This window comes from Tenebrio molitor, chromosome 5, assembly GCF_963966145.1.
Source record: "Tenebrio molitor chromosome 5, icTenMoli1.1, whole genome shotgun sequence".
In the NCBI taxonomy this organism is placed as follows: Eukaryota; Metazoa; Arthropoda; class Insecta; order Coleoptera; family Tenebrionidae; genus Tenebrio; species Tenebrio molitor.
The window spans coordinates 320,523-392,611 of NC_091050.1; the positions used below are offsets into that span (position 1 = coordinate 320,523).

Below are 72,089 nucleotides of genomic sequence, written 5' to 3' on the forward strand. Positions count from 1 at the left end.
GATATAATGTGACTATTTTCCCGGCAACAATAAAATATTCTATAATTTATAGGTTTAAAAATGACAGAAGTAGTCATGAAAACGCCGTAAAATTAATTACGCCTCGATGGGACAAATGGAAGGCTGAAGTAGCCTTTTACGAGGCGATTTGAATAAAGTTCCGTTTAAAAATCGATAAATCACCACCGGGGGAGTCACCGTCGGGGTGTTGGGAAATCGCCTTCTCCGCAGACATGTGTTCATGTCGAAAGATTCCTCGACTGTTAATTTATCGGAGAGTTTGCGTAATTTTCGTCTAGGTAAGTCGAGTCCCGATCACATCCAGTAATTGCCGGTTCTTGACGTTTATAATAACGAAATAATGGCCGCATAATTCGTTTATGAAACTTCTAAGGCCCACGATCGGCATGGATCATCATGAAAGTGCCCAATCGCGAAATTTGCATCAATTGTCTGGGAATGATCGAACAATGCGGTGTTACCGAATAATTTATCAGGCATTAGACAATTATTTCAGTCTTTAGGCTATGCCTCGATTAGGAACATTCCAGACGGTACTTCTTTTTTTCGCAATTTTTACCATAAATATTCAAACCGACCGCACAAATATTTTGATTATAGGATTTGCCAGACTCCCCCTAATACTAAATTATAAAATTAAATTAGGCACCCTTAACAATGCGACGTTGTAATAGCTGGAACATGCCTCTCTCTGGCATGATTTGATTGCAGTGCATGCAGCATGGATTCCGGCGATTTGCTTAATTGTTTACCAGTGGTACGGTTGACTGACGTTGAAAACTTCGTTTGGTACTGGAGGGCGAGTCACACTCGAATTCTTCCATGCGTGTAACACTAATAGGCCATTAGATGTTTATTAAATGGTTAAATGAAGACTGAAAGACCCTGGTGGTGTTGAACGGATCTGATTTCGTCGTCATTTTTCTTGGTTAAAAGTCGATTTGTTCGATTGAATCCGAGGCGACAATTGTGTCTCAACAATCTTCGCTGGCCTCAGGCTTGGCCATCATCGATATTTTTAATGTCGATATTAAGCAATTACGGTGAAATGTCGACGACAGCCGCAAGAAGTTTTCCCAACGAGAGAAGAAGGATCGTCTTGATTCGTCAGATCTCTTTTTATTCTTTGTCTCAATCTTATATTTCAGTCTTCTTAATTAAGTGCAAGTCTGAGGTTAAGTCACACTTAACTTAAACAATTACCTGAGATAATTTGATGTATGTAGTGAGATTAAGAATGTCTAACTCTAAACACTTATTATTTATTAACAATTTATAATGACAGTAATAATGAGAATAATATTTATTTCCTGTTCGACATATCTGCATAATCTATACAATTTTATTAAATGAAAATATCACACCGAAAGGAATTACATGCCACGCTCGAAATAGCTTTGTTTAATAAAAATACTATAATTACAGTCTATGCTCATTCATGACTAATACGTAATAATAATAGAAATAACGAAGTGCGTTTAATATAATTTTTTTATAAATAAATTATTGCAAGATAGTGTACTTAATTATAAGAATAATCGCTGTACAGGAAGTAGTTTTCTTAATATTAAAAATAATAAACAAAATGTAAACGCATTTGTGAGTGACTTGTTTAGACCTGGTACCCTAAGCTAAAAAAAGTTTATGTTCTAATAATTTTTTTTTTATTATTATTATTATTATTATTAAAATAAGCGTTCGGGCAGAGGCCGAGCCTGTTATGCCCGCGCATCCAAAACAATAGTAAACCACAATACGTTTTACTTAATTACTGAAGTCACATAACTGTCATAGCGAGATTTAAAGCCAAGAGGTGTTTTGCTGGTAACTACTTCTACAGGTAGGGAGTTCCACACATCGAACACTCGATTCGTGATGAAGTTTTGCCTAGCACTTGTGCGAAAATTGTCCTTTGCCAGCTTCAAATCATGCCCTCTAGTTCTCCCCCCGTCGTTTAATGGGAAAAGGTGCTTAATGGAGGAATTTTTGTCACCAGTCAGCGCTTGATGTACCAATATAACATCTCCTCTTTTACGTCTGTCGGAAAGCAGGGGAAGGTTCATTATGGAAATTCTTTCAGAGTACTCGGGGCGATTTCTACCGAAAGGGATACGAGTCGCTCGTCGTTGCACAGATTCCAACAAGTCAATGTCACGTTTTAAATTAGGAGCCCATACTCCATGACCGAACTCCAGAACTGGCCTAACATATGACTTAATAAGCTTAGCAGTTACAGCCAAGGTAGTCTTAGTAAACGTTTTGCTCAAAAGATAGACAATTTTATTCGCCCTCTTGACCACATATGAGGTATGTTCCGACCATGACAAATTTGATGTTACCAGAACTCCCAAATCCAAACATGAACTCGACTTAAGCAGTTCCACACCACCCAAATAATACCCATGACACGGGTTTTTGTCGCCGATATGAAGAACCGTGCATTTCCCAATGTTAAGTGGAAGCTGCCAATCGCTTGCCCATTTACTGATGTTAGAGATGTCGTTGGAAAGCATTTGGTAATTTAAACTATCATTATATATCTTCATATCATCAGCATACATGACCCATGACGATCTTACATTGTATTTGACATCGGCCGTGTAAACTATAAACAATAACGGACCGAGCACGGAACCCTGTGGAACCCCACTTATTACCTTTTCCGATGCGCTAAGCACGCCACCAACTTTAACCTTAAAAGTACGATCACTAAGAAAGGCGTCAAGCCAATAAAAAAGACTGCCCCGGATACCGATATGTTGCAATTTAAATAAAAGAAGCTTTCTTGGCACCCGATCGAAAGCCTTGGCAAAATCGAAATATACAACATCAAGAGGTCTGCCTAAATCTAACAGTTTGGTCCAGTCAGAAAGACAACATAGTAGATTGGAGGTGATGGACTTTCCTGGCATAAAACCATGCTGATTATCAGGTATGACATGATGCTTCACTAAGAATTTTATGGTAGTATCATAAATAATCGACTCCATAATTTTAACCACTAACGACGTCAAACTTACAGGCCTATAGTTACCTGGATCAAATTTATCTCCTTTTTTAAAGATGGGACAGATAATTGCCGTCCTCCAATCCGAAGGCAAAACCCCCGAGTCAAACGATTGCCCAAATAGCATGCTAAGAGGTCTGCACAGAATATCAGCACAAGTCTTTAATACACTGGCTGTGATTCTGTCGGGGCCGGGAGACTTTGTTTTGTCTAACCCACGTAATTTTTCCAAAACCAGCTCCTCAGAAAATTCTATGTCAGTAAAAGCTGCAGTATTTCGGGGAAAATCTAGTTTCGGCGTACCAGCCACCGATTCCCTTGTAAAAACCTTGGAGAAAGACTCAGCAAAAATATTGGCACAGTCAGTATGGTCCCTTACGATATTTCCGTCTACATTCCTAACTTGAGGTATCTTGACCGGTCCTCCCAATGCAGTGCGAACGTGCTTATAAAAACTCTTAGGATTGTTAGAATTCGCAATCTTCAGTTCGTACCTAATCCGCTCCTCCTTAATAATCGTAGACAGCTTGTTCGAAAAAGCTCTGTGGGCTACGTAGTCTATTTGCTCCCCTGTTCTTTTAAAAGTCTTCCACAATGCTCGCTTACGCTTAACCATTTTCAATATTTTGGCATTTATCCAGGGTTTCGAAGAAGACCTTTTGACTTTAATAACGGACGAACACTCGTTGACAGTATTGAGTAATAGATTTTTTAATGTACTCCAGTTGTTCTCGACGTTCGCGTCGCAAAGTGTCGTTGGCCAATTTATTTTCTCGAGACGTATGTATACCTTCTCATAGTTCGTAACTATTTTATTGAAAGTTATAGTTCGTTGAGCAGGCACAAAACAGATCTGCAGATCTACCTTGAGGGAAACATGGTCTGACTTACCCACTGGGTCAAGATATTGCACATTTGTTAGTGAGGAGTCCTCTGTTGTTAAAATCAGATCAAGAACTGACGGTTGCTGGTTGGCTCTAAATCTAGTTGGTTGCGTTATTAACTGGCGCATATGGTTATTGGTTAAAAAATCAACCATCAGTTGAGAGGACGGGCTTCGACAGTGTCCCGAGTTCCGGGACCAAGAAATGTCAGGCATATTAAAATCCCCAAATACGAACACCTTGTCGTGCCTAGTCGTTAATTCCCCTAACACGTCCAATAAAGTACAGTCATCATTAATGTTAGACGATGGAGGTCTGTATACACACCCCAGGATAAAATTCCACGACTGATTATGTACCTGCAGAAAGAGCGACTCTATACCCGGTGTGTTGGTAACTATGGGGATGACTTCGTTATCGGACAGTAACTCATTGGAAACGTAGATACACACACCTCCTCCTTTCTTATGATTTCGATCATTCCTGTAAATGGTATAACCATCCAAAGAGACTAGCGAGTCCGGTACGACGTCCGAGAGCCACGTTTCAGTTAATGACAGGAAAGTCGGTTTCAAATCGTTAACATATGCAACCAGGTCCGAATACTTTGCCAACAGAGAAGCTATGTTAGTGTACAGTATGGAACTAACAAAAAAATTGGAGAAATTATTACTATTTAACGGCTCCATTTTGAATTTAATAAAAAAAATAAATAATAATAATAATAATAGGAGTATAACGTAACCAAGGTCCTTGTTGAATGCATCAAGAAATTATTGTTCAGTGTCCTGGGTTGTCACAACTACTTCCATATTGTGAGAATTATCATCTAGAATGTTGGACTGTGCTTTTTTTATCTTTCTTTGTATTTTCCTACACCTATTTTTTATGCTCTTGTGCTCCAAACTAGGAAATATCTCATACAACATTGTAGAAACACCTTCAATATCAGAGGTATATTTATGTATGAGCTCGAGTATGTTACTTTCCCCGGGAACCTTATCTGCAAATTCTACCAACTGATCAAAACTAAGGGGGTATTGTTGCTCGGAGCCGTCGAATAACGACTTAGCCGGTGACAACAATTCGAACGTATAAGTTAAACTCTCCGTTGAGTCGGAAGCTTTCTTCCTCTTCAGATCCGGATCCCTTGTGTCTAAAATTGTATCCATTGAATTTGCGGAGATATCTACAGGATTAGTTTGAAGCGCATTGTCATCATCAGTAGACTTTCTTTTGCCAGAACCTTCCCCAGGGCCAACTGTTTCTTTGTTGCTTTCTGGTGTCGGCGAAACGTTACTAGTGCAATCATTAGCAAAATGTCCCGCCTGTCTACATTTGTAGCAAACGTCGTCATAACTCATATATATTCTATAGTTAGTTTCCTCAAATTTCAAAACCATGGATGAAGGAAGGTCAATAGAGTTGTTTGGTTGAACAAATATCTGTCTTCTAAAACTTAGGACGTGGTTGTATTCTTCCTTATGGATTCCAGCCCTCAAAAATGACATTGACGTCACCGTAACAAATCCTAAAGTTTTGACCAAATTCTCAATTACAGGGTGGGGGATACACGGACAAACATTTGAGAGGATAATTCGCTTAGCCGGGTTTAGTAACCGTCGGACAGTAATTTCTTTTCCGCTAATTACAATAACACCATGCTCTGATACCGTTTTTTCTACTAAGTCTTTGCTACTCAAATACATACATACGCGGCTATTAGAGATTCGTGAGGCAAACAATACATTTTTTGGTGTCACTATATTACCTATAGCTACAACATAATCATCAAGTTTCAAGCCTTCGATAGCGTTAAAAACTATCGCCTGCTCCTTAGTGGGGAATTGAGCTGAAGTGGAGGACGCCATATATGATGACAAAAGGTGCTATAAATTGTTACACCTCTCCTTTCAGGAACGCGCCCAAATGAGGCGAGTACCGCGAACTACCGCAGTCACTCGCCTCCGTATAAAGAAATGGTCAATGATAACTGAAAAAGTTGTGATAATATTCGCTACGAGATAAGCAAATACTCAACCAATAAATCAAATTATTCCCAGTAGGCTATAGAGTAACCAGACGTCTCATTACGTCCCACAGAATATGAGGATAACGTAACAAAACAGATCTGTGCCGTTTCCAAATTTAATGAATTGGAAAGAACTCACCAAACGTTAGGTTTAACACGGAGCCACCGAAAACACAGCACACACCTTGCAACCTTTCCAAATCGTCCAATTTTTTTGGTTGACAATTTTTTGGCAAATAATATTAGTTCAGAAATGCTAAATTTTTTTTCCTGAAAGCATCTTATTTTCAGTTATAAAGAGCCCTGAATCTCAGTCAACTGTGCAATTCAATACTTATTACTCTTATTAGCCCCTATTTATTTAAAGTGACATGAGCTATTGACACTGACTCTTGACACTTTAGCAACTTTCATTCAATTTCATGAAATTCTAAAATGGCTGAATATACATTTAAAATAATCAGTCTTTTTAAAACCTGTCATGTTAGAAGTTCATATAATTCAGCTATTACGAAAAAAATACAACGTTTCAAAATAGCAAATTTTACAACAATAATAATTAATTATACAGGGTGTTTTCGAAGTTGAGGCGTTCCTTTTAACATGTGATAGTATGCGTTGTTCTAAAAAATTTTAGCCAAAATCACCTTAGTAAAATGTGTATACCTAGTCCATGTAATACCCCAAGTCAGTAAAATATCCTTTTCTAACATAAAAATTTTGGATAAAACGGACAACTACAGCAAAAAAACGTATCACGTATTCATTTTACTGACTTGCGGTATTACATGGACTATACGAGAATGAAGATACAATAAGTTAATTTTTTTGAAATTTTTGAAACCGGTCCTGCCCAAATTTGCGTTGATCTGTTAGAAATTAGAATTCACAAAAAAAATTAAATGAGCATGCACGTTAATCAAAAATACTGTCAGAGTTGTCATGTAATTAGTCGGAATGGTTTTATCATTACGAAAATAATGAGCTCACAGATATGTTGCTAATGTATGGGCAATGTACGCAGGGCGATTTCCAGAAAGACACCATCCTGGGCCACGTCAGTTATTAATCTAGTGCAGCGAGAAATAGACAGGACCGGACTCAAAATTTTAGGAAACAATAAAAATATACAATCAATTGTCTCCGTTAGTACAAACATTTTACTAAGAAGATTTAGGTTAAAATTCTTAAGAATAATGTATAGTACCTCGTGTTATAAGGAACACCTCAACTTCGAAAACAGCCTGTATTAAATTGGACTCCAGGATCGGTATTTTGTTGAAATAAATTCAAGGTTCTGAGTAAGTTACGATGATGTAAATTTTTTTAGCTACGATTTTGTTGTTATTACATAAGAACATTTTAGAAAATACTGTGAAAATATTGGAGAAAAAATGTACATTTAAATTCAAACAAACAAAAGCAACATTATACATAAACTCGCAGGCACAAGTTGGGGAGCGAATGCACCCACGCTACTCGTACGTGTGGCAGGACTAGCTCTAGTGTATTCTACGGCAGAATATTGTTGTCCTCTCTGGAAGAACAGTACACATGTAAACAAAATGGATTCTCAATTGCATACCACACTTCGAATAATAACGGGTACTTTAAAATCTACTCCAACACCATGACTACATGTCTTAGCGCACATTGTTCCGTACAACATTAGAAGAAAATATGTACGTCACAAAACGAAATTGGGATAAATTTCAAAATTCACCTAACATGTACCCCATACCACAAGACATGGCAAATTTACCACCCAATAGATTAAAATCACGTAATCCACTTTGGAAAGAAGAATTTGTCGTGCAACCATTTTCCATATGTGATTGATTACATATTGGAAAGCAGCCAGGCAAGACGTAGATACTCGTATTTTCAATAAAAATTTAATTGAGGATCCTACAAAACAAGTTCCGGGATTTGACCTATCCAGGAAAATCTGGTGCAAATTAAATCGCTTTAGAACCGGCAATGGCAAATGCAATAATATGCTGTTTCACTGGAACATTCGTGAAAATCCCTCTTGTGAATGTGGTGCAGAAAAAGAAACCACTTTGTAGAAGAATGTCCCCTTACTAAATTCCAGCAAGGTTTCTCCGAACTTCATATACTTACAGATGACGCCCTAAATTGGCTACAACATATAATTTACTATTATTACATATTTTATGACTTTCGAATTTTAATTGTATTTTTCTTCATACGAATATATACCTATATCACAATAAAATGTGCTATCTATAGGACTATCTAGAATCTTTCCACAGTAAAATATATCGGTTGCAGTCACTACAATAAAGATAACTCGAGTCTTATTAAAGTAATAAGTTATAAAGACGTTCTGCATCTTTGTTCTGGAAGAACACTAAAAACAATCTGGTAACGTGACAATATTTTTGTGAAAAACTAAAGTTATGCTAACTGTCCCGGAATGAGAATTGTTTCTTTATTACAAATTTGCCATCAGTTGTTTGTACTGAATATTTCTCGCATTCCTTCTTCATTCCGCTTTGTCATTGGAATATTTTCGATTTCTTGCACTGATAAGCAATAAAGCAATTGTTCTTCATTAGGCAAAACTTCCGCAGAACCATAAATTTCACAATTTCAGTTTATCAAATTTGAAATGTTTGTCAACGTAGTCACGTTTTTTATTCTTGTTAAAATATTAGCAAGAATTCTGGATCTGTATGTCATGAAAATATTTTCAAAGCTGAAAATACATATATCAGTTTTGTTTAGTTTCATTAAAACTTTTCCGAAATAAATTTTTTTGTCATTTTGACATTATGATCTTTCATTTTTAAGGCTCTACAAAATGGAAAATTTATCAGTGTTTAATTTGGTAGAAATATTTTCTAGGTGCTCCTCTATTTTGAATTTTTTCTCAGATTTGCTCTTTTTATTTAGACAACTTGAGAATAATCGCAAAACTAGAAATTTATAGTTTTTGAAATTCATGTGTGTTGTGGTAATTTGTTCGTCAACATTTATCAAGTTAGAAATATGATAATTTCTTAAACCAAAGTTTGTATGAAATTAGAAAATTCAGGTTACTCAATTTTTCAATTGTTTCCATTGTTGTGACAATATTTCTAAAACTGATTTCTTTTTCGTTTTCGATTTTTTTAAAAATGTTTCTTCATTAAAATTTGTAGATGTAATACCGCGAACTGTTGGAAAGCCAAGTTTAAAAATGTTCACCCTACAATTAACGTAAACATTTCCGCTAAACTAGAAATTCTACAATTTCCAATTCCGAAAATATCGTAAAATAACGTAAACATTTCCGCTAAACTAGAAATTCTACAATTTCCAATTCCGAAAATTATGGATCTAACACACTGAAAAGTTTTCATGCTTACCAGCGTAGTGGTATTATTTTTTGCTCAAATATTTACAAAAGGTCTGGATCTACAATTCCACTAAAATTTTTTGAAAACCGAAAATGTATCAATTTTGTTTTGTTTCATCAAAACTTTTCCGAAACTAGAACAAAAAATTATAATTTTTGATATTTTAAAGGTCAGTTGAAATTTCTACAAAATGAAAAATTCCTCGAGTTTAGTTTGGTAGGTATAAATATTTTCTACGAACTGTTGTAGTTTGAAATGGTTCTCAGTTATACAGCGTGGTCCCGATATAACCTGCCAGAAGAAATCCAGTAATAGGTGACGACGAGTGAATTTCCCACTGTTATTGTTGACGGAAAACCTTCGAAGATAACCTGAGCCGGTGTGTAAAGTTGTTTCGTGAAACTGGAGGCGTTTACCGAAGAAAAACCACAGGTCAGTCGCTAAAACGCACTGCTGCAGTTAGTGCAGTTATTGAAAGTGCAAGAGAAATAATGCAAAATGCTCCCCACACTTCAGTGCGTCAGTTATCGCAACGCAACAGACGGAACCTAAAGTCGGCCTTACACCAAGACAACAATTGGCAACATGTTGCTTGCAACATTTTTTAGTAATGTTGCCGGCCATTACTAAAAAATGTTGCCGGCAACATGTTGCCAATTGTTCCCTTGGTGTAAGGCTGCCTTTATGTAGGAAAGCAGGAACGTGCCACAAATTGTTACGAAAAGAAGAAGGTAGACATTTCCAGCACCTCATTTAATAAATTGATTAATTTGCGCGTGAATTGTAATTGTGTTACTTTTTTAGTCATAATTCGTCATGATGTTATTTTTTAGTGAGGTTATGTCGTATTTTAACGCTGCGACATTCGTTTTTCAAAACAAAAGATTTTCATAGGTAATGCTACCAGAATATTAAATAAACACCCTTTACATTTTTGAAAATCTAGCAATTTATGGATTTAATTTTTTACATTATTACAATGTCATAATATTTGCTTGTCAAAATTTCCTAAAATTCAGAAATAATCCTTTTTAGTATATCGTAATGAAAGTGGCACTTTTTTACACGCAAAATCGTAGTGAAAGTAGCACTTTTTTACACGAAAAATTATAGTGAAAGTAGTACTTTTTTGCATCATTTTATTCCATCTCCGTGGAGATGATTGTCAAAGCATACCTATTTTTTTATGTAATTTTTCATAAATCCTTTTAGACCAAATTTCTCAACTTACGAGTACATCGATACGCAAAAAATAGTGTGAACAACACGTATGAAAGTCTCTTTTTTTCACTTATTTGCTTAATTAACTCATAACTAGTTGTACAAATAACTATTTTCATCTTGTCACTGTGTTGTCTTTTGTGTTTGTTGTTTAGTCTTTTCTTTCTTCCAAGTGCCTCAAAACCAGAAACTCCCCATTTTAAAAAGTATTTCCAGCGTTTTGCGACACATCTTTGCGCTCTCAAAATTTCTGCCGAACTAGAAACTCTTTGATGCGCGATTTAGAAATTTTTCCAGCGTGGCTGCGACCTAGACACGCTTTCGTCTTGGAGTCGAACAATGTATGGGAAAGTGTAATCGACGAAACCCAAGACGCGTCCTGGAGGTGTCGCAAAACAAAAAAGCCGCTCTGGACGACCATGTCCGCTAATGGTCTTCCACATCCTTGGTCTCGCACAAACACAATACGGTTCACACTCTTATTTCGCCCGGCCATTGTTATTCAAAGGCGAGCGTAACATTTCACGCTTGGTGACACTACGCTCGGAGGCGGCCATGTTCGTTGGTCGCGTTATCACGTGATACCACCCATTGGACGCGCGTTTATTATCACCTGGTGGCCCGCTTTTAGTCGACTTATCGTCCTCCACCATTAGAAATTTTCGCGGCGCGGCTCGCTGGTGCAAGTGTCTTATCAGGGCCTCCGATAACGGACTGCACACGGGTCGGCGTGGCCTTAATAGAGTGATTTTCTTTTGCCATTAAGCGATTGTTGAACGGATGACGTTACAGGACGCGATAAACCCGACAACTAATTAATAGAAATTAAAAATTATAAATTGAGAGAGGAAACTGTTGCGTGAGCGATAGCGGCCAAGATTGAGGGAAAACTTTTTTATTCGAAGCAAATTTTTCCCATTCCGAACGATTGAGAAACTAAGTGGCGGAGCTGAAGACGAAACTGATGAGATCGTGAAAATATATAAAAATAAATTTAATTTTTTATTTAACGTAGGTATTACCCTCACTTGAGTTTCATGCGTTTCATGGATGTGACAAAATTTCTTAAGAGAAAGGTTAGAAAAGATAAGTAGGTCCTAGTTATTTTTCTATAATTGATTCTATAATTTTCTTACATACAATTTTGTTTACACTGTTGTTAAGTTTGAAACTATAGAAACCATACATAACAGTGTATGAAATGCGATTTCGCACACATAAGCTTTTCTGTTTTTCACTTCACACACTGTTTTCTATTAGTTACCTAGCAACATGGTCACTGCGTTGATACTTCAGATTTCCTTCAAAAATTTGAATTTTAAAATTTAGTTTTGAAAGCAATTACTTACCTATAGAAAAAACATTGTTTATATTTCGTGCGTGAAGATGTTTTTTGTGCATTCAAAGGGTTTTACTGCCTCGACCTGGGTCTCGGCGTAAAAGACCTCACTTCACGCACTTAGGTAATGTAAAAACAACTATTTTTATTTTTGTGTTTTCACGAGTAGGTATCGTGCGTACCTACATTGTGGGTAGTTCTCATCGGTCCTATCTTATTGGTCGGAAATAATCAATTTTTTTACTCGGTTTTGTCGGTTTCGTTGTTAACTTACGAAACAGACCAACAGATGGCGCCACGGTCCAGGGTCAGAAAAATGCCTCCGAAAAAGAGTTACTTTTCGTCCGCTTGGGAGTACGTAAAATTAAGGGTGCCTAAAAATTATATTTCATACATTTTGGGTAGTTCTCATCGGTTCCCGCCAGGAAAGTTGGAGCAACAACTGGCGAACAATAAAATCCCAACTTAGCAGTTAAGCCGCTGTTGCAACTAATTTATTGAACCAGTCATGTACATACTTCATAAGTATCTAATTATTATTATCGAGCATCCGTTCCACTTTATATATTCACATCAAAATTTTTTTTCGATCTTGAACGGATACATACCTGTTCGGATCGGCCTGGCAAAAAATGAAAATCGAAGCGCCGACCAGGAAGGCTTTCTTGCCTTCAAATTTTTCCTGCTTAAAATGCTAAACAGCCTCGTACAAATCCGGCTCGACGTTTGTTGTTACTTATTTATAATTCAATTCCAATTGATTCCGTCTCTTTCATATTCATTCAGTCTGATTGGGAACGTCGACGGATTCTCTGCGATGGGAACGGTGTTGATCTCGCTACGGTAAATCTCGTCATTTTTCGCCTTATTGGCAATTTCTTAATGTCCTAGTTCGAACAGTTCCTGTGAGAAATGGAATGTTTTCATTGCGCCATTCCGACTTGCGATTCCAAAACGATAAGAACGGATCCGAAACAATATCAATCCCGCCCAAATCACACACGTTTATTCTTGTTAAATCGGTCGAAGCACGCATATGTACACAACACCACTGTGTGTTAATTTATTTTAACAATTACTCAGGGCACTCTTGTATATATCCTCGGACTAATTATCTTCCGTCGAGATAAATTATTTGTTTCGCTGGCTCGCGAGGAAGTTCTACTAAGAAAAAGCGATTTCTTAGCGCCAGATCCTGTTGCTAATGAACACCGACGAGGTAATCAGGAGAGACGTTACACTCTCCTTTGATATTTACTGGATACTTAGCAATTTTTACTTTTATGAATGTCCACTATTTGCATAACTTTATCTTTAATTGAGTGTTACTCGTGTATCCGCCTATAAAAATGCCAATAAATCTTCCACCTCGGAGACAAACATTTCAAAATCTTAGCTAATCATGTAATCCGGTCATTTGTCAAGTAAATCAGTACCTGTTGGTATAGCTTCTCATTCTGTACTTATGAGAGTGAAAAAATTATTCAGTTTTCACATTAAAAGTCCATGTCTATACCGGGTGATTCAGATTGGTATTCGCGCCCGTACATCTTTTTTGTTTTAAGAAAAAAGTATAGCAAACCATATATATTTGTAAATGTATACAGCACTGTTCATTTTTTTTGTGTGATTTTTTTCCATTCGGAAACAGTGCTTATCGAGCGATCAAATTAATTTGTAATCGTATGTCGTTTCTTGAACAAAAAACACAGCTTAAAACATAGGTTAGATCTGGGCATATCAATAGAAAAGACATACGGATTCAAATCCATGGATAACTCGATTACAAATTAATTTGATGGCTCTTTACCAACAAAATAATTTTTGGCAATGCTACTTTGCAATGACTCTTCTTTATCAAGACGTAATGGCAGTTAATTTTGCCTGAACACTAGTAACACGTTTACGCTTTATTATGTTGCTCATGGTGATGTCAACTTTAACCTGAACAAATAAACCTTAAAATGCATTTCCGTTAGAACTGAAATGAGATTCGGAAGTTAATTCCCACAAAAACGAAATTTTTATTAATCCCAAGAAGTGCACGTGCAAATTCCGGATAATACGGACTTTCGTCTAGATTGTTTCGGTTAAAACGGCGGATATAAAATTTCCGTTCGTTCGGGAGTCTACTGTACTGGTAAATTTATTTGGTTATTTTGTGTATGACACGGTATTTTAAATTTTCTCGAAAATTTACTAGGTACCTACTAAATTTTCTGTGAAATTTAGTACCGTGTCACACTAGCTTAAGATAGCAGAGCCCAAATCTCCGATAACTCCCATTGTCAAATTGGTGATTTCAATGCATCAACAAGCGCTGGTCACACCTAGTATTCATATAAAACTTAACCTACAATAATACATAATTTATAATTCTTCCTCTAGGGAACGAAGAAATTTTACCCATGTAGCCAGATACTTTTCGTCAGGATAAATTATGCGGAAATCATATACATACTTTTCTTTGCTGTTGTCGGGCTTGATCATTTACAAATTGTGTCAATAACGAATCTTTAATCCAGTTAAAGAAACAGTCGCTAACAGACATGTAAATGGCTCCACTCCAGCCCCCCTTAACGGCTGAAATTAATCTCAATTGAGGCGGCCCTCTGCTGAAAAAATCCCACAATCCTGAAAGGCCACTTATGACGACTTGACAGATGCCCGCAATTACTTACAAACGTAACCATTTCATTTAAGCCACTAAACGCTAACTACCGAACTAGTCCCATTACAATACAACAACACCCATCCGATTATTCACCGCTTCTCCCATTCATCGACCAGCGAGAGCCGCAGGCCAGAAAAGTCGATCATCTCTTCTCATCGGGACCATGGGAGCGTCTCTCATTGTGGTACCATAGTGTAGGTACCACGGCTGAGATAAGAGACGTGGCGGTCCAAGTAGCTCATAACTCAGCATAATACCATTACATTGTTGGCAAGCCATTGAATGGATCGTGGAGATGGGACTACATCGGCCAGTAGCCGAGATCCAACTCGCGATAACCGCCACCAGCTCCAAACTGCTACTGCATTCTGTAGACTTTCGACGCAACTTTACTGGGTTGCGGATTTTTTCGTGCGTTCCTGTATACACAAAATTACAACACACGTGGTCACAAATTGTGGTAGTACCAGTCCAAGATTGGTTCAAATGGTTTTTTTTTTTTTTTTGGTAACCAAAGCTAACGAGCGTCACTTTGAGTCTGTTGGTTAGCGCACCTTGCGCGGACATCCTGTATACCATTGTGTAACAATCCGATATGGAGTTGGACCATCACCGGGACGTTTGTTTGGCGTTATCATCAGGGTCATCTGAATAGCTGCACAGTCATTTGTAACAAACAATCGAATGCGTAATTAAAGAAGGCTCCTTGGATGGTTATTGATTGCTCGCCATGTGATGGACACCAGCTAACAGACAAATGGAAAGTACTTAGCAGGTTTGATGGGTCCATTGATAAATTGACAGATCCACTTTAAGAGTTCGACTTATAGAAATCAACGTGAGACGGCTGTCTTATTAGCTCTTTCCACTCCCTTGCCCTCCGAAAATGCATCTTCCGTTTTTCGGAGGCTTGTGAATCCACTTCGAGTTTATGGTAGGTACTAGAAGTTGCGCTGAATCCTGGAGAGGATAACACCATCAGGTGTTATTTTTAATCGATATCGAAATAATTTAATAAAGAAAATACGTGCGTATGTCATCGACTACCAGACGCGTTTTTGTCGCCTCCTAATCAAACAACTGATCTCAATTTGAATAAAAATGAAAGGAGATTAATTAATTCAATGTTGATTTAGATTTTTTCTAATGGGCAAAAATTTGTTTTCGATCGATCTACCGATAGGACGACGCCATATGTTGGTACTAAAGGCCCCAGGGTAGGTTTTGACGTGCGGTGACAAATTTGGAAGTTTTCGAGACGGCGATCAACAATATTTTTTTGTAGAAAGTTGTCTCAACGGAGAAAATAATTAATCTATTTTAGGCGTCGGTGTTGAAGCCTTAAACGAACAAAAAGTGTACCGTCAGCGTTTTGCAAAGTTTTTCAAAACAGCTGTATCTGGTTTTCTGCATTTTTAGTTTTTTCAGTTTGTTTATTTCAAAATTTCATTTTACTTTCGTTTAATTTGTTTGTAAACAACTTTTATGTCGTTTCTCTCTTTTTTTTTGTAGTTTTATATAATTAGGTTATTCTGCCTGTTTAAGAATAAATAGTTTTGTTAAAAACCATGTTAAAACTGAATAAATGAAATGAAAGTTACCAAGACATGTAAATATATTTTTTTAAAGTTGAGATCAATAACATGTAGGAGATTCATTTATTTTAACACATATTGAAATGCAGTTACTTTAAAGTTTTGTCACGCCCGAAAATAGAAGTCAGTTTCTAAGGTACAAAAGTCATGACAAAAATAACAAATTATTCCCTATGTACCTAGTAGGAAACTGAAACGGCAGTATTTGCTGCTTCAGTCATTTCTTCCGGTTCTTCTGTCTTCGACGTCTTTCCTTTACCGTAAACAAACTTGTTTACATAAATTTTCACGGTTGTCAAGAGGTTGTTTTCAATGCATCAGACTACTAATATAATTTTAGAATTAGTAAGTGTTAATTAAAATGGCAATAAATTAGATATTAAGAAACTACTGTTTTTTGTTTTTAATCTTCCTGGGTGTTTTCTAACTCTCGGGTTTCGCTTTGACTACAAATTACACCCCAGGAAAAATCATGCATTTCTCCAGATACTATTTTTCTATTTTATTGACCGACAATAAGAAATTTTAATAAAGCAATACAGAAATGCGAACTCTTATCAAATATACATACCAGTATGTATTAGCTTTTTCATTTGAGTGCCTCATCTACTCAACATTTACTGCCTTTTTCAATTTAATTTAATTCTTCCCTTTTTTTATTATCGTGCTATATTTTTCTTTCCTTTCTTTCTCATTTTTTTAATATACACTTTTCCTAATCTCAATTAATTTTTCGTAATCTGCATAATATTTATATTTGTTATTTAATTTTCCTCGTCCTTATCCATTCTTAATTATTCAACGAGTATGTACTAAATAATGTTTCTAATTTTCTGTATTTCTGTAGGTATACCAATTTTTCTAAAAAATAATAATTATAATTTAATCGAAGGAAAGGCGCTCGCCATATCACGCTTTAATTAGATTTTTCATTTTGTTTTTTGAATTCCGCAGGTTCCTTTTTACATCTTAAAAATCAGTTGTTCCCGTCACCACCACTGTTCCTTTTCCATTAATTTTTTTATCTCTTCAAGCGCCTTTCCTTTTGCCGTAAACCCAGCCAAACGACATTAGGAGCTTCCCAGAAGGTTGCCGAGCACACGCTCAGTTCCAGGTCTTGCAATTCCGAGAAGGTGCGACTCTATAGCATTCTTCACCGGAATCGAGGTTCCGACCCGATGAAATATGTTGTCCTAATTAAGCAATTGTCAGGGCAAAAACAAAGTCGCATGCAAAAATAAACGGCGATCAATTATTTATTGTCTTGTTCGGGAGTACAGCATTGTCATATCATGATAAAAAAAAGACAAACATAAATTTTTTACAGCGTCTGCTACTCGAACGTCCATTAATCTCCTAGCGGGACAGTTCGCTGTCCGAGTGGAAAAGTGGTTTTCCCTCGACAAGAATTCCTGGACGAGGAGATAATTCCGTCGTGATTAGTCGTTATCACGGTCTTATGCAACGGTTAAATTACGAGAGTGGGAATGATGGCTGTAAATGACAGAATTGAATAGGAATGGCGTTGGAACTGGAGGATAGGTAAATAAATAACAATAATCCGGGCGTTTTATATGTAAATAAGGATAAACGACCGGCGTGATGAAGAAATGAAATTAATAATTTCATCGTCCTTTACGGCCTAATCAGATAGAGGCGATTAGATGCTCGCCAAGAAACCGTCGAGCAAATCGAAATGGTACTCCGGTTAGTCCGGGGAATAGTCACATCGTCAACGCTTTTTCTGAATCCTCCGCGACACACCACGCACGCCGTAACCTTACCAGATGTTGACTTAATTGCATAGGTAGTAATAAATGTAGCTGCTTAGCATAAATTTGCAATTATAAATATTTAAGGAACAAATAGTTGGAGCTTGTAATTATTTTCTATAAATAATTTTTATCGATGCCAGTGGCACCGACATGCAACACTCTGTATGCGTCGCTATCTCCTTTTCTGCCGTCACAGTTACAATTTTTCGTATATCGCGATATTTGTTTCTGTGCCGAGGATTGAACTTGGACATTTCAACAATTAATAAGCTATTTTGGGCGATTTATTCCCGTTTCCTTTGTTGGTCGTTACCGATTAAATAATAACTGACACATTCCGCAAGGTTCCCCGCTGTTTACTTTTATTATTATCTGTCGTACAACTCCACTTACACAATTATACTCTTTGCATTTGCATAAGGTAGTTGCAGAAACGGTAGTAATGGCGGCCCAATTCCTCGATTTTTTCAAACTTTAAAGTCGGCATTAACATAATTTTACATTTAATTAATTTTTTAGATTGAATGTTGTTAAGGAAGTTGGTGGAAAAAATAGGAACATTCAAAATTGTTCACACTGCTTTTTTGTACGGTTATGGTAAGTGCATCTAAAGGTTACCCACATAAGGAGGCTCAATGTATCATAAATCTAATTCTAAATTGAAATATGTTAATGAGCACTTTTGCACATTAGAGATTGTAAATGACTCTAATTGATTATAAACTTAATAAAGCTGTACTCCGCAACGTATACATGTGCTTTGTAACTTCTTGAGAATGTTAGGTACAAAGTCTTAACGAAGATTTTACTGAAAACTCGATAATTAAAAATATTTGACCCGGCAGAATTGACCATTTTATTCAGAAAAACTAATAAAATGTTCTTGACACGATTATACAATTAATTTAGTTGGAACAGATTCCATAGTAACTGCGTGACATTGAGCTGATTCTTCTGAGAAGCTTGTTATCAAAGTAGGTAGGTATTCAAGGATTTTAGAATTTACACAATTTCAGCATTTCTGTGTATTTTTAGTTCTATACATTTTTTTAGATATATTCTTTGCTGACATAATCTTAGACAGATCAATCAAGTGGTATTGGGTCTTAAGGGTCCATCAACTTTGTCAAGTAAAGTAACACATACCTGCTTGGAAGTGTTGATCTAAATATTTCAATAAATTCAAATCTGTCGTTTTACATTGATACCAACAAGTAATAAAAAAAAATTGAAAAAAATCTAAAGTCAAAGTTTTCAATATTGTTCACTTTCGCTTCGTTTAAATCCGGTGTCGCAAGTTGACTTGATCCGAAAAAGTCCAAACAAAGAATGTCTCTGGCCATCGCCTCCTTACCGGCCATCCGCTTCCGGCACCTCCCCGGCCGGAAGCGGTGCCGGTGCCGTCTCCGCCGTCGAATCCAGTGTCCCGGAGTGGTTCCGGTGTGCGATCTCGACGTGCCGACTCATAGGTGCAGAACTAATGAGCGAGGTTTCCAGATTCTGAACAACGTAATCCCGGTTCGTTGGTTGCGTGTGTTGGGGCCGTGTTTCGTGGCACGAAGACCTCGGCCGGGAGCGGCGTAAAGGTCCGCCCACACAACAATGCAGTGGCGTAGTCCCCGTCCCCCCATGCGGCCGACTCGAATAGCATTGTTTGTTTGCTCGTGGAATTATTTTAGTGTTACGTGATTGTTTGCTTCTGTACACGGCTTCCATCGAGGGACAGCCATCATTATTTTATTCCTTCGGAGGAAGCGGTGACAGAGGTGTGCGCCGCTCTATGGGAATCGCCGCTAACAATAAGTGAGACATCTTATTAAGTCTTATCTTTCAAGGTTAATAAATTTAATTATTATTAAAAATAATTGCCGGCTCAAGGTGGCCTTGCTGGTTGCTGGCGATTTTTTTTTTGCTCTTCAATTAGTCTGTTCTAATAATTCTCAATTGCACAGATTAGGCGACGAAGAAAATTATTCCATATTAGATGACAACACGGAAAAACCTCTTACTGAATTATTGTTAATAATAAATAAATTGATACACTTGTAAACATGCAAAAGTGTTGATCGTGATGGTTACATCAATACCATTCTTCGCACCTCTTGTTCATTTTTATTTTTGCAATTAAATTATGTCACTTCACCTCTCCAGTCATAGAGAAAAAATACACGATGACCACTGTAGTGGATCACGGAATTGTCCGAGCTGACAGCAATTATTTTATTACGGGTTGTGGATAATTTTTACATCTATGTTAAATTATAATTAAAAATTACTGGTTTTGTGGAGGTTTTTTGTGAATCTTTGGCCTGACTGATTCATTCCATATACGGACCTAGACGAGTTTCTTTGACGGTCAGATTTTGCCTCGAGTGCTAACCCGTATAGATCTTATCGATGAGATATAGATCAATTAAATACTTTGAAAAAGAAGAAAACAAAAAACGCGCTCAAGTCTGATCGCAAATCCGGTTTGGCAGATTGACGGTGGTTTGGAAGAGTTTCAAAATTTTTAGAAATGGTAATAAATAGGATAATGGCAAAAGTAATTGCTGATCGTACAATAGTGTCCGGTTAAAAGTAGCATAAGGTTGGTATTAAATCCAACTACATACATAATCACCTTAAGAAAATCGAATTCTTCAAGCAGCATTTTACTACATTTGAGTACCTAAGTAATTTACAATTTTTCTTTTTTTTTTGCAAGTTTTAATTCGTTTATTCGATTTTCTTAAAATATTTTTAATACATAGGTATCTAAAAATATTTTTTAATTAAAAAAAAATGATTCTGTATTATTAATGTTATTTTATTCTTGACTTCTAATATTATCTCTCTAACAAGTTCATTTTTTGCATGCCTAAGACAACATTCAACAAAAATAAAATTTCCGAATTTGTCCAATTTCTCCACACTCTGGCTTTAAATATTACGTACACTTTCTACAGGATGATGCACTGTCTCATTAGGAACCCTATCAAGTAGATTTTTGAAAACGTGGGATATAACAAATGCACATACATACCTAGTTTAAAAAAACCAAATGAACTGGTAATAGCACCTCTTATTCCGTTTATTCCTGTAATTATAAGGTTGTGCATTATCTCGTTAATGTTTTGTTCGTTCAGTAAAATTTTAATAATACCTATTTAGTTATTAAATATTTACTTATTAAAGGATACACGACCACATTATATTTATAAACCAGAAAGTTGTTTGGAAAATGACAATTACAAATTATATTTTGATCGTACAGTTTTAACTGACATTCATATTCAGCATAACAGACCAGACATTATTATTTTAAATAAACAACAAAAGCAAGCATATCTTTTAGATATAGCTGTTCGAAATTCACACAATATAACACAGATATACAGGGTGTTCTCGAAGTTGACGCGTTCCTTGTAACACGAGGTACTACACATTATTTTTAAGAATTTTAGCCAAAATCTTCTTAGTAAAATGTTTGTATTAACGGAGATAATTGATTGTATATTTTTATTGTTTTCTAAAATTTTAAGTCCGGTCCTGTCCATTTCTCCGCTGTACTAGATTAATAAACTAACCTGGCCCAGAATGGTCTTTCCGGAAATCGCTTTACAATACTCTCTGGACGCTGCAGATGCATTCTGATAACGTGATAACATTGCCCATGCATTTGCAACATATCTGTGAGCTCATTATTTTCCTAATAATAAAGCCATTTCGACGAATTAGATGACAACTCTGACAGTAGTTTTGATTAACGTCCATGCTCATTTGATTTTTTTTTTGTCAATTCCAATTTCTAACAAATCAGCGCAAATTTGAGCAGTACCGGTTTCAAAAATTTCAAAAAAATTAACTTATTGTATCTTCATTGCCGTACACATTTTACTAAGGTGATTTTGGCTAAAATTCTTTAGAACAACGCATACTATCACATGTTAAAAGGAACGCCTCAACTTCGAAAACACCCTGTATAATACAAAAATTAATGAATATCTAGAACTCTCCGTTGCTATGAGAAATCTTTGGTGTTTAGAAAAAATTTCGATTTTACCACTCATAATTTCAGCAACGGGAATAGTACCGCAATTTCTTTTTAAAAATTTAAAAATTCTGGACTTAGAGAACACATTGGTGGTTGATATTCAAAAAGGTATACATATTATTATACTCATGTCATATCGTGAGGAAATTCCTTAACATTGACACAGAACATAAAACACAAAGAAGTCAAAATGTGGAGGCGAGACGCCGGTAATTATGTTGATAAGCACTGCACTATTACTTGATAGTATTATCCGTAATAGTGTATGTACTCCGGCAAAATTGCCGTGCCGCCGGGTAGTGGAGGGTTAAGATAGTAAAAACTCTGATTATTATTATTTTCGGTGTTTACGGAGGACAAAACTCTTTCTTTACTGTTTAAACAACGATGAACTCGTTTTTCTTGGAAATGAATAGTCAAGAAAACATTCATTTTAATATTTTAGTAATAAAAGTTGGCTTTTTAGTCATTATGTTAACAATGTTGTATTTAATTTCTGTAATTTTTTTGCTACAAAATTATATCATCATAATAAGTGCATACATTTTGCTCTCTTTATTTTATTAGATACTGTCTATATTATTAGGTATCTACATATTTCAACTTTTTCCAACTTAAATTGAAAGTAATTTGTCTGATTATTTTTTTAAAATTTCTTTTTATAGATCGCAATTTTATTATTAGCATTAGGTATTATTACTTATGTATCAGTAACTATTGTTATTCAGGAAGATCAAATTACTGTCGTTCTGACGAATTGTGCGAATTTTCCACCGCATGTTAAAAATACAGTTTTGAATGAAAACAGAAATGATTTCATTTTTGAAAATTTCTGATCTGATTGCCAACAATTGGATTAAAATAATATCCACTCTAATATTCCGTCAGCAGATTGAAATAAACGTAGATATCAATTAAAATTTGATTTCCAGATTGACGAGTAATGTTATGATAAAAGATTTTAATTAAACTCATTTACAGGATAATGGAAGTATAGTTTTAAAATTAGTAATTTATGCAAAAAGCTTACCAGCATTTTAGCTTATATGTATTTAATAAATGTGTGGACCAATATGTATTAAAGTCTGATCATTTGCAAACAAAATATTTCAATTCAGTCGAAATTAGACATTTTGAGCCAAATTGGAAATGTTTCATAAGGAGGAAATGAAACGGTTTGTCCGGCAAAAGTACATTTTCATTTTAAAAATAATAACAGCTAATTACACCTAATTTATTACGGTCATGCAATGGCGGTCATTGCTATTTAACGAGGCAAGGTGTCTTTCGGGTACCGCGGGGTACCAATTAAGATAAAATAAATTTAAGCAAGTTTAGTGAGTACTTCATTACGTAGTTTTAATAGCCTGGACTCTGCATAGTTGGCTACGCCCCTAGATTAAAATGATATTACGATGTGATGAGGGAAGTTAATTACCGAACAACACAAAGACAACAAAAAAATTCAGAAAAAGTTAAAACAGAGAATATTTGAAAGGTATTGATAGGGATGGTCTAATCAGGGACTTGCTTTTCGGCCGCCGCGTCAACGCGAAAATTTTTTCTTTTGTGGGCGAACCATTAGAGCTTGAAATCATCCACCGTAAAGCTTCACCATTGCTATTCGCGCTTTCATCAACCCACCAATGGTGTTGGTTCGCGTTGGCATAACGGAATTACGACGTTTCGTCACGGTGACGGTCACAAATGTTTCGCTAAAGACATTTTAATAATACGTTCTCTGTTAAAGGGTGGACGATATGCGGAATATAATAATAATAACTGACTCGTGTCATGCATGACAAGATTGAATCCGCACTCATCTGCCATGGAGCATCCTACTCGGCGGGATGTGTTAAACTCGGCTTAAGACATCCACTAACTCGGCGAAACACGATTTTTGCTGAGGGATTGTTTGTCGATTATAAGTGTAAACAATGCAACATTGTTGTTTGGTTGGAGGCGAAAAGAGTAATTGCAAATTAAGACGAAATTAATTTTCTACCGGTAATGGCATGTAAAATAGATTTAAAGCAAACAGTTCTTCCAGATTTGATTAACGGCTCTGGGAATGTTGAAAACACGACAATAAAAAATTCGGAAGAATTTCTGAGTAATTGTTAATTAACTAACTCATTCTGATATAAATCAACTTTTTGTTAATGCAATATTGTCTAATTATTTAGTTTGGTACTACTTAAATAAACAGAAGAGACGTTTTTATACCAGATTTTTTTTATATAATTCATACAAAAAAAAAATAATTTTGTTAAACAGAAACATAGAACTGAACAAATTAACCACTTAAATGTTTATTTATTTATCTTATAAATTAATTTTTTTTCATTATAAAAAACAATAAAATTACTCGTATACGGATTTATTCAAAGGTCAAATTAGGTTCTAGGTGAAGTATTCTTACGTATTATCTATGTACGTAGTTTCAAAATGATTGATTATTATACATATTATCAAATGTCTCCGGTACTGTCGAAAATTAATAATTATCAATAGTACCTACCTAACATCCATGGCATGGCAGTTATGGAGGTACGACATGTATTGGCAAATTGTCTCTTGGAGGATACATATTTTGAATGTTGCAAAAAATTGTTTTTATAATGTTATTATACAGAAATACATATATAAATAAAATAAAACAAAGAATTGAAATTTGGTTTTATTATAACAGCAATATGTAATTCAATAATCTTCAAATTTTACAATCTAAATTAATTTAATTAGATGTGGCGATATTCGGCGGGTCAGATGTAATTCTGATCGATGATTTTTATTTGTGATTAAACTAAAAATGGAATCAGTGTTTGGAAAAAATAAAAAAAATCTTAATTTACCTACCATGTACAGGTGTCCTTGAAATGATGGGTAATCTCTCTCGGATTTGGGTAGATCTAGTCAAAATAACGTCACAAGTTCGCATAAAAAAATTAGAGTACCTTCTGAAGACTTTTTTATTGTTTTGTCAGTTGTCATAATGTTTAAAAGGATGTTATATCACTTACAACCATTTGGGATGGTGCATTCAAATTTCGGATAACGTCCTTGGGAGCTTGGGGAAGCCTTCAAGTTTACCAAGCTGAAAATTCTTTTTGAATTGTTCAATTTTCAATGTTCTCAATATCTTTAGTCGTTTTACGTAAGAAGGGTTCATTGTTTGATGTCTCATCTTAACGATAATGCAATCTTCTGTTTGCCAGATTTGCCATAAAGGAGAACGCACACTTTATATGTAATTCTAAAGACCACTCAAATGGGGATATTTTGATATCAATCGACGCGAAAATGTACTTTACTGGTACTAACGTTCGGAAGAACAATGAGGAACTTGAATGGGTGGCTACATACACAAAATTCTACACATTTTCCTTTCAAGTAACTTATGAACCACCCTCGTGTGATGAAACTCATTTGTTGTCTATTTCCATCTGACTTGATTGGTACCCAATTGTGTGTACGCATAAATGGTTTAAATTTAAATCTCAAATAATTAACAAAGCTAAATGCAATAAATCTGCTCGGAACGAATTGTTCTGGTACTGCTGTTATCTTTGTGCATCTAGCAAACTGTACAAACGGCAGAACCCGTTAGTACGAGCGATAAGAACCATCTAAACCTAGCCGACAACCGTAGTTTTTATTAATCGGAGATTAAGCACCTCTTCGAATCCGAAATGCAGAAGAGGCCAGGTGAATTGGGCACCTGCACGCCATCATTCCGCGAATAAGACTCCGTTTCTATCTTGTGGTATCTGTTCGGTGTGTGTATTTTTTCCCGGCCAACACGCAATAAAAGCGCAATTAGCGAAGTGCTGTGTCCTCCACGGTTATTTAGATCTCCGATAACGGAAAATAATAGAGTTATTCTAGTGAAACACACGATATTTACTCTTCCTTCCTTTAATTGGAGAGCTTTCAATGCGAACTGCATTAATTCAATAATCGGTCGTGTGCGCCCATCGTACTATATTTAGTTACTTGTACGCATCGCGTTCCCTCATTAATTCATTTCACTTTTATTTAATTTATTGTTAGGCGGACGAAACGTCGGATCATGACGTGACCGTTCAGAGTAATGTGATAATCGATCGTAATGATACACACACACATCAAAAAATTTACTAATGCACTAAATTATATGGTATCAGACGCAATCAAATGTCTAATGGAGATAGATTACACGCCGTTCAAATTATTATAATAAAATAGAAAAAAAAATGTTTTGTCCAATCTGCGATGGAAGGAAAAAATTCGACCGGCCCAAAAAGGACACCCAAGAAGGTTGGAGACGATCTGAGCCAAAAACAAGTTTGAAATTAATGAAAACGAATTCAACAATTTTTAGCTCTGATTTTCATCTTATTATTATTAAAGTATGATCTTGCATAAGACTAAAGATGTATCCGTGCTATAATAAATCATGAATATTATAAATATATGTATAATATTAGCAACGAATTAATTGAAAGGTATCATGTTTTAAATAATAATGAAATAAACACAAACATTTACTATACAGAAAATAGTAGTCATTTTAATGGGAGTATCAGTGATTACGTCACAAAAACTAAAACTGAATCTAGTCTATAACCGAGTTTATTAGAGTTACTTAGGCGTTTTCTCAAGGCAGGGTTATAGGTCCTATTTTATTTAGGTACATTTTACCCACATGATTTATTTTGTTATAATTCTTGTTAACAGGTGATGATAATTCAGGACAGTTTAGAATAAAGTACATCTAACCATCTTAAAAACTATGTTCCTCACAGTTGATATCATTATTCATTATAGCTGTTTCTTGACTAAGGTTCATATGGTTCCTGTGCTTGTTAATTAGTCTGTTGCTAAGGATGGATAATGGTTAATAGAACGATTAGTAATTATAGTCATAATTACGGTAATGATTACTTCTAAATAACTACTTAATAAGGAGATCCACAATGATAATGCTTCAACTTCAATATGATAATGCTGCAACCCACCTGACACGAGTTAGCCTCATGTATGAATATTTTGGTTGGAAGGCACAAAGTTCTATTTTTTCTCATTTTCAATCTACGGATGAAACGTCCTATACAGGGTGGTCCAACACTTACCATTTTTGCGATTACACGTTTAATAATTGTCCAAAAATTCTGTAACTCGGTAGGCGCAATCTACAATTAATATTCTATGATTGAGCATGATCAATTTTTTTCAATTAAATTTTTGTGATGGAGCTAACTTTATAGCGATTTAATATCAAATTGGTCCAAATATTGAAAGCTTTTTTTTTCTCTACTAGTTACAGAACTCCTCACCTTTTTGATTGATCCACTTCCGACTTTGAATTATAATTAGGTAATAGTGAAAATTGCGATCAAATATCAAGTTAAAGAAAGCTGGAATCCAAGACCGTTTATGGTAGAGCTGAATAGGACAACTCGTAATGTGATGGCCCCCCAATAAATCTTTTTGACGCAGGGCTGTCGGCTCCCCCGAAACCATTTTTCAGGTCAGTACTGGTGAAATTCCAGTTTATGATAGAAACGATTCGCAGCAAATAAAGGATTTTTCTTTAAATGAAAAATAGATATTTTAGAAAACTGAATATTGAATAATTTCAACTTCATTACGTAATTTATTTGAAAATTTCTTCAGAATGTTTGCCGAAATTGCTAGGCGTAAAATAGTCGAGTTCGGCCCTGACAGGATAAGTACCTGCAGTTTGGCGATGGGGAATTGTAAATTTTACTTCTGGTTTGGTTTGTGATTAGGCACTTAGTGTAACTGCGTCATAAATTCCTGTCAGTTGTACGGCACCTTTAATTGCAAATAAATCGGCAATGTGATGCGTTTTAATTTTTTTTATTTTCAGATTTCTGTTTTCTGTATTAGTTTGAACCTATTTAGATTAATTTTTTTTTTTTGAATTTTGATTAATTTCACTTTATCGCCTCTTGACGCGAAACCCAATTGATAATAAATAAAATAATGGGACAGGCTTATAGCTCCATAATGTGTGTCTCTTCCCAGCCAAGCGTAAAATTTTTTCGATAATTAGAAACCGCGTAATCGCAAAAATGGTAAGTGTTGGACCACCCTGTATATATACTTGCATTTAAAATATAGGTACCGGGTGTATTATGAAAAACTTTTGGTGCTATAACTTCCTTACTTTTTATTAGATTTTAATAAATGATATGTCAAACAAAATTGTTTTAAATGGGCTACAATTTCAATTGATCCAATATTTGTTCTTGAGTTTTGTGTTTGACAAATAATAGTCAACTTTTTTTTTCAAATGGCACTATTAACTTTTTTTGCTCAGTTTTATAGAGATTTTTTATTTTAAATATGAAAATGTAAACAACCATGCTCATGCATAGAAACAAAAAGAAGAAATTAAAAAATGATGTATTTTTTTTTAAATCAAGCAGTCACATTAAACAGTAATAAAAGTGCATTCTAATTTTGCAAAGTGACTATAGTAAGACAGCTACATTCAAGATAATATCTATTTGACTCCGTCTGATAACAGAGATGATTTAATGAAAAGAATCGTAGCAGTATGTGAACAAATACCACCAGAATTTTTATTAAACGCCGCAATGGGTGTCGAATGTGCCTTAGAGAGAATGGAGGTAATTTCAAACATTTGCTATAAGTAGTAAAGTTATGGTTACTTGATTTTTGGAATTTCTTTTTTTTTTTTAATAAAAACAAATTTTTGATTTTTTATTTTAGTGTTTGTGTATTCAGAAGATAAACATCTATTAGAATAAAGATAAAAAAATATACAGTGCAATTTAAAAAAACAAAGTTAGCTGCGCTCTGTCAAAAAATATAATGTTAAAAAAAATGATCGCATGTCGGGCTATAGTGTTTCTAAAACGATTTTGTTTGACGTATCATTTGTTAAAATTGGATAAAAAATAAGGAAGTTATAGCACCAAAGGTTTTTCATAATACACCCGGTATAAGACTCGATAAAAATAATGTTAATAATGTAAGATTCTCAAATAACTATTTATTTAATTATTAAGAATTATGTATGTTTTGCTTGTAGTAACAATCACTTTTAAATTAACTCATACTCGTAGTTCTTACAATAAGTAAATAATATGTTTAAAGTTTGTTTATACTCGTAGTTTCTATTTAACTGAATTCTAATTAATAAGCGTCAAAAAGATTTGTGGACAAGTGGCCCAGTGCGTGCGTTTGTTCCATATTTGACACATACAAATGTTATTCATTCAGCAATGATCTTTTGCAAAATCCAGTTCCTTTTAGAATTAACGAACGAAAGTTTCTTTGATGTTTCGAGTGGAATTTTAAAGTAATTATTTAATTTAAAATTAAAAAAAAAACATGTATAAGTAAGTTTGAATGTCTGAAGAAAATGTAACAATGTATTAAAGAGGTACGCCACTGGGCTACCCCCCTCTATTTTCTTCGCGCAGTTTTCTAACTCCTCCCCATGTACATCTCGATGAAATAAGCTCTACTTGTTCGATTCCGACCCAGGGCTTTTTTATTCTTTTTTTTCCAAATATTTTCAATGAGGTTTAAATCAGATTACTGTCGAAACCATCACATAAATCTTGTTTCCTCTCTATTTTTGCTTTTTTTTCCGTTTTGATATCATTGCATTATCAAATTTCATTTCAAAACTGATAAATATTTATTCAACAATTTAGATTTAAAAAAATTGACATCTATTCAGTCAAAGAAAATTCACTTAAATTGCTAAAACACCTTCTAATGCTGTTTCCAATTTTCAACATAACAGTTTTTTTATTTTGTTTTTAGTGTGAAGAGTTGGTTGTAATCTACTTAAAAATAATTTATTACGAATTTAATAGAGATGTCTTTGTTTAGTGAAACGATTATCAAGTTGTAAAATAAAAGTTCTCATTGTTAAGTACTATTATTTAATTTTAGTCAGTTCATAAGTTAAGAATTAAGTTCATTAAAAGAATACAGCGAATTAAAACTGAAAGTCAGTTATAACTGCAAAACGACTTAACAGTAGTTTACATCAAAATTAATTTTCTTTTGTTTGTTACAGGTGGTCCGATTAACTGTTACCAGCTGAGAAGTCCAAGACAGATTTTAGTCAGGAGTGCAATTTACGTGGATTAGTGTATAAGAGTGTCAGTAAACATTTAGAATAGAGTGAATATAGGTACGTTTAACAAATTTTTGGACAGATACTCCGATTAAGATAAAATTTTGTGTGTACTTGAGTGTGTTTTATTGTAACATCTAGACCCGAAATGGACCATCGCCTATAAATTTTGAGTAAATTGCTTCACCATCAGACCTATGAACACACACCAAGTGACATCATTAAGAGCACACTTTATCCGTTCACACCTACAAAAAAGCGACCATCATCAATCATCTTCAATTTTGAAATTTTCGCATCTGCAAATTACGTAATCTTCCAAAGCTATCAATTAAAAGAATGATTGAAGATTTCTTGTTGGTCGTCGGTCAGATTCAACAGCCACGGTCACAACACTGTCAATGAAGCGACGAGGAAGGAAGGCAATTAGCGTCGTCGGTGCCGTTACGGTGTCTTTTTCCTCCTTTTTCCGGTAACCACCAATCGAAAGAGCTTAAACCTTCATACACGGGGGCTTTAGATTTGGTCTTTCGATAAAGTCTAATTAATGTACCGTGCACACGATAATAACGTGGCAGGTCGCGGTTATTCGGGGGCCCCGTCACGGCCACCAGCAGACAGGTGGTCCGACACCGGGCTGTTTTTTTTACTGTAGAAGATGTAGGTTCTGGGTTGTCGCCGAGTTTAGGCGCCCGTGCAGGGCCCCGGGCATGGGCATGATGGGTGGACTGGAAAAATGGTAGTATGCAAATCCAATGGTTCCATTTTGTATCTACCAAAAATTGGAGAAAGCAAACGCAGCAAACGAGCAGACGTAAAAATCATAATGCTTCGTCATAATCATAAAATTACTACGAGTATATCACCTAAATTTAAACTGTATCTGCTTATTTAAAAACTATACATAAATAGTGGTGAATAAAAAAAATTAGTCAAGCAGGACGTGGTCTTCTCTCTTTCTTTCTTGATTTACAAACGCAGATCGACTTTTTAGATGACATTTCATTCAGATGCATAACCTCACTTTGATCAGCGATTGACTGTAAATTAAGCAGTATAAGTTCTTATTGGTTATTTCTAAAAATGATTGTTTTCCACAAAACACCACTGCTTCTTCGCCGGATATTGAATAAATGACGTTTGATTAAGCTACGCCACACTTTAACGGCAACGAGAGCAAGCACCAGGTCACATGCCATGAATATTTTGAACGTTCGTTACATGTATTTTGTAATTAGTTTTATTAGGAAATAAAAATTGTTTCAAAATATACATATTGTTACAGTGGCGGACAGAAAGAAGTGGGACAATGTTTTTTCGCTAATGTAAGTCGGTTTACTCTTTCCATGGTTACTACATATTATAATATTTATTTATTTATCATAGTAAGCCCGGTTTACTCAACTCAATTGTAGCTAAATAGGTAAGCTAAATAAGACTTGTCCTACTTTTTCTGACAGTTTCCATCAAAAATTTTATTGGTATTAGCAGAGTAGTTTTTAGTTATTATTATTAGGTATATTAACTTTTCATTTCTGTATAATTTTCGTGATTCTTTTTTGTTGTATAATATTTAGGTTAACTTTCTTCACACTGAGTATTGTTTGCTTATTTGAATTTTGATTTTTTGTTATGGATTAATTATTTATCTACTTTTTATTTATCCTTGGATATTTATTAAATACTAATTTAATTTCTCCTAAAATTGGAAATGCATTATTTTTCCTGAAGACGATATACGAGTAGTTAAACATTGCCTTGGGACCAACGACTCTCGACTTTAATTAAAAATTAAAAATCAACTTCTTCTCTGTTTATACTTTTCCTTCCTACCAACTTTTGTTATTTTCCTCTATTCATCTTTCCTTGCTGTCTTATCTAGTTTAAAGATGATTATACAGTTTCGCAAAGCTATTAGCTGTTTATTTTTATATGTACTTTTTGTGTTACCTACCACTAAAGACTTTTATCACTTTATAACTGTCCAGTCTAGGACTATTAATTTCTGTATCGTAAATATTATTATCTAACATCAATTACCATTTTTTAGTCTTGTAAATCATAAAATTGTTTTTATTTATTTTTCCCACAGATCCACACATCGCCGATTTATTGTTAATTTTTTATTGTTGCTATCACGAACTTCTCGTTTTTCTTACCTTCATTTGATTTTCTTTCAGTTCTACGTTGTTTGTTGTCTTTCAATTTTTAATTAGTTTCAAATAAAAAAATTCCAAATACAACATTAATAACAATATAATCACCGCCGTTTAACTGCACGGCGCGTTGCGCAATTAGACCTTATTTGAACTTGTGTGTTGCGGTTAAGATAATTATTTCTCACATTTCACTTGATTATTGTTATTTTAACAATCGAGCATTAAGGCTGAGAGTTACACAGCTAAATTAGGATCGGCGTGAAGTTTAGTTAGCCGCGATTTTAGTTAATTAATTTCGGAATTAGCAATCTTAAAAGCTTCGAGCTTGATTAATATGCGCGATGTGCACGTCGGTGGTCGTAAAAACGGGCCAGCAATTTTATGCTCACTCCGCGATAATCACAATTTAGAAGGCGACAAGAAGTACGGTTAAGTTGGATCTAAAAGTTTTCGATAGTGCTCAGATCGGGGCAAGAAGCGCGATGCGCGGGGAGATCCGCAGAGCGCAAATTGCAGGTTGATGCTACTGCATACTAGGTATGCTTTCCCTTGGTAAAATAAATCGGTGAAAAAGAAAAAAATTAATGACATGAAATTTCGAGATAATAACAGCCAGCATAAGAGCAAGTACGAGAGATGGTTATCGCGTAAACATTCTAAACGGTTGGTACCCCGATAGAATGGGTTCGATGGGTGCTACCAGAAGGCCCAATTGGGATGGGCGAATTTAGCGCTCTCATTACGGTGTGCTAACCAGCGAAAAATTTCGACACTAATAATAATTAGCCATGGTGTCTGATTAGAAAAGAAATTTTTGTCGGGGGGCAACTTTCCGTTATCCAATTTTTTCCGACATGTCGGCAATTAAAATCGTTTATTCGGCCGGCCTCTACGCAATTTAATAATCCACCGTAAAAACATAGTAATTAATTCACGGTACGCTTGGCGCAAGAAATCGCGAACATAACTCATGTGTGGTGCTAATTAGGGCTAATTGGGGCGCGATTTCGGGAGCCTTCCGGAAGGGGTCCCTGTGGGAGCGCGAGTGACCTAGATCTAGATAAAGTGGAATCCTACGCACTGTCAACGCTAATCTCATTAAGATTATTTCGTAATTTTTAAACCGTTAACGAAAACGTTTTATAAAATTCCTGATTACCTTGATTAGACCTTGAACACTCCTAGAGCTCAAATATGTTGGCGTTTGTTTACTTCCACTGTGAAAACTTATAGCTTTTCGAGGCACTCTTGACTTTTATTTATATTAGAAATTAGACGGAAGACCCGAGGGGCTCCGACGCCCCCAGACAGGTCGCGATTTGCCCCCCGATTATTTATCCGGGATTTAACATTTTTTCCGAGAAGCTGTCGGTATCGCTTCGACAGATCTACTGGCACCTCGTTACATAATAGGAGGATCGGAATTTTTCAGCTGTAATTCCAGAAGATTTGCCTTTCAATCAAACAACCCGCTCATAATTTTTTTCCGAGGCAAACACTTTTTTGTGTACCGAACGACCGCGCTAACTCGAAAATTGTGTCAAAAACGGTCCAAGGTGGAGGAGCAAATTGAAAGGGGCTCTGCCAATAAACACTTTTAACCAAGGCAATGCTAGATTAATTGACCTTTCAGATTCTTTTTCCAATTAACTGGGTCCCAAAAAAATATTTTTCCGACTAGGAACCCATCGAAAGACATTGAAAATAATAATTAATTGATCGTTGCCAAAACTCACACTAGTCCATCTCTGTAAACAAAGCGACACTTGTTGTTTTTGCGAATATAGAAAAAACCAAATTTGACCTTTGAAATTTTTATCACCTGTCATGTTAGATCGATAATTTCAAATGTTAAACCTGCACACTTTTTTCAGAGTTAACTTATGAATATGATGAATAAATTTAGATTGTGGTTCGCTTAATTTGTTCCTTCTATCTGCGGATTAATTTGATTAAACTGAACGGTCCTATTTTGAACATGTTAACAATAGTGTTTGTTGCTGTGACGAAGTGCAAAATTATTTATGTGGAATTGGTGATTCACTTGTTGCTTTTATCATCCGGAAATCCCTGCAACTTGCTTTGGAATCACCTTTTTATATATAGCAAGACTCGTTTTCATTGCAATATCAAGTAGTGAAAATTATGCAAATTAAATTGTTGCACCTCGTTATACTAATAGATAAATTTCAATAGATTTGCTCGCATTAGAGTCATTTGACGCTTGGTTACAATAATCATGATCTCTACCACAACAGCTGATTTCTTCATCCAAGTAAAAAATTTTAGAAGTTTATTACTTTAACTTTGGTACGAGCATAATACAATAATTGACACAATATTTTAACGTGAAATTATTGTTCAGATCGAATTTATCAATTACGGATGATATAAATCAAGTAATAATAAAATTTATTACCGTGTAAATAGAATTATTTCAAAATCCATCTCTTACACCTTTCAGGAAGACACTTACAATGTCATCTTGTTTTGTTTAAAAAAATGTATTCTAACAAGAACACTGCAGATTGAAGATTGTTTCTGTAAACTGCGAAGAATAATCTGGTAGCATCGGTTTCGATAAGTTATGGTCCTTGGCGTAGCTCCGAGACCTACCTGAAATGATCGAGATAGCTTTTCTTGAAAATTGTCAGAAAGAAATATTTCTGATGGTGAAGGAAAAATCTGTGTTGAGTACATCGCGGTGTAGTGAGTTCGCTTCGCCTCTGATATTGTTTATTTCCTCATTACGCCTTTTCCTGTATTAGGAACCGAGTTGAATTGTATAAATTGATTTAGATTCTTAGGTAGATCATTACCTATTGGAGCCATGACCGCGCAGCATATTAGGTTTCATAATTTATGAATAAAATTAAAAACCACTTGTTCATTATATCTTGTATGTGGTGCATATGTTGGCGTCGACTATAAACTGGTCACGGTACTAAGTGTCCGGACATTTAGTGCACACGAGTTAAATGTCAATTGGGGCCAAACGTCACTTTGCCCTACGCACTGATATCCACTCACGCATCGCGTTTTAGCTTGCTGCCGTCCAGCTTGCGACGATGATGTATGGACGGAAGACGAAAAAAGAGTATTGCACGTTTGCTTTTTAAATTAACGCTCGTTCGAGATGCGCGAGATGACCACAAGACAATTATCTGGCGATATTATTTTGCAGGAAAAAGCGAATTGCTTGCTTTTATAGTGATTTATTGGCGAGGCTTTTAAAGGTACCTACCTATTGCTCCGTACGGGCGGCGGATAAAAACGATATTGTTGCAAAAATGGCCATAAATCAAGCCCAAGCCCACTTTGACTTTGAACTATACCTGCTCAGGTGAAAAGTTTAATGTGAACGGGTTGACGGTCATTGCCGACCGGGGGCACGCAAACTAAACATAATAATAATAATAATAATACAAATTTCTAACACAATAGTCATTAAAAACAAATTAAAAATATCTTAATATGTATAGGTCTCATTGGAATGAAACGGAATTTGAGGTATCAAATATACTGAATATGATTAAATGTTTCACAAATCATTTATCTCGATCCAAAGTAATAATTGTAGATTCTTGGTACCGTTATGTTTTCAGCTATCAATGTATTTATGGATTCAAATGTCTTTCAGAGCACGCTCAAAAAGAAAGGTACACACCATGTGGCGTACAGCCTAATTGGTTGTCATGTAAATCATAGGATCGCCCATGTACCTACTTCCCGATTTGAACGTACTCCGCCAAGAAAAACAAAAATATGTAATCATGTTCGATTATATCAATTTGTTCACATTCTTTTTTTCGGCGTCTGTAAATAAATATACTACATATTAACAATACACACACGACACATAAATAGAAAATAATTCCTGGTTTCATAACCTTTCTTAAATAATTTGTTATGAATGTTTGATGAAAAAATAGTACACTCGTATGTTATTCGGAACAAAAATGGTTTATGTGCTCCTAACAACGTAATATGCTATTATTACTGTTTGGATCATATTTCTTATAATTTTGAAAAACAGGTGAGTGAAGGAACTTGACCTGACATAACTAGTTAAATATTTTACGATAACAATTTTGCATTTTTGTAACTCAGATACAATAAATGAAAAACCCTTCTTGTGTAGGTGTATAGGCTATAACGTTTACCTTCAAAAAAAAAATCCCAATTTAAAAAAACAAATTAAGTGTGACCAAAGATGTTTAAAATCTTCCACTTGAGCGTGATATGAATTTCAAAATTTTATGAAGACATTAAAAATGATCAATAAAGGGCACGTTGACAACATATTATGCATTTTGTAAAACTATCCGTGTGAGACTCAGCCTCGTCTGCTTGCAATCGCAGCCTCTCCCTGGTATGTCGTACATTTCGTTTAGACTTGGCTGGTTTTAACCATTTTCTCACAGTATATTAAAAAAAATGTAAATCCAGTCGGTCCATTCTGTGCGTTGGTGATTCTGCGAATGTCAATGCAATTCTCGCTTTGATAAATAATAAACACGTCTATAAATTGTCCACGTGTTGTGTAAGTATCGAAACGTACGGGAAACCATCCGAAGGTAACTCCGATCGTTATTGATATATTAATTGCCGGTGTTGAGGCTCATAGGCCAATCGATCGTCGAAGATTGAAATTTTATTGCCCATTTTTGCTCACGACCTGTCACAAAAAAATCTTCCGAACACACGTCATCGTCAATCAATCACGAACACGAGTAGTCACGATCCGATTTGTTTTACAAAATTGGATTATTAGGAGATCCGTGCGGTCCTGAAATCCTATACGTCATGACTAATGAGAGCCAAGACTAAACTGGTGCACGACTGTTAATAGTTATTGTCAATACCCAAGGACGTTCGATTGTTGTTTGGAGAATCGATAATTTATCGAGGCAACTCTTCCTTCACATAATCAACTCGCCAATATGGATTGTTTCTTGGGATTTTGTCGATGCCGAATTATTTCGTTCAGAACTTTTTTTGAAGGTGTTACTGCACTTGCATATTTCTTGGATTTTTTAAATTCGTGTAAGTGCAGATGGTGGCTCAGAATGCATTTGCATAACTACAAGAATTCATTAAGAGATAAATATATTTTTATTATGTACATATATATTAGTGAGCGTGAAGATACAAATCTAAGACAAATATTTGGAAAAATATTCTAGATTTTGTATAATAGTGTTATCAAATGAATACTAATAGAACAAAATAGCGTATCGTGTGATCAAAATAATTTATCACGGAGTTGAATAGGTGTAAAGTATGGAAATAATTATGTAAAAAAAAAACTAATTTTGACAAAATAATTATTTTCTAAATAATTAGCATCTATTTACATATTCAATTTAAGGAATATATATTAAAATGGTTAGGATTACCCAATATCTGACTAAGTAGTATTAGGTAATAACATTCGTTGGATAAAAGGTTTTTTGTTTAAATTACGTTTGTGTTTATATTTTTAATCGTTCTTCTCGGCAACTAAATTATTTTAAGAATGTATCTCTTGAATATTTCTCTTAATAAAAATATTTTCAAATTTATCTCTTACAATCACAACCAATTCTATTTCAGTTTTTGTGGAGCAGACATTTATATAATGTACATACAGATATTATCACGTTGTATCGCGATAAACTCCTTAGTTGCGTTATATTGCTTTCAAAATTTTTTTGTCACTAGACAACACAGTGTTTTTATATCCAACATAACAATTCTTTTACAGGTAAATTATCCACTTTAGCAGATCATGCTTACTAGCCATTTAAAAAATAATATCTAACGAAAATTCTAAGTACAATTCAATTTAGTGGAAACAACACAAGGACGTTAGTTGTACTTCTCCGTTAACCCATGTATTTTATATTAAAGGAAAACAACCGCCAAGGATCTTGTTTCTGCTGTCCACTCAACATCACGATGACAAAATAAACACAAAAAACACCGAAAGGATCTTTTGGTGTAATTCCACAAAAATTAACATTTGATGCATAGCTAAAAATTGTACAACATATTTTTTAAATAATGTCAAATGGTATAAGAAAGATTAAAACAGACAGAGGCCATACTGACGCGACAAACAACGGAAAATAACATAAAATAGTTTTTATATAGAAAAAATCAAGATTTAACATATACATAAAAGTATTGATGGGTTGAAAATAATATTTACCTATAAAGTGGGCGCATAGTAAAAATTAATGATAATATCTATAAAAAATAGTGCTTTCAAGGGAATTATCATGACTTGATAGAAATATACATAATGATAAATTTTTATTGCAGAATACTTTGAGGAAAACTTCGAGAGCAAGGAAAATGATGCACAGATTTTCAAAAAACGTAAACGGTCACATTTATTTCTGTAAACAACTAAACAAAACTACATTCTCACTATGGCTACTCGGTACTAGAATCTAGACTACTAAATTGTCTCCCTGTAACATGCGCAAAACACTTATTTTAACATAAATAAATGCGGCCTCAATGCCGTGCCCTCTTTATACGGCGACCCATCTACTGTGAAAGCATTATCATCTTCCGATCAGTGAAGTTAAGTAACATCTGGCGTGGCCACTGATGAATGGATGGCGGTCGGGAAAGTATTCGTTATAACTTATAACTTCAAAACATCATAGCTTCATTATTTTATTTCAACATTGTCTGTAACCTGTAATGCCGTACGACGTGGATGTCGTGTAAAAAGTTGGAGTATGATATAACAAATGATATTATAAGAGAAGCAGTGTTTTCAAAGTTGATGGAAGTACATAATGACAAGTACATCCGGCCTGGATGCCATGCCCTCTTTTCATAATAGCGTATTGCCCAGACTGACTGAAAATCGAGTTGAACGTAAAGTAAAATAAATCATTTGGACAAACAAAAAAGAGCACATTTTTGAAAAATACCTGGCACTGGTAGGTATTCATTCTGACAGACACATTTGCCTCGTTTGAACTTTTAATTTCAAATATGAAGGTAAGTCACGAGTTGACTTTCTATCAGATCGTTCCTCTTCGGCCACGTCTGTTGGTCCCATGATCAAGTCTAGGAAGCGTAAATGTCCGGCTGTTCCATCCTCCTTCTGTCAAAGTGTGCAGATGTCACCTCGCCTAACAATGTTGACTATTGACAGTCGCTTGTTGCCACATTACAAACGGACGACACGACCGTCAGGTGTGTTGGAAAAAAGTCGGACGCGTTGTGTACTCTTCTGATTAGTATTCAGGTTCGGTTACTTAGCGGAAGTGAAGATACCGATGTGTAAGTCACTTGGACATCGTGGCGGCCAAAACACTATTTCCGTTCCATTGCCAACCGAACGCTATTTATTCAAATCATAGATAAACTCGGTGCATTTACTACCAATAACCATAAACATTACTCAAATTATTATCGTTATGGCCGCCCGATGGGGATACATATTAATGACGATCGTCTTATCGACTCGGCCATTTTTCGCCGAGTCAAGGGGGGCCAAACGTGGAAGAATTGCCGGCGTACAACCTCTGCCTAATGGCGATAGTTAGAATTTATAGAATAATAGTGTCTGAGTCACGACAAAGACATGAGACCCTGCTCGCTTCGACGTCCTACTCTCTTTGCTAATGTTATTAACGATCGCAGTAGGCGAGATACACAGTCACTGTCTTATGCAACGAACGCTTTTTCTCTCATAAAAGTACCACTCGCAGATGAGGAGTGATCCAGGCGGCGTCGGGTCAGGACGACATTGTGACAGGTGCTGGGGAGTTTGAGATTGATAACTGTGACGACGATTCAGATTGGAAAGGAACCACTGTGTCAGTAGTTGGCCATCGGTCAGACGATCGGTAAAAAATTGGCCCGTTTACGTCGGGACATTTGTTAATTAATCATGGCTAGTCGTTAATGTCGTCGTAAATTTTTTATGAAATTATTGTGAATACTGATGTGGCCTTCACATATATTGAGAGTTTCGTCATTTTGAAACACTTTTTGCAAGAAGATGGTCCGGCGCAATTAATAAACCTTAAAAAAATTCATTAAAATTTATACAGAATTTTAGAATTTTTCAATTTGCCAATAGCGGACTATTAGTTTGGATGCTTCAACCAGTTTTTCTTAATGCGGGAAAATGGTCTCGCAAGGAGAACAATCAACACAGATAGACAGTTGGCTACGTAAACATATAATTACCTACTACTGTCACTTATTACTGTACAATTCAGTTAAGAATACATATTTCCTGACTCGCTTGCGAATATTTTTGAATTTTTATTTTAAGGAATTTAGTCTAGACTAGAGTTTGGTCTGAATGCGTCTGCACTGTAAAATTACACAAAACACACAGTTGGGTATTATAAATATTTAATTCATAAAGTAAATCTAATAGGAAATTTAATGACCAATTAAATATCGCTGATCAATTTGTGTTATACATATTTTTATATTAGCGGAACAGTTGTTGATACCTACATTAAAGTCACTAACCTATTGTTAGACATAAATGTGGTCCAAAATTCTCATTTAATTAAATTAACTCGTCGTGGCTATTATTTTCAGTTAAGTAATATTTTTATTTTTTAATAAAAAAAGATTTAACAAATTATCCATTTTTTTATTGTAACATAAAAGTGGTTATTGTTACATATTATTGCATTTTTCATATTTCTTATGCATTAAGAGAAATTGAAAATCTAAAATTTTTGGTTTGTGGTGAAGATAAAAGCCCAGAATAAATGAAATAAGAATCACAACAAACACCTACGAGGGGTCGTTTTTATATTCCCGGACTAGGCATGAAATAAAAAGATTAGAACAGCAACAAAAATGTATTGTTGAATATAGGCTTTTTGCTTTTGAATACAAGTATTACATCGTTTCAATAACATTTTTAATCCATTATAAAAATATTAATTTGGTTTGTCTGCAAAATGCCTTTCAACAGCCGCTCTAAGTTCGTCATCCACCCTCAGTTTCGTTCCCCTTAAGGTTTTTTTGAGATTTGGAAACGGCAAATAGTCACAAGAGACTAGATCTCGACTATAAGGCTGATGGTCAATTTTTACGAAGTCACATTCAGCAATGGCAGCTTTTGAAAATCTTGACTTCAGGACTGGTGCATTGTCGCGGAGTAACGGGACACCTTGCGTCAGTTTTCCGCGCCTTTTCACTTTAATTTTAGAATCTCTGAAGCGATGCATTAAGTTTGCATAATACTCTCCTGTTACCGTACTACCCTTATCCAGAGAATCAATCATTAAAATTCCTTGCCAATCACAAAAAACAGTTGCCTGGCAGAGATCATCATCCAGTGATTTTTTGACCATACTTAAACAATTTTGACCATTCGCAATTAGTCTATTTGGAAGAATAATCATCCCCGTATACGGCCAATACTTCTTCACGCATAATTTTTGGAGCTTTTCCTAGTTTTGTTTGGAATTTTATAACTGTTCGATATTCAAGTTTGTTCATTTTGATACGCGACAACACAAACTGACAGATATTAGAACTAATACTGCTGCAATTGTTCTCGAAATTGTCAAACACATTACTAAGGTATACGTGATTAAAAACCATTGTAATGAAAAATTACATTAAAATTGGAAATGGCCTAGTCCGGGAATATAAAAACGACCCCTCGTACCATTAATTTAATAAATGATTTTCAAAAATTGTTGAAATAATGAGAAATTACAAAAGAAAATAAATTGAAAACATGATGAATAATATTAATAATAATCGAAAAAATTATTGATTTGTATTTATGGATGTTGCGGTATAATACTTAACTTATAAATGACATTTTGAAACAAGAAAACAAAAATAAAAGAAAATTCCTAGTTGAGATTTCTAGATGTTATCTATATTTTTTGTGTCTCGTATAACTTGTTGATGCTTCGGTTCAAATTTTATAAACTAAGGTACTTAAATCAATAATTAAATTTAATGGTCAATAAATGGTCAATTAAATATATAATTACTGATAACCAACTTCTGTTACATTTTTATATCTCCAAGAGAGTTATTGATTAAATTAAGATATGTTTAAATCATCAATGTGCTGAATGCTTAATCGGTTTGATGTAAATGGTGGTAATATTTTAATGTTGTTAATAAAATTTAATTTACCATAAAATTATTGTCCTTTTTTGTTGATACATATCCACATATTTCGTTACGTTGTGGAGAATCTTCATTAAAGAATTTTTTTCTAGAGTAAATGTTAAAGTGTGGTTTTACAGTGTTTTTCTTTTGGTATTCCTCTTCTGTCAATTGTATTTCACTATTTCTCAAAACTATTTCATATCTACGTCACTTTGACATTTAATAGAGATACGAAATAGTTTTGAGAAATAGTGAAACACAATTGACAAAAGATGAAAACCAAAAGAAAAACAGTGTATCTATTCAAATCAATAGGTCAAGTAGCATTTTAACCGCAAGGATAGATAAAGTGATTATTTTTTTTTATTACCCTAACAATGCTCATACTAACGAGATTTTAAAAGGTGACAGGATTAGTAATGATTTAAAAAAATGTTTTAATAATAAAATAAAAATGCTATAGAAAAAAATTGAATATTATATCTACACGACGATAAATTATTATCTTCTCGAGCGTAATCAGCGTCCATTTTTCTATAATTTTTGGTCAGGAGGGCATTTGGGTCTGTGAGCCCAACCCGTGACTTCGCGTAACTTTTTTTTCTTATTTTTGAAATAAACAAAATAACAAATAACAAAGAAAACAACAAATAACAAATAATAAACACAAGACATTGACCTCTAGTAATATACAGGTGTCTCAGCTAAGACTTTCAAGCCTAATATCTCGGTTATTTGTCACCGGATTTTTATGAAATTTAAAATGCAGATATTTTAGACCGTGAAGGTTTAATTACGAGTAGTAATAATAAAATTACCTCAAATTAAAAAATTTAATTTTAGCACATGTTTCCTTTATCGAAAATTATCCACCTTACAGCTTTGAAAAAATAAATGACATGATTTGTTCTCAAAAATCAAGAGTTATGTTGTTGGTTGCCAATGTGACGCAACAAATAAAATAGCTATTAAAATTAATTGTTGGTCTTTTAGGCCTTAGGGCGCAAAAGGCATTATTTACGCCCGCAAATTACTGTATAAATGACTTCATTTTGATACGATTTTACAAAAAGATAGTTACACTCGCTCCGCATATATGATTTTTTCTTCAAACGTCCGTAAAGTATGACATTGCACTGCTGCATTGATAATGCTAAAGTGTCACTTCATTGTCATGGCATCTAACGAGCTGACCAGCGTCCGTGAAGTTATTATCTCCGCTGAGGAGCGTCCCTGAAGTTATTATCTCCGCTGAGGGCGTCCGTGAAGTTATTATCTCCGCTGAGGGCGTCCGTGAAGTTATTATCTCCGCTGATGAGCGGCTGTAAAGTAAACAAGCTAAATCACTGCGTTCAGCAGCCAATCTACCAGCCGCAGCACATAAAACTTCATTTTTGCTCCTCATAACATAATATACTATTATTTCTTTTTGTTTTTTCCTTCCCACATTGTCTGCAAGTTATTTGTCAGACAAAAATCATTTTTGACTGGTACTTTTCCTTTATCGTCTCCTTAACCTTCAGTCATTAGTGTTTACAGGTGCAATAGTCTTAACGATTGCGAAGTCCGACTCCGGTATTTATATGGAGAAAGATAAAACAACAAGTCACGAAAAACAAATAATTACACATTCGCACACAGATAAAATGTAGTAAAAAGTACAATAACTGAGAACGAGCGCCTTGTACGGCCAAAAATGAGCCAATCACAGTCGTCCGAACTGGTCGATGGTTATCTGAGCTGTATGAAATGTCAAACGGCTTATTTGTTTTGCACCGATGCAGTGCAGTAGCGAAAAAAAACAATAGATATTGATAAGTAACCGCCTCGGGTCAAGTGGTTGGTAGTTAATTTCGCAGTCAATAAATCAGTTGACGTTAATTAATCGAAGTAGGCATTTCCAGCATTCGCAGCAATAATAATTAGCACTAGCAATAACAAGTGCATGTAAGCTATGGCGCGGATAGTTGCGACTATGTAAATTTCCCAACAATAACCGGCAATTACGTCGTGATTTATATTATTATTATCATTATTATAAATAATTGTTGTAAAACTGGCATAATTGCGTCGCACCGGTAATGCAGAAAACTACGGATTTAATTCTACGCAATATCATAAATCCGGCGTCTGGCTGTGGCGTAACACGGAATATGACTATATCTCGATATGCAGGAGATAAATCTCTGCTGGGTATTAAATTATCGGCAGTCACCTTTGCAGCAGGGCCTACTTTTCTCGATCAAGGTCTACTCGACATTGAGACCACGTGATCGGACACAGTCGTGATCCTGGAGGTTGTCCTGGGAAATGTCACCGAACCGATCATGTCATCGAGATCGGGCGCGTCAGCGCCCTCTAATTGGTCCATTAAAGTGTCACCGGCTAGGGAGATTGCGCTCATTTCGTTGGCAGCGAATGACATTTGATTTCGATCCAAAGCCAACTAAGATCTGCCAAAAAATCAGCAGCTCCAAACCTTGACGATTTCAACTAATGGTAAGATGTACTAGAAAAATCAAATTGTCGGGGAAGTGACAGCATGTCCTTGCAACCTTGAAGATTTCTTTTTGTCTTCGTTTAGATTGGAAGGAGGAATTTTTGTGTGCATCCGTGTGGCTTGTTTGTTTTTTGAGTGGGAAATGTGAACAAACGTGTAGAAATCTTACCAATTTGATGTAACGCTGACAGGAGATATGTGTTTGGTCAAGTAGTGTAGTACATCAAATAGTGCTAAGTGTGAAAATTAACATGAACAACAGCCAATGTACATACAAGGAATTCCACCAAAACAAACATACAGTGGCTGTACACCTGGTGACAGAAATATACGAATGTGTACAAGCTGAACGACTTGACACCGTACCGATATGTGGTGTTTATTACCGTGTGAATTTTACTGAAAAAAAGACTACGATTAATAAAAAATGCATCTTCCTGTGGGAGATTTATTTGCACTTGCGCAAAGCAAACATAAAGTTAAGTCAAAAATGCAAAAGACTACAAACAATTTAGTACATAGTTTTCTTAACAAATTTACGGCTTTTGTGTTTTTGTTCGGTTTAGCAACCAATAAAAAAAATCATAATCGATTTGTGAATAGAGTAGACTCACTGCTTTATTTCTTTTTCTAAATTTAATTTAAATGTAATCTTCATTTGCGTTTCCTGAGTTACAATGACTTGTCACAATACATGATACTTTGATTTTCTTCATCTAATTTGCCTTCAAAAATTAAATTCTTTTTTTGACAGTTGTAGAAAAAATAGTAAGTGTTTGTATTTCGTGTTTTGTTGGCGCACTTAATGCAAAAATAATTATTTTTTGTTATTGCTTCAAAAAATTGATATTCACGCATAGTTATCCTTGCGTGAAGTGGGTCATTTTCTTACGTGTATTTTTTTTACATTGTTAGTACATACTATAGTAACTATAGAAACAATTCATAACAGTGTATGAAACGCGATTTCACGCAAATAATTTTTCTGTTCACTTCACGCACTGTTTTTATTAGTTACCCAGCAACATGGTCACTGCGTTGATATACTTCAGATTTCCTTCAAAAATTTGAATTTTAAAATTTAATTTTGAAGGCAATTATAGAAAAAGTATTGTATACAGGGTGGTCCCGATATAACCTGCCAGAAGAAATCCAGTAATAGGTGACGATGAATAGAACTGATACACAAAAAATGTTTCTAACAAAAGTCTTTTCGTTTTCGAGATAAAAATAATTGAAAATTTGATCAAAATTTGCTGTACGCTAATGAGTTACTCGATTTTAAAAAGGTAATTCTGGTTACTTGGCTGCAATTTCTTTAGCAACGGTACCTGTAACACCTATGACATTTGTCAAGTTTAATTTTAAATTTGCGAATCCTTTTTAGAAAGTTATGAAATTCACAAAACAAGAATACGCCGATTTGCATTTACTTTATGGCGAAACACGTGGTAATTCAAGACCGGCAAGGCGACCATACGGCGAGCATTTTCCTGAAGGAGTCCTTCCGTCCCGTTGTACTTTTGTGAAGCTACATGTGCATTTATGTGACGTTGTTTCTGACTGATTCCAATACGATGGCGTCCCCGATCCTCCATTGAACCCCTCTGGATTTTAATGTTTGGGGCCACACGAAAGATTTGGTATACGAAATTGAAATAAATACAAAAGGCCAACTCCAGAAACACGTAACAGACGCCGCGAACCAGATTCGTAAAAACCCAGAAATGCTGAATTCTGTTTATGAAAATTGGTGCCGGCGTACTCAAATGTGCTTAAATGCCAACGGAAGGTACACAGAACATTTATTATAAAATAATTTTTCTAGTCTAGTTTACCTTTCATTAGTTAGTAGATATAGATATAATTAGATATAGATATAATTAGAGTGCCGTGACAACTGTCTAAATGTCAATAAATTCGCTCTCTAATAAAAACGCGCCAAATGTTGTTGCAAGTGCTTCACTGCAATCCAATGGTGCTACAGAAGTTAGAAAACGCAAAAAATGGACTATGGAAATGAATATTTTCATTATACGGGAATATTTTCGGATCACGAAACTACAGGATGTTGTGAGTACTTACAGGCTTGATTTATTTAAAGCGTTCCAAAGTAAGTACCCCCAGTTTCCTGTTACTATTCAAAATTTAGCTGACCAGAGGAGAGCCATTATGAAGAAAAACTATATCCCTTCGGCAATTTTAGAAAAGATTAAAAATGATGTAAAGTTAGAATTGTCAATTAATTATTCTGACAATAATGAAGTTTCTAATAATTTACTCCAAAATTCTGTTGAACCGCAAAGTTTACAAAGTTTATCTAATCATAATGACTCTTTCTGTCCAATTATCGATTCACCAAACACCATACAAACAGACATACATAATTTAGACTTGAGTTATAATGATATACATGTTATTAATAAAAATTTTTACTACCATCAAAATTTTAAAGAACAAATTGAAGATGAATTTAATAGAACTCTGAACGAATTTGAACATATAGAACCATTTAATAGACCACTATTACCTAAACAACAAAGCTCCAAAAAATTCTTTGCAATGATTGAAATTTTAAATCAATTCATTTTACCTAAATTTGTAAATAACACCACAAGTTTTAAAAAATTACACAGTATTATATATAGTGGAGCTTTAACAATTATCAGATTAAATGGATCAAAAGAAATTGGCCAGACAAATAATATAAAAACGAAAGAATTACCAAAATGGGAACAAAGACTAAATAAACGTATTAATAATATGAGACGAGATTTAGGTAGAATAACTCTATATTTAAAGGGTATAAATTCTAATCATCTAAATAATTGTATTCAATCCATTTTAAATAACAACCGAATACATTGTTTAAAATATAATGAATATAATAAAACATTAATAGAAATCAAAGACACTTTATTACAGAAGTTACATATTTATTCTAAACGACTCAAAAGATATAAAAATAATAAACAACGGAAATTTGAAAACAAACTATTTAGAAATAATGAGAAGTTGTTTTACAAAAATTTAACAGATAATAAAACTCAAACTAATAATGGTACACCAAATATAAACGAAATTAAAGAATTCTGGTCAAACATATGGTCAAATGAAGTTCAATTTAATAATCAGGCAGAATGGATTCCTCATTTAGAAAATGATATACCAGATAGTAATAATCGACATCATATTCAAATTAGCCATGAAATTTTAGTTGAAAATATTAATAGTTCACATAATTGGAAATCCCCTGGAGGTGACCAAATTCATAACTTTTGGTTAAAAAAATTTACTTGTATTCATAAATGCTTACTTGATCACTTTAACGGATTTATTAGGGAACCTAACACATTTCCAGAGTTTTTGGCCCATGGTATAACATATCTCAAACCAAAAGATTTCGATACTAAAAATCCATCAAAATATAGGCCAATCACATGTCTGCCTACAATTTATAAAATTATGACATCTTGCATTAAAGTAATAATTTACGACCATTGTCAAAAATTAAATATACTTAATGAAGAACAAAAAGGTTGTGTTAAAGAGTGTTTTGGTTGTAAAGAACAACTCATAATAGATACGGTAATAATGGAACAAGCTAGAAAAAATAATAGAAATATTTATACCGCATTCATAGACTACAAAAAAGCCTATGATTCAGTACCACATTCATGGTTAATTAAAATTCTTAAAATTTATAAAATTAATTTGGATTTGATTAACTTTTTATCTCATGTTATGACATTTTGGAGAACTACTTTAAATTTATCAATAAACAATACTAAATTAAAATCCGAGCCTATTCAAATTAAACGAGGGATTTATCAAGGAGATTCTTTAAGTCCTTTATGGTTTTGTCTAGCCATTAATCCTTTGACAAATCTATTAAATAGCACTGGATATGGTTTCAATATTAGACTTAATAATACCACACTATCCAAATTAAATCACCTTCTCTATATGGATGACATAAAACTTTATGCATCAAAAAAGAATCACATTTTATCTTTACTAACAATAACTGAAAATTTCTCAAATGATATTGGGATGAGTTTTGGTATTGATAAGTGTAAAATGCAATCAATATGTCGCGGTCATTACGAACATTTAGAATATATAACTCAAGAAGGAGAAATCATTAAAAATTTAAATAAAGGAGAATTTTATAAATATTTAGGTATTAATCAATCAAATCATATTCAACATTCAATTATAAAAGAAAATTTAGAAAAGCAATTTTATTTAAGAATTAAATCTATTTTAAAATCAAAATTAAACGGTAATAATTTAATTAAAGCAGTTAATACATATGCTGTTCCATTACTGACCTATTCTTTCGGTGTTATAAAATGGTCCAAAACTAATTTACAGAACATAAACATTAAAACTAGAGTTCTTTTTACCAAATTTAGTAAACACCATCCTAAATCTGCTATTGAAAGATTTAATTTACCACGCGAAAACGGTGGTAGGGGTTTTTCAAATCTAGAAATACTGCTAAAAAATCAAATTGCTTCACTAAAAAATTATTTCCTCAATAGAGCTCGTGATAACACCGTTTTCAATGCTTTGGTTTCAGCCGATAAAGGCTACACACCTTTAAATTTAAGTGATAATATAATTTCAGACATTGTTAAGCCAAATATACCTGACACAATAGCAAATATAAAACAGAAGTCTTTACATGGGAGATACTTTAAAGAACTGGAACAACCAGAAGTTAATATTCAGGCATCTCATGCATGGCTTAAGAAATCAAATATTCACCCTGAGACGGAGGGTTTTATATTTGCAATTCAAGATCGTGTTATAAATACAAGAAATTATAAAAAACACATATGCGGTTTACAATCGATAATTGATAAATGTAGGATTTGCGGAACTGAAGGGGAAACAATTGAACACATTATTTCTTCTTGCACCGTTTTGGCTCAAAGCGAATATAAAAAACGACACGATATATTCGCTAAAATTATACACATGAATTTAGCTGTTAAATTCAATTTATTAAAGAATACACAACCACATTATAGTTATACACCAGAAAGTTGTTTGGAAAATGACAATTACAAGTTATATTTTGATAGAACAATTTTAACTGACATTCATATTAAGCATAACAGACCAGACATTATTATTTTAAATAAACAACAAAAGCAGGCATATCTTTTAGATATAGCTGTTCCAAATTCACATAATATAACACAGACATATAACACAAAAATTAATAAATATTTAGAGCTGTCCGTTGCTATGAGAAATCTTTGGTGTTTAGAAAAAATTTCGATTTTACCACTTGTAATTTCAGCAACGGGAATAGTACCGCAATCTCTTTTTAAAAATTTAAAAATTCTGGATTTAGATAACACATTGGTAGTTGAAATTCAAAAAGGTATATTATTATACTCATGTCACATCGTGAGGAAGTTCCTTAACATTGACACAGAACATAATACACAACAATGTCAAAATGCGGAGGCAAGACGCCGGTAATTATGTTGATAAGCACTGCACTATTACTTGATAGTAATATCCGTAATAGTGTATGTACTCCGGCAAAATTGCCGTGCCGCCGGGTGGAGGTGGGATACTCAGTTAGAGTTGAAAGTACGAATACATATGTAAAGTGTAAATAAATTTATTCAATACATTATTTTGGCTATTTAACCACAATTAAGACGATACTCTTATTACACAGTTCTTCCACAATTTTGCACACACTACCTCTACATTTATTTACACATTGAGGAACACCACTTTATTTATTACTCATTCATCTCAGTCTACAAAATCAGCTTTTGTACCTAAATAAGCTGGTGAATTGACGCACACAGTGTACAGCGTTTTCAATAAATGTCATTAATTTGATTTAGTTTGTCAGATTTGAGATTTGTCATAAACGATTCAGGTACTTATGTTGCTTGGATACTGTCATCCTTACAAACACCAACAATTAATTCCTGAGTAGATACGTATTTTTGTGGTCAGCAGCGTCGAATGGGTGTGGATAGGGGTTAATTTATCCCCATTATTTTGGACCTAATGAAAAGGGGTTTTTTGGACTTGTTAGATCCTTCTAATGACCCAGAATTTTTTTGGCAGGTTATATCGGGACCACCTGTATATTTCGTGCGTGAAGATGTTTTTTGTGCATTCAAAGGCTTTTACTGCCTGGACCTGCTTAAAAGATCTTTCTCGTGCACAAAAAACACTCTCTTCACTTAATATAAAAGTAACTATTCCAATAACTGTAATTGTGAGTAAAAGTATAAAATGAAGCATTAAAGAAGTTACTCAAAATGCCTGCCATCGTTTACAATGCAGGCTTCAGTACGATGTGTCCAAGAAAGTCGAACTCGACTCAGAATGCCTCTGTTTTCACAAAATTCCTAAGCGGCGTTTTGAACGTAATGAGGCGGAAGTAAAACATAGGAATCTACGAGGTGATTTTCAACAATCCCAACCCACACGTTAATTAAAATGAGTGCTGGAAGTGACGCTGTTGGATTTCGTGAGCAATGTCTTCTTCTGCAACTAAAATAGGATCTTCTTGTTGGCGACCAAGATCACGCTTATTCATTTCGAAATGCCAGAAATCGCGAAGATGCTGTGCAACATTTACAAAGCTTCGTGGATTGTGAAATATCCTTTGAGGCAACTTTTCACCGTAGATTTGCCGTTCTTGCTCTGAATGTTCGCCATAGATCAAAGACCATATCGGTTTTCCCCAGGTTGGTGAAAGACATTTGTGATTTAAAGTGAGGTTAAGATTGATGTTCTTGTCAAAATGACTTAATTTTGAATTAATGACAACAAAAAAAGTCTACTATGATTAATTTTTGACTCATTTTTCCATTAAATTCGGTGCTGCCAAACTTTTTGTGAAAAACTTTGATCCCCTTTTTCTCGAAAAATATCAACATTTGTATAAGGCATCATTGCCTCTATCGTTACCTATTGTGGGGTTCTATCATAGGTTAAAATATCTGCACAATCTTTAAAGTCACTCTGTATATGGTCTTAATTAATTGAAAAATCTTTCCACATTTTCCATTACTGTCATCTACAAATTTGGTTCTGCCTTTGTTTTGTTTTTTCTCATAAACAACGTTTCATTCTATTTTTTGACACCAAAATTTTTACAGTTACTTGCATTTATTTTCACCTTGACACTGTTTCCATAAATTATTTTTTTTTAATTTGCTGTTTTAACAAAGCATTCATTTTGAATGCGTTAATAAGCTATTAACACATCCGAAATCTAGGAACTTTTTTCAGTTGGTAACACATATTTGCCGTATTTCTGTATAATTCACCTTCAATTGCAATTTCACTTGCGAAAAATGACAATTAGATATGTTTAGTCTAGATTCAAATTTAAAATTTTACTTTAAACGTTGACTATGAAATAAAAGTGTCACCAACTGTCACAAAATTCCCTAAATTACCAAAATTGATTTTATTTAAAAAAATGCATTTAATATGCAAATTAGGAAAAATAGCATAAAAAACTCGTTTTATAAAACTTAAGAGCACAGGCACTCCTGCGTGCGGCAGTTGTGCTGCAAATCTAACTCGTGTCTTAATATTAAGTTTTATAAAACTCATGTTTTAATATACTATTACCACCTGTTTACAATACTTTTACTCTCTCTAATCACATGTCTTAGACCTGAACCAACAACAAGGATATTAACCTTTTCATTAAACATCTTTGATCTCTTATTAAAAATTCCCGCTCCTATTTCTTTTATTTTTTATCAATCCTCCTTCCAGTTTTCTACTTTCTCTATTTACCGCTACTTTTCTTTTTTGTTGTTTTTTTATGCATCGCAAGATCTATTGCTAACACTTTTTCATTTCTCACCTGTGGTCTTATCTGGTTTCAATCAACATCTTTGTCTCGTTCACGATCTTTTTCCCTTTACCAGTAGCCCGTTCACTTTTTTGCTCAACTTGCCCTTACCAACCATTCACTGAGTTCACACTTATCTCACAGCACCAACAAAATTTATTTATTCCTGTCTAAACCCTTGAAGTAGATAAATATATCAGTTGCTTTCTTGCTTACCGGAAAAGTGTTGTCTGTTATACATACTTCCAATTTTTTATTGGGAGCCATGAGTCAACACTTGCCCAGGATAATAATTGTGACTCATCGTCTTTATATCTCTAATAATAATACTCGTAATAATTTATCACCTCAAGAAACGGATAAATTTCTACAACTTTTTCCTTAAAGCAATCAATATCTTCACTTTTTATTAATCATGAATATTGAATAGTTTTTCTTCTACCGCAACATCACAAAAAGAATAAATAACGAAATACCACAATACATACTCATACTAATGAAACAATTAAACACTCGACCACCGTGCCCAATATTTACGGTCGTCGATGTAGCAATTTCCAGATGGCCGGAGAGATATGTAATTTATTTGGAGATTTCCTTGTAATAGAGTGCTTACTATTCAAATGTCCTTTTGAAAAACGTCAAAACAGGAATAACTTCGATTTAATCAGAAAGCGATAAGCTTTGACGAACTAATTAATAAGCAACGTACAAATCAGGCCCGTTGTGTAAGTCGAAACCGAATTCGCCGTCAGGTACCAGACTGCACATGCATATGGAAACGAGTCCAATGGAACTTTTGTCTATTAGATATTGATTTTTATTGTTGAAACGCTTCTAATGTAAATTGGAGTCTTTCACCTGTGTCGGTGTCACAATATGCAAATAGACGACGTCTGTCTGAGCAAGTTATCTACGAACACTCCAATTTCGGTTTTTTCTTGTGTTTCCGATCGGCGAAGAGCCATTATAAAAGCAATTTTTCGTTTTGATTCTATCAGCGTCCTGCGGTTTCCCGGAATGTCCACCGAATTAAAATTTAAACCGGCAACAATTTAATTAGCCCACCTGCCCCATATTGGCCCGAGTGCATAGGCGTATAAATAAATATTTGGCACCTGTCCGAAGGCACCCGGTGAACGGGGCCGCGCCGCCATAACGGCCCTAGCAATGTTCAATCAATCAAAGAACCAATTATTATATAACAGTCTTAAGTGGGCACTCACTTAGCTACTACTGTGCAGCTCTGGGAATCCAATTAAATGTCTTGTGTGTACGCCTCGGGCTGAATAGATAACGCAACACGTTTCGAACTCGGTTTTGTAAGTAGGAAACCTTGTAGCATGGTCAATAAAATAACGTAAACTTGATACAGTTTCAATTTCGTCGATAAGATTGCTGGTTTTATTATGGGCGCACGAATTTCGTCATTTTTCCTGTTCGGGGGATTAAAGCGGCTGCTCTGCGGTAACAGGGTCGAATTGCGAACGGTGAAAGGGGGCTGCAAGGGATCCGGATTGCAAAACTGCACTTATCGAAAAATTCTTGCTCATGTGCAACTGACTCATGCAACTGCGCTTGATAAGATAGAGAGGCGACTGTTTCGTTGACTCACTGTTGCGTCGCTCTTTGGCACAATTGGGTTAAGCAAGCAGTGACAATGATTTTTATTTTTAGCAAAACAGTGTGCTTTGCGATGTAGTTTTTTCGTAAAATATCTCTCTGTATAGAAAAATTTATACTACCGGAAACAAAATACCTACATATCAATACAAAAAAACATCAAAATGATGTGAATAAGTGAGTACACACCGTTCACACGTAGGAGTTAAAGTAGGTGCAAAACAACTCAATATTTTTAGAATTGGTTGCAAAACAACTCAATATTTCAGGATTCAATCGTTATTTAAAAAAGAAAAAAATTCTCATTGCGACTTTTCACCTAAAAAATGAGAGTGACAGCGAGAAAGATTGATTGATAGTTTACATGAAAGCGGCAAAAATTCCATGACATGGGCCTGCCTGTTTCGACTAAAATAATTTATAATAACCCTGTACATACCGGGTATCAACCACCAAACCTGGTCACAGACACATTTAAAATTACACATGCATATTTAAAAGAAATGTATGACTTGCTATGAAATATATTTGTTTAATGCCATATTGAGAGCTACAGTTATCATCCGTACAAACTATAGTGCCATCAGGAAACTTTTGATGTAGGTAGAAAGTAGAATTACTTTTGAAATTTGGAAAAGGGAAGAACGATGACAGGGCAGTATTTGCTCAATTATTGGACAGATTTGAAGATGCGTTGAAGAAAAAACGGCCCCACTTGGCGAAGAAGAAAGCCAATGTGCCGGCACACCGATCCCTCGCTGCCGCAGCGAACTTGGTGAAATTGGGCTGCGAATTGCTGCCACATCCACCGTATTCTCTAGATTTAGCCCTCCGTCGCTTCTTTCTGTTTCCGAAAAAATTGCTCGGTGGAGAAAGATTCGCATCAAACGAGGAGGTCATTACCGAAATTGGAGCCTATTTCGTAGAGTTTGACAAATCCTATTTTTTGGAGGGCTTGAAAAAGTTAGAAAGTCGTTGGGCCAAGTGTATCGAGCTAAAAGGGGACTATGTTGAAAAATAAATGGATTTTTTTTTTACTTTTTGCTTCTTGTCTAACGCGGGTACTACAATATCATACATCCCTCGTAGGTAGGTACCAGAAATGATGCAAAAACTATTTTTCCTCTTAAATCTCTGTGGCCAGGTTTGGTAGTTGACACTCGGTATGTAAGTAATTGTATTATCTACACCACTGATGGAGTAGTATTATTATTACTATATTATCGGAAGATGTTATTTTAATTTTTAATTTGTTGTTAACAATTTAAATGAACCAATTTCTTTGTAAACTCTTGAAATATATGCAACCAACTAAAAGGTGTTTATTTCAATTTGGTGCTTTTTCTATTCTTCAATTGAATTTCTTCTATGGAATAGGCTAGATGGTTAGATCGTGATCCAATGAAACCTTTGACTATAAATTTATTCCTGTGAAGCGTATTTTTTCTCTTTACGTGAAGACAACTCTAAAGGTTAGAGTCTGCAATCATAATATAATTATGTATAAAAAAATATCAAATCACATAATTATTGTCATGATTATTATCAACTTGAAGTTTGTCTTGAATAGTTTACAAATATCATATAATTTAACTTTACGCTAATTTTTCAAAGATAATTGACAAGAAATGAAAAATTACACAGTTTTAGATATACAAGGCAACTTGTTTGAACAAAAAACTTTTGAAATGAATGTAGACCATCTAGTACTCCTCTCAACACACAGGAATTATTCAAGGTTTTTATAGAAAAAATTTAACGCTCTGTTCTAATTATGAAACTATTTTACAAAAAGTTTCTCACTCCGAAGACAATCATTAAGCTTAATTAAACAAGTTTAATTTTTTTCTAAATTTCTATTTAGGTATGGTTTTTTATCCTTTGCTGTAACATGAAAAATGTTCGGTGAATTTTGTAAACATTTAAGTTTTGAAATTTACACGTAACAAATTTGTCACTAATAAATATGTACGAATATATAGGGTGTATCTGAAATACGTGTGTTAATTTAACCTAACCAGTGGAAGAACTCGCCAATTTATGAAACTTTTCTCTAACATTTCCAAGATTTTTTGCCCCCAAATTTTTACCAAACAAGTTGTTTTGTATGATTAATTTTATTTTTTGTAACCATGAGAATTTTAATTTTTAATTATTTATATTTTCTATAACAATGTAATTTTTTTGACAAGGCCCCGTTCCTATCACAACAGAAAATTTTAGCTCTTACCCATAGGCGGGTATACATTTTGATGGTTAATTTCTTCCAAATTTTACATCAATTTGTAATGGTTTTTCGTAAAAAATTCAAATAGAAAAAACGTTTCATTGGCGAGCTCTGATACGTGTTAAAATTAACACACGCATTTTAGATACACCCTGTGTACTCTAATTTACATAAAAAGGTGGAAAAGTTGTTAGTCAATTTATAAATACAAAATCTTTTTGTTTGTATTTGCTATCCCTATCAGAATTGTTTTATTCTTCTTTTTCTCAACTTTTAGAACATGCTTCCATACTTTAAAAAAATTATAAACAAACAAGTTTTTCCAATTTAAAAAAAATAAATTAGACGAATTCGAGTTTTGTGTCGTAGATATGTTATTATTAATGTCAGTTAAAAGCTAGTAGAGTTCTTGGTGTTTTTTTTTTAAGTGATTATTATAACTAATTATTATAACTAATTATATAATAAAAACTTAATAGCCGCAGATAGTCCAACATAGATTGATTAACCTTGCTGAATCATCTGCTATTATCATGAAAAAATAATCGTCTGAAACGCTACAAAAATTTCCATTTTAATCCACTATCAAATTTTGGAAATCGAAAGCGATAATATAACTCGACCGTCGCTAAATGCGTCCTTAAGTAACATTTACGTAATTCTTCGTACAGCCGGAAACAATAAATTTTGCGTTCTTAGACAATAGTTGAAAAAGAGTGTAGTTCTGGATTTATTAAAAATTTACGGTTGGCTGCACACGAAACCGCGAAAAAAAAACACAACAAAATCGCCGAGATTAATAATTAATAAGAGGTTAAGTGCGCTAACGAGAGAAATTACGAATTGCCGGTTTCGTGTCGGCATTAGAATAATTTTCAGCTTAAAAAACGGTTTTTTGGTGGAAAGATTTAAGAAATTGGAGCAGAAGCGGAACAAATTGGCCCAGGGTGGTCATACACCCGCGATTTGGATGGAGAGTGGATTTGGAATTGTGGTGTTTTCCTACCGTATTATCGGGTGTGATGTAATGCACGGGGTAATTTGCATAAGGAAATGCTGTCCAGAGTGGGACGGCAAAAATATGAGGTGCGAAGAAAGGTTATTCGTGTTTGTCGATTAATTAATCTCAATAAACATATTCGTTATAAACTGGTACACTAAACGGAGAAGACATAAAGTAACCCGAATGTTTAGTGTGTGGATGATCTAGGATTGAATTCTGAATTTTTTTTATTTCCGTTCTATAAACAAATAAACTGAAAAATGTTTGCCAGAAATCTTCCAGGTGAGATCTTTCACCTTTGGAATCTCTTTTAAATTACTTCACAACATTATAACTCTAGTCCAAAAACTTAAATTATTCGATTACCAGAAAATAACAAGTTGTTAAAGGAAATGCAAATAGTTTGCTTAGAAATACTTTATTAAGAGAAAATGTTCAGTTAAATATCATGATACATATCATAGAGGATATAAAAGACATAAAAATACAGCGTGATCAACAATGACTGAGTCTGTTGGCAATGAAATAATTGAAAAGTACTGGTGTTTTTTGTCTCATAATTGTTGGCACTGACCGGATTTTTTTAACTTGAGACGACATTATTTTTTTTGTACATTGACCATTACAATTATATGCCAAAAGCAAAATTTTCCAATAACTTGAAGCAAGTGTATTTCTTAATGGAAGAATTTTGAACTAATTCTAGCTAGTCAAGAGTGAAAAGTAAGTACTGCTGATCAGAACCTAGAACACACGCAGAGAGAGGAATACTAAATAACGGTTGTATACTAACAAGATGAAGAGAAAAAAATATTTTTAAATAACTCTGGTTGATGCAACCCAACAGCAACGTCTCCATGTCAGAAGGCAGAACAAAATATACTGAAGTATTAAAAGGAAGATATATCAACCAAACCCATACAGTTTTAACTAAATGAAGTAATTACTAAACCAGATAAAGAAATTTAATGATTGTGAAAACTTCGATACGAACTGTGAAGATTCTTGTCTCAGCTTGTTATGGTGATTAAAATTTTTAGACCCCAAACAAATTTAGATAAATTAGTATGATTATTAGTCACCAAAGAAATGAATTTCTTGCATATCATATTCCATCGGAAATCACATAACCTTTTCACACTCGTAGCCATAGTAACAGTTTTAATTAAACTTTATTAGTGCTAATTATTCTTTATACGTTTTACATGACCGGCCATTTTTATAACTGATTATAAGATATAAACAAAAAACAATCCATTTTTTAATTAGCAAGACAACCCGGCCTGAATACCGTGCACGATTTCAAAATTGGTCAAAATCGATCGGCATTAAAACACTGTAACATCTCAATCGGAAATTCAAATTCGGAAAAAAAACAACTCAAAGGCGAAATAAAACAGTTCTAAAGCCCCATCCTAATGGTTTCTGTTATTGCTTTCACTTGCTTTTATTACCACTTTTGTGGTAATAAAAGTCAATCGACAACACCGGTGGTTCTAAATATATGTAAATTTATGAAAAATTTTACAACGTGTGGTTTCATGTCTTATTAAGGCGGTTTAATTGGCATTCGATCGGACATTACTCGACCGGGAATCTCCACAGATTCTCCCGCGGTTTTGCCCATCACACCCACATTTCCTACCGTACCTGGAAACAAGAAATTGTTATGTAACAGGGGACGAATGGTCAAAAGCGACTTTTTCCACGGAGTCTGTGTGAGTCCGAGCGAAAGTCCCGTTTCATTCGATTAAACAGAACGCCGGGAGAATATAAATAATGACCCAGTCGAATAAATTCCATTTAACCTATTAGCATCTTCAGCTGACCACGGTTCACTAGGACACGACAGGCAAAAGGTCAAGGCCTGAGCAAGGTTAACGTGGCGGGCGAGTATAGTTGAAAAATCGCTTCCTAGACCTATACAGGGCCTTGTCGAAAAGTCGCCTCGCAATGACCAACCCGAAAGATATGCCGAGATTATTTCGTAACAGAGGTAAACACTTAGGCGAAAAAAAATTCATTAGTATTCCAACGGTCGCTGCTGCTATCGGTGGTAAATAACTATTTCAAGTAATAATAAATTAAACACAGTTTTAACATTAATTCGCATTTGCTGCGTAATAATTATCCATTAACTAGGAAATTTATGCCTCCTGGATCCTGCTTGTTTATTGATATGGATTTCTATAACGACGCTTGCATCGCCTTTTCGCTCTGTTTCCGGACGGAATTTTCAATTTCGGGGATTCGGGCCGCACGTGCCGACACAGTAGAGGGACCGGAGCGGAGCGCTGAGGCGCACCAATAATAATAATAGTAAATAGATAAATTTCATTTTGTCTTAATTATGTTTTAAAATGTGCAGTGCACTCGAGTTCTTGGGTCATTGACGCACCCAATTTCAGACAAAACAGTAGGTACACTGACTTGTTGAATGTGATTTTAAAACTTTCGGTAAAGTGGTCTATAGGAGTTTAAAAAAGGAAGGATCGAGGCTGGTGAGGGAAAAGAATTCGTAAGGTATGCTGGTGAAGAATAAATCACTGGAATGTAAATAACTAAATAAGAAATGGCAAAAAAATGAAAATGTTATTTGCTTAAACCATCAGGCTTTTTAAATTTATTTGCAGACAGTACTATAGAGATTTTTACCCATAAGTAGAATTGATTGATACTCGAAATGGTGAATTACGAAAGATCTATAATTACCAAAGTGTAATAAACTCAAATTCAATATTGACAAAAATAAAGTCATGTTAATTCCAATTCTGTGTGCGGTTATGAATGTTTGTTTATTTAGGTAAGTTAAATGGAAAAATAATGAATTATATATTTGGAGTGCTGAAAAATGTAAAAAAAAAATCAATTTAAAACAATTGTATTTATACTAAAAAGATTAATTTCAAAATTCACCGAACATGTATCCCATATCACAAGACATGGCAAATTTACCACCCTACAGATTAAAATCACGTAAAGGAGAATTTCTCGTGCAACCATTTTCCACATCTGATTATTGGAAAGCAGCCTGGCAAGACGTAGATATTTACAATAAAAATGTAATTGAGAATCCTACAAAACAAATTCCGGGATTTGACCTACCCAGGAAAATCTGGTGCAAATTAAATCTCTTCAGAACCGGCCATGGCAAATGCAATAATATGCTGTTTCACTGGAACATTCGTGATAACCCCTCTTGTGAATGCGGTGCAGAAAAAGAAATCATCTAACACATTATGAAAGAATGTCCTCTTACTAAATTCCAGCAAGGTTTCTCCGAACTTCATATACCTAATTATTACCGAAAACGCCCTAAATTGGCTGCAACAAATTAAAAATTCATAATTTTCTATTATTATTTTGTGAATTTCGAATTTTAATAGTAGGTATTTTTTTTCGTACGAATATATACCGGGTGAGGGACGAAAAACCTTTGATGCTGTATCTTGCTTATTTTTTATACAATTTGAATAAGTGACATATCAAATGAAATCATTTTCAAAACACTTCATTCAATACCAATTAAATTAATATTCTCTCTTGCGTTCAATTATTGAGAGATGGAACATCAACTTTTTTTTTTCAAATGGCACTACATTTTTTTAAATTCAATACTACAGAGATTTTCTTTCTGAATATAAAAATTCGAAAAACTATACTCATACATTAAACAAATGTCGAGAAATTAAGGAGTTAATGTAAAACATTTAAAAATCAAGTTACCAAAATGAACAAGGGAAAAATTCATCCTAAATACTCGAAATGACTAAATGAGTTCTGGATACTTGTCAGTCACGCCATTTGTCAAAATAGTTTGATGCAGAACAATCATGTTGTTGTAGAAGACAAAGACGATTTAGTGTTAACGTATGGTGTGGCATTTTTGGAGATAGATTGGACTAGTGCGTCGTTTTTTATTAACGGCAGTCTTAATCAGGCAAAATATCATGCTCTGTTATCAAAGGAAATAAGGAACTTTCTGAATGAAATGCCCTTCCATTAACAGAGTTGAACAGAATCGTGTTTCATCAGGACAGCACACACCACATAATGCACGCATTAATGTTGCATTTTTAAATAATCGTTTTGGTGATCGATGGATGGGTAGGTACTTACGGACCTATTCGATGGCCCCCGAGATCCCCAGATTTGAATCCATTGGATTCCTTTCTATGGGGTTACATTCGAAACAATGTTTATTTGGTCCCACGTCTGTGAGGAAATACCTCCAATTTTTTTACTGAATGCAACGATGGTCAATAGAAGGTGTCGACAGTATCTGGAACAGCATGGAGGCAATTTTGAGCAAGTAGAATACAATTTTTTATTGTTTATAAATTTGGTTACTTGATTCTTTTTTTTTCAATTAAAATAAATTTGTTGTTCTTTATTTTTTTTTATGTACGGATTTTCAGAAGAAAAGTCTACGTGAACGAACAGAAAAATATATACAGTGTACTTTGAAAAAAAAAAGTGGACTATCGTCTGTCAAAAAATAGATATCGAAAAAAATATCTAATCACATAATATTTTCCGAACTATGTACATATTTCATTTGATGTGTCATTTGTTCAAATCGGAGAAACAATAAGCAAGATACAGCGTCAGAGGTTTTTCGTCAGTCACCCGGTATATATACATATAAGGTGATCCACGAATACTGTCTGATTTAGCGCCTTTATTCCTACTCTCTCATAGAATACTTTGCTGTTTTTCAATTTGAAAAAAAAATTGTGATCATAGTAATCCGATTTCAGAAAAACGAACCAATAGTGTCAATCGAATATGTCAAAATAATTATATTTTGTAAATAAATCAGACACTATTTGTGAATCACCCTATAAATATATATATTTACCGTATGTCTCCGGATTAGGTTCACAAGAGGAAAAACATTTTTATTTTTGATTTTACGCAAAAACTTCAGAGGAACACGAATATACTTTTGAGCCTGAATCTAAAAGGCAAACAGCAAAATGAGTGTTTTCAACAGATTCAAATTTTGTGAAAGTTAAACAGTGGCAGCGTCTTGAGAAAATGATGGCAAGAAAGAAGCAATTTCTTTCTTCTCAAAATCGAAATTAGTCTGGAGAAGTCTTTAAAAATTTGTTTGCAAAATTCTAGAAGTACATCTTTACAACTCATCTCGCACTACTCAACAAACAAAGACATTTGTGAGAGATTTAAGAGTTAAAACTTCAGAAGATCCTTCTCATAGTCCTGGCTTGTCGCTTTGCGATTTCTTTTTATTTCGCAGATTGGAAGATGAGATGAGATACGATTGCAAATACCGATGATGCGGTGACCCAAAAATAGTGGAACTCTTTTGATAACAGTTGATAATTGATAATACAGACTGCGTAAATGTGTGTCAGATTAAATGAGGACTATTTTGGAAAACAAAAGAAAAACGTTTCTGTAAATTCATAATAATTTGAAGAAAACTTTCTGTTCAGCTTGGTTGGCTTTGGTTTATTTAAACAAAGATAATTTACGTGTCAACGATGTTTCAACCGAAGATTGCGTCTCTGACGTCTATCTACACTAACTACATACTAAACAGAAGAGGTCCAATAGCAGAGTTTTGGAGGACTGCATGCCACAAGCTACTTTCCTCGGTCGTTTCAAAACAGAAAGTAATTGCGTCCCTCTGTCCAAACAGACCTTCAAATGCAACATATTCCGAAAATGGACGCGCAATTTATCGCTTCATTGCGTCGACGATGTTATCGCGTTTGTTTCAACAGTCGCGATCACCTTGGCGAGGCCGATAGACGAAGAGCCTCAGACCTCCACAGAGTGGAAAATTCTCCAAAACTGGACAGTTCTGGAGCAGGACTAGTCGGTCCAGCCTCGTATCTGTTGGCATCGTGTCGCACACCACAACGATAATAATTAATCGCCGGATGGTGTGGCTGTGCGTTTTTGACTTTGGTTTTTTCATCACAAGTATGCATTCGTTCGTGTCGTCCATGAATCACACAGATAACATCTACGTATGTCTAGTTTCAATCGAGATGTTGAGTGCGCAACGAGGCGCACCGAGTAATTTGACTCAAGTGCCAAGAGTCGTTTTGTAAAATAAGAAAATGTACTTTATCCTAACTACACAATTAACACCTTATTTACGTCCACGAACACGCACGATGAAATAAAAATTTCTGGCGACGATTCGCTCAGCCAAGGCCACTTTTCGCAGAAAATCTGTAAAAAATACGCGTAGAAATGTCAAGGTTAGCAGGACCGGGCGCTTTAAGGCTGGATTAGATATCGGAAACGAACAGCGCTACATTTTAAATCATCCTTTTTTGCACTGCATTCGATCATATTTTACAATCGGACGTCGCGGCCTTGGTCGCTAAAATAGACAGACGCTTTTTGGGAGCAGATTTGAGCCTTCGACTTTCGACATCCTGCCAGGTCCTGGTTCCGCCGGACCACGTTAATTAATTTACAGCAATTTGGGCACGCTTGTGAGTTACATTTCCTGCCGAAAAAAATGTAATTTGCCAGTTGTTCGTCTCGACCTGCCGCCATGAGAGGATGTTGCCAATGCTCTGTTATTTATTAGCTAACAGTAATAACTTCTCAAATTTGGGAACTATAAATCTTGGGAAATTGGTCGGAATTGTTCGAAATATATTGTGACGTGATTAACGCGGACTCGTGTGGGACAAGGCTCAATCGTAAATAAAATGTGTCGAATAGAATGGACACTCTTATATAACCTACTGCCTACAGGTGGTTATTATGTATTGCCTCTGTCTCAAAGTGGACGCAACGTGATAAAAATTTTTGGAAGGTCGAACCTTCAAAAGGATTGTTCCTGATGCCTTGACACGTTTCAAAAGGAAGTGATCCTGTTGTCGATGGTGTTTTATTATTTCTTACTGCTAAGTATGTTTTGGCCCATCACACACCCGGTGACACGGCAATCAGGCCGGATTAATGTATCACTACAAATATTATTATCAAATAATTACAAAATTCGTTAGAAAAACTATACCTTAAAATGCATCTCCTTTTAATACATATTTAATTTTACCCACTGTAGATGTAGTGTGCCTGGATACATTTTATAAAATTTTGTACATGTCTAGTGAATTGTTACGGCTATCCACAATATAATATGTAATTTAATTTTAACTTAATGATTTTTTTATTATACCTGAATCATAATCCCTGGTTTTGACACTAAAATGCGTGCGAAAAAGGGCCTTCAAGACACTTACCCCCAATTTCATAATAAGCCAAAAGTTACTTTAACATTAAAGTTTACCATTTACCATAGAAACATATTATTGAAACAATTCATTAAGTCACGTTAAGATAAAGCCGACTTTAAGTTTATTATGAAACTGACCCTAAAGCTTTAAAGGTTGCTTAGGTAACAACAAATTCAGCTACATTTTGAACAATGATAAATACACTTCTATACACAATTTATAACAAATATACATGGCAACGAAACAAGAACAATTCACCATTTCTATATCAACGATTAATGACACAGATTACTTCGGAAAAGGTATATCAATTTACTTTTTTTGTTATAATTTTCGGATTGTAGTGCAGGTATAATAAAAAATAGCGTATGATACACGTTTATAGGGGCCTTTAAAGCACTTGCGACGTTAAAAGCACTCCGCTATGCGCGTGCTTAAAGGCTTCCTTATAAACTTGTACCATAATATACTAATTTTGTTAAAACTTATTGTGGATCGGATTTTCAGATTCTGATTTTTACACTCGTGTATTTTTTCATTTACGAAAGGAACGGCAAAGAATATTGTTCATATTTTAAATAAAATCCAGTTTTGCGTTATACTCGTAAAATCAAAAATTGCTATTATTTATGGTCTGCGTAATCAAATCGTCGTAAATTATGCTGCAAGAGGATTTGCCGGGAGCACATACGTAGTGGTATGTACTCTGGAATCGGACTAGCTCGGTTCACATTCGGAATGAAGTTGTAAATAGGAGGTTTCAAGAAGGTTCTTTTGTTGATAAATTAAATTATTTTGTCATAAATAAGTTGATCGGTATGTTTTGGAACACAAAAACACAAATATGTATATATTTAACAAACAAATGTTCAATTTTTGTAATTTTGATTGCTGAATACTAGAATACCCCACCAAATGAATATTTATCTTAGTTAAAATGCAATACATAGATAAATCATCAAGTTTTGCTATAAAAATCACAAAAACTGCTTTATCATTACATAATTTTGTTTACTAATTTTGATTAATTAGAAGTCGTGATTTAGCTGCAGTAAAACTTGCCGCACCCGGTATATGACTCTATGGTATCTCTTATTTATGGAATGTCGTGCCTAAAACGCACCAACTGGTCTACATAATGTGTATTAATGTAAAACTGTTTGTTGTTGCATCTCAGGGTTACAATAGTGACATTTCCAGTACTGACTGCGTAACTGAATTAATGTGGAAAGATCACCGATGAACAGGAAGATAAGTGCAGGTGGATTTATTTGTTGGACTCGCTGGTACTCCTGCGGCCTATGTGGTTATCCAAATTGAAAATTAGTCAAATCTGGCGGTCTTTTGGCGTTATTTAATGAGCGAATCGTGCATGCCGAGGTCCGTTCCTTAAAGAAGATGTGCCGTAGAGTGCGGAATCGGCAGAGCAGAGCAAAGTGCACCGGGTTCGAGTACAGAATGGGTCTCCTCTCATTCATATAGCGCCAGGTTCATGCATATGTATTACACGGAGCTCACTCCGCACACACACCGATCGTGGATTGTAATATATTCATATATTCACTAATACGCGATATTGATTTCATTATGGTAATCTCAGATCATTATCTTGACACAGGAGTTTGTCTTTATTTCGATGTAATGGACAGCATCTGATGGACAAGCCAAATTAACTCCTCACCTCCTTAATGACTTCACGGCTGCGAAATGTTCAATGAATAAATAAAAGTACTCTACGAGTCACGATACGGTACTCGAGCGGCCGGAGTAGCAGTCCGGAACTGCTCCTCCGGTAAAAAATGGGAAAGTGGAGCTCGCGATGAAGTCTTCTCTGGACCTCAAGGATCCTGGTTGGGAAAATGCACTAAAATGAGACGGCTTGGAGCGATTGTTTGATTCACGGCGGTTAAGAAACCTTGAAGGTTTGTCTCGATAATCTAATTATCCACAGTACTAAAACGTGAGCAGTGGTACTTGCAAAATTTGCCCACGGTCTTGACGTTATTCGAAAAAAATCAAAATTCTCTCAAGAATTTGCAACTATTTTTTTTCCAAATTTCAAACAAGATGCAATTTTTTGTAATATTCTTAAGAGTTTGACGAGTTGCAGTGTCAGGAGATCACACTTTCAAAATCAATTCTTCGCTATTGTTCGCCTCTGACATGATGTACACCCACAATCAACATCTTTGCACAAGCCTTGAGCAGCTATGGGTAATAACAATTAATTACCTTTTCTGGTGAGTCATGACTGTATTTTATTTTTCTCATTACCAAGGAAAAATATCTGGTTTGAAAAGTTTATCTTTTCGTTCCTCGACAGAATTTTACCTACTTCTATCTTTTTGTTAAAAAAATAAATAAAAATAGATTTGTCAATCATTCAAACATACCGGGTGTAGAATTGATTTTAGTACATAGGCACTTTACGTGTAAAAGTAAAAATCCTCGGATATTGGCTCCCCTAAATACAGAAGTAGTAGAGTTTTAAAAATAGTTCCCATTTTTATTTGTTTTGTTTTTTAACATCTTTCAGAAGTACACAATAATAAAAAAAAGAATTAAAGAATTTGTCAAAATAGCAATAGCTGGGAAGTGTAACCGAGGTGACAACCAAAGATGACAATGTATAATATTTGACATATCAAACTTGGAATTAGTCGCTCCGGATAGCATACAGGAAATGTGGCTTACATCTCTCTAAAAGACAATCCCGAGTAATAGATACCATTTTACGAAGTTAACTTTTTCTTCTTTGTTATAAGAGTTCATTCTTTGAGGAATCAGCAAACTCGTTACATTTGTCAAAAAATGAACTTTATTGTTGTCGGGAGTGATGGCTATTACTATTTTATCGGTAGATTTTTAATATTTAATTTTTCTTGTTTAACAGAACCAGAAGGTGTTAGAAAATAAGTAGAAAAGGATTTGGGTACAATTTTTTTTACTCTACAACTTTTGTGTTTAAGTTTTTGTTGGAAAATAATTAGGGGAGCCAATATCAGAGGATTTTCACTCTTGCACATAAAGTGCCTATGTACCAAAATCCACACCCTGTATGTAAAAAGTCTTAATGTGTAACAGATTTGGACCTTAAAGACTGGCCTGCGGCATGTGAAATGAAACAAGACAGACTGAATTAATAAAAAAAAGGTAAATTGATTAAAATATCTTTGTCTGCACTTTACCAATTTATTTGTTTTATCTATTTATAAAATTGTTTGAAAATTATTTATTTTAGAGTTTAGCAAGACTTACATTTCTACAATCCTAGAAATGGTTCTGATAAAAATTTGTTCATTTCGAAACACTTTAAACTAGTACTTAAGTAAAAATTTCAAATATGCATATTTATTGTTTGTAACTGGCGAAAGTAATTGACCACCAAATACGAAAAAAGGAAAACAAAAGATCTGATTTATAATACATAACTCCACATGGAATTTTGATTTGGAGTACCTTCTGAAAAGTACAATTCGCCAAGAATGCATCCAGTAGTACCACTTATACTTCAACATATTTTTTATTTGATATCACTAACTCATCTGCCGCAAAGACAGAACCACTAGTGAAAGTTAATGACGGTTCTAAAGTCACAAGTAACATTACCTCTATTAGATTAGATTTGAGGTAGATGAAGACTGAAGATGATGACGTACTGCTACCTATGTACATACATAGAAAATCCTGTTGTAATCTACTCACTGACAGAAACATATTTAATATCTCTTTACCTTGAATAGTAAAATCGTTTTTGAAAAGAATAGAAAAAAGGATTTCTTACACTAGAAGCAAAAAATAGACAAAATCTAAAATATTTTCTCCTTATGGCGGAATATAAACAGAATCATTTATTCAATGTCTTAGATTCCAACAAGACAATTACTAAAGTGTACTTTCTTTGGTAAATCATCTTCGGTTCTCAGTTAAAGAATTTAAAATTGGATGAACAATGTCTTGAAGGTTTCTACTTCATTAGGCAATACGAAACTGCATATTATACGAATAACTGAAGGATATGACATCTCACGTATTTTCTATAATTTTTCCTCTTCAAGGATATAGATTATACAAACACGTCCAATGTACTCGTAAGTTAAAATTGAGATGGAAAATTTTTGAAGAAAATGAGAGAAAACAAATGAGTAGGTACCTAAAGTTTTTTTTCTTTCTCCCGAGAGTGGTCCATTTCTGTAAATTGTCGTCCATTTTATTAAAGCGATATTCAGCAGGAATTAAAAATAAACTTGACCCCATAAAACCGCAAGAGATGAACTGGAACCTTCGATTCGCATCGTACAATCATCGCTAGCCCGCTCCACCCGTCTGTTATTCTTTTATGTCTGGTGTCAAACATAAACCTTGAAAATTGCCGCTTTTGAATGGAACGCACCCAAATAGCCGGGGTGAAGAATAATAATAAATAATAAAAAAAAAACAATATAAAACCTAAATAATTGTAGGTCGGCCCACGCTGTCCGAGCCTCGAAGAACCGAAGGTTGGGTTAAGACACCCGCATGTCCCACCCACGCACCGGTAAATCAACATCGGAATTGGGATATTTTATTTATTGCGGTTGGTCAGCTGTCGACGTTGGTACTCCTTAATAAACTTGTAAGCGCGGCCGCCCGGTGACTCCCCGCGTATGATGCACAATTTATCTCTGGGCGAGGGTACACAAGAGCTGTGTTGTTGCCACAGACCAAGAACAAATCTCTGCGGAGCCTCTGTCGAAGCTGCTCACTGAAAGTTATGAGCCCATCGGCCGCGGCGTCGGACATAAACAAGCTGCTTTTCAAATTATTTTTCTTAAATTATGGCTGTTTTCACTTAAAAAGACCAACGAGAGCCTGATTAAATGCGACGGTTCCAGCAGAGATTTGCCCAAAGAGCTGGAGGTGTCGCAAACAATGCCATCGATCGAAGGTCGTAAATCGGACGGCGAAAAACGTCCCACCAAGATATGCCGACAGGTGCTCAACTATTTCAAAAATGCACGAATTTAATTAGCACTAATCGACTTCAATTAATGTAATTCGCTTATTCGATGAAGAATTTTGATGGCTTATCTGTATTATGAAATGGGAGATTTGCATAAAAAACGCATAAAGCGCATTTTATTCCACTAGTAAACTTTTAAAGACTTGCAATTTGTGGAAAGAGTGTTTTTAACGTGGCTGGCCGCACTGCTGTGTGCGCACTGCAGCAGAGGCTCCTAAAGTGTCTTTTGCAGTTGGTATCAATACAATACGGCGATCACATCACACTGAAAGCACAAATTGTTACTTGATCTAACAAGTCAAGCAACGCTGCCAACGGTTAATAGTTGGATGGTGACCTCTCGCGAATCACGTTCCGTTGTCACTTCTTCATTACTTACTGCATTTTAGATGCAGATCTACAAGTACAACTCTTGATAAGTGTTATTGATTAGTGTAACATCTTTAAAAGAGAGGAGAGCAGACATGCAGGAAAGTATGAACAATATTTGCCTTTCATCAAGTTTTGTTTCCTTTTAAATTGGTACTAGCACTCTCAGAGTTAGCATTGGTACGTTTTCGTGTCGTATCTTTGAGAGCTCTCCGTGAATTAGTTCCCAAAACTTAACTGATTGAAGTGTTAAAATATGAGTTAGGGCAACAACTACTGAATTGTGTTCTTTCAGCGTCTGCTTTGCCAGGATCTTAATTTACGGTACACAATCTGCCGTTTCTCCTCGACGCGACGACAAATCTATTTTATTTCTCTTTAGTACACGAGGTGCAAATCTGCGACAAGCATCGGGATCATCTAGCGTGAAATATACGTCATACATGCACCACAGGAAAAGATAAGTGTTTGCTTGGCTATGTTCTGTCGTCAGAAGTGGTCGTTGGCCATTATTGATGGTGGAATTATCCTGGACGTGTGTATGTTAATCGATGCCTTCGTGTTTATGGAGTCTGTTCAGGACCGGCCTAGTCCCCTCCAACTTATTAATTACAAACTTAAACAAGGAGCTTTGTGGAAAGCGCCAAGAGAAAGCAATCAAGATTCTCGGTCGGCGACGAGAAAAAAAACCCAAAGACGGATCTGAAGAGCGGGTTTTCGGAGAGGTGCAGGCAGGTGCGTGGTTAGCGTGTTTGTGTGAACCACCCGCAGGGTGAATGACGGACGTACTACGCCCCATAAAGAGGGTACCACAAGACACCTCCAGCACGAATGTCATGCATTCCGGAAAGCGGGCCCGGAGCAACCGAGCCAAAGCTAAAATGAGAAGAAATCGCCTTGGAGACTGACAGAAAGAGCAGAGGTAACTACCAGCAGTACCAGTTTGATCCCTAAAAAAGAAAAATTTGAATTGTGAAACGAACTTTTTTTGCAATGGTACAGGTAGAAGACTAGCTTCGTCTTTGTGTTCTCATTTATTTTATTTTTAAAAAATCCGCAAAAGAAATTTTACGCCAAGTGTCTTCTCTAGACAACTCTTCCAAGCAGAATGCAACGTCCAGATTTTTTCTATAAAACTGAACCAAAAAATATTTGCTTTCGTCAATCTGGCACAGGCGGTGGGCGCGCGCTACCCTCTTGATTTCCATAATCTAATTACCCCATCAGAGGCTTATTTGTGAATGATTATTTAAAAATGACAAGTATATTGAGGAAGGGGTTGGTCTATTTAAGGTGTTCAATGAGGCCTGGTGTCGTCTTTCATCGAGATCGCTCATGCATATCGCTCGCCCTCAACACCATACGCGCACATCCCTCTCATTTTAACCAATTAACATAGAACCAAAACAAGGAGCGATGACTGGACGCGCGGCTCCTATTTTCAGGCACCCCTTTCAGAACCATCCACCATAATACAAATTAGCTATCAGTGGCTATTGTCACAACAATTGTTAATGTTTAGTGTTGTGATCAGGCATTGTGCTGGGACGTTTGACGGCTGAATGATGCATAGGGTGGTGGTGGTGTTGGAGTGTGTGGTGGCGAAGACGGCGCCAGTTGGTGTTGTCTTTAATTGACCTATTGAATAACTTTAGTTAAGTTAATCACACCCAAGGTCAAGGAGACAATGGAAGAGAGTTCTAGGGTGCTTGAAAATTTAAACAGTTCAAATAGATAATTAGAAAAAGTTATTGTAACAACGTACAGTAATTATTTGAGTACTTGCTAGTTTGTAAACAGATAATAAGAATGTTACTTTAAACATCTAAAATAAATAATTAAACTTTATTTGCTGTAAATGTAAAATGTTTGTAAAAGTCAAAACGCTTTAATAATAATAATTGTTTAAAATATGTAGTTCAT

General features: G+C 34.8%; 1 long non-coding RNA gene across 2 annotated transcripts; it reads left to right on the plus strand.

Annotated features, from left to right (window-relative positions):
• The first annotated feature begins 12,058 nt into the window (after window positions 1-12,058).
• Window positions 12,059-30,190, plus strand: LOC138130714 (uncharacterized). 2 transcript variants are annotated; one of them, XR_011159632.1, is made up of 3 exons: window positions 12,059-15,318; window positions 15,374-15,477; window positions 30,018-30,190. It is a non-coding gene; the product is annotated as an uncharacterized lncRNA (long non-coding RNA). The 2 variants fall into 2 exon arrangements; XR_011159633.1 differs by lacking the exons at window positions 12,059-15,318; window positions 15,374-15,477 and adding an exon at window positions 19,144-19,716.
• Window positions 30,191-72,089: the final 41,899 nt, after the last annotated feature.